At 42.9% G+C, this 60948-nt stretch overlaps 4 protein-coding genes across 5 annotated transcripts; 3 read left to right on the forward strand and 1 right to left on the reverse strand.

Moving 5' to 3' along the window:
* Window positions 1–2295: 2295 nt before the first annotated feature.
* On the forward strand, window positions 2296–8501 carry LOC125965722 (uncharacterized). Its single transcript, XM_068650177.1, has 2 exons — window positions 2296–4645; window positions 4756–8501. Exon 2 carries the CDS (start codon window positions 6880–6882, stop codon window positions 8107–8109), a length of 1230 nt encoding a protein of 409 aa, XP_068506278.1. The 5' UTR covers window positions 2296–4645; window positions 4756–6879; the 3' UTR covers window positions 8110–8501.
* Window positions 8502–8926: 425 nt separating this feature from the next.
* Window positions 8927–13743, forward strand: uqcc3 (ubiquinol-cytochrome c reductase complex assembly factor 3). Its single transcript, XM_049716596.1, has 3 exons — window positions 8927–9084; window positions 9208–9337; window positions 13456–13743. The coding sequence occupies exons 1-3, from the start codon at window positions 9071–9073 to the stop codon at window positions 13585–13587; spliced, it is 276 nt and encodes a 91-aa protein (XP_049572553.1). The 5' UTR covers window positions 8927–9070; the 3' UTR covers window positions 13588–13743.
* An 8659-nt stretch (window positions 13744–22402) lies between these two features.
* LOC125994676 (general transcription factor II-I repeat domain-containing protein 2-like) lies at window positions 22403–42688 on the forward strand. Its single transcript, XM_068650125.1, has 4 exons — window positions 22403–22540; window positions 37694–37932; window positions 40833–40887; window positions 41135–42688. Exons 1-4 carry the CDS (start codon window positions 22403–22405, stop codon window positions 42686–42688), a joined length of 1986 nt encoding a protein of 661 aa, XP_068506226.1.
* Window positions 42689–50891: 8203 nt separating this feature from the next.
* LOC125994749 (uncharacterized) lies at window positions 50892–58258 on the reverse strand. Of its 2 annotated transcripts, none has more exons than XM_049764242.2 (5): window positions 57786–58258; window positions 57610–57687; window positions 57417–57535; window positions 56219–56306; window positions 50892–56119 (listed from the first exon to the last, which is right to left on the reverse strand). In XM_049764242.2, the coding sequence occupies exon 5, from the start codon at window positions 53724–53726 to the stop codon at window positions 51393–51395; it is 2334 nt and encodes a 777-aa protein (XP_049620199.1). In that variant the 5' UTR covers window positions 53727–56119; window positions 56219–56306; window positions 57417–57535; window positions 57610–57687; window positions 57786–58258; the 3' UTR covers window positions 50892–51392. The 2 variants fall into 2 exon arrangements, with proteins under 2 accessions (XP_049620199.1, XP_049620201.1); XM_049764244.2 differs by having other exon boundaries at window positions 54568–56119; window positions 57786–58235.
* Window positions 58259–60948: the final 2690 nt, after the last annotated feature.

Genomic DNA, 60948 nt, shown 5'->3' on the forward strand with positions numbered 1-60948 from the left:
ATTTTGTGCAAATTTTAAAAGTGAAAATGTGAAATTTTTGAATTTGGCAAGTTTGGGAATGTCCCCAATGTGATTTGAATGTGTTGAAATAAGTGAATTTCAAACTGGAACAACAAAAATGTGAAATGTTGAATCTGCCATTAAGAATGAATGGGGAAAAAAATGCCACAAAATCGTGAATTTTGTGAAAACGGAAAATTTTTCGAACAAAAAAAATGTAAGCAGCCGTGTCATGAATATTTGGAATAAGTGAAAAGTGGAATGGAGTGAATCGGTTGAAGTATGTGGAAGGAGTTAAGCGTCAAAAAAGTGAGCGGAATAAGTAGAATAATAATAATAATAATAATAATAATAATAATAAAGGACAGCAATAACAATAGTGTGAAGGTCTTCACCTTCACACTAATAATAATAATAAAGGACAGCAATAACAATAGTGTGAAGGTCTTCACCTTCACACTAATAAAGGACAGCAATAACAATAGTGTGAAGGTCTTCACCTTCACACTAATAATAATAATAATAATAGAGAATGGTGTAGAATAACATATGTGTGAAGGCCATCGCCTTCACACAATAATAATAATAATAGAGAATGGTGTAGAATAACATATGTGTGAAGGCCATCGCCTTCACACAACTAGAAAATGCAATTTCTGGAGAAATTGCGTGTGAAGGCGAAGACTTTGAATCACTTCTTAGGGAATGATGCCGAATGATGCTGAAATGAGTTGAATTTCTTGAGAAATGTGGAAAATAGAAGTATAATACTAAATTTTGGAGAATTTGGTTGAATTTCAAATTTGAAGTTTGGAATTTTATGTAAGTGGGAGGTTGTGGAATAGGTAGGCAAAAGATGAAAAGTTGAATGTTGGAACGGGTAGAATCGGTTAAAAAATGTAGGAGTTAGAACAAATGTTGAATCCCCATAGAGAATGAATGGGAATTAAAAGAAAAAATAATTGCACCAAAATATTTTGAAATTTGGAACTAAACGAAAAAAAAACAGCTTCAGGAGGTTCACTTTTGGGGTTAAAATGTTGAAACGGGTTCAATCGGACAAAAAATGCAAAAGTTAGCGACTAATGTAGCTATTTAGGGCAGTTAATGTTGAAATAAGGTCACTTCCGGGGTGATTTGGGTCACTTCCGGTCTATTTGGGTCACTTCCGGTTTGATTAGAGGCACTTCCGGTCTAGCTGAGGTCACCTCCGGTTTATTTGGGGTCACTTCCGGTTTAAAAAGGTCACTTCCGGTTTATAAAGGTAACTTCCGGTTTGATTTGGGGTCACTTCCGGTTTACTTGAGGTCACTTCCGGTTCATTTGGGGTCACTTCCGGTTTGATTTGGGTCACTTCCGGTCTATTTGGGTCACTTCCGGTTTGATTAGAGGCACTTCCGGTCTAGCTGAGGTCACTTCCGGTTTTTTTGGGGTCACTTCCGGTTTAAAAAGGTCACTTCCGGTTTAAAAAGGTCACTTCCGGTTTGATTTGGGGTCACTTCCGGTTTACCTGGGGGCACTTCCGGTTCATTTGGGGTCACTTCCGGTTTGATTTGGGTCACTTCTGGTCTATTTGAGCCACTTCCGGTTTGAATAGAGGCACTTCTGGTCTAGCTGAGGTCACTTCCGGTTGATTTGGGGTCACTTCCGGTTTAAAAAGGTCACTTCCGGTTTAAAAAAGGTCACTTCCGGTTTGATTTGGGGTCACTTCCGGTTTACCTGGGGTCACTTCCGGTTCATTTGGGGTCACTTCCGGTTTGATTTGGGTCACTTCCGGTCTATTTGAGTCACTTCCGGTTTGAATAGAGGCACTTCCGGTCTAGCTGAGGTCACTTCCGGTTTATTTGGGGTCACTTCCGGTTTAAAAAGGTCACTTCCGGTTTAAAAAGGTCACTTCCGGTTTGATTTGGGGTCACTTCCGGTTTACTTGAGGTCACTTCCGGTTCATTTGGGGTCACTTCCGGTTTGATTTGGGTCACTTCCGGTCTATTTGGGTCACTTCCGGTTTGATTAGAGGCACTTCCGGTCTAGCTGAGGTCACTTCCGGTTTATTTGGGGTCACTTCCGGTTTAAAAAGGTCACTTCCGGTTTAAAAAGGTCACTTCCGGTTTGATTTGGGGTCACTTCCGGTTTACTTGAGGTCACTTCCGGTTCATTTGGGGTCACTTCCGGTTTGATTTGGGTCACTTCCGGTCTATTTGGGTCACTTCCGGTTTGATTAGAGGCACTTCCGGTCTAGCTGAGGTCACCTCCGGTTTATTTGGGGTCACTTCCGGTGTAAAAGGGTCACTTCCGGTTGAAAAAGGTCACTTCCGGTTTGATTTGGGGTCACTTCCGGTTTACCTGAGGTCACTTCCGGTTCATTTGGGGTCAATTCCGGTTTGATTTGGGGCACTTCCAGTTCATTCCGGGTTCATTGGGGCACTTCAGGGTCAATCCAAGATGGCCGCCACTCTGGAAGTGGGGGTCAAGGGTTGAATTGTGGAAGTGGGGGTGAAGGGGGTGAATATGGTAAGCATAAGGTGAACAAAGTGAATAAAGTTGGAATGGGTTGAATCGGTTGAAAAATGTAGAAATTAGAAGGGAAAAACTAAATTTTGGGAAAATTTGGTGTGAATTTCAAAATTGAAAATTTGGAAATTTTGCTAAGTGGGAAGGTGTGGAATAGGTAGGCAAAAGATGAACAGTTGAAAGTTGGAACGAGTTGAATCGGTGGAAAAATGTAGAAAATAGAAGTGAAAAACTAAATTTTGTGAAATTTTGCAAAATTTTGTGCAAATTTTAAAAGTGAAAACGTGAAATTTTTGAATTTGGCAAGTTTGGGAATGTCCCCAATGTGATTTGAATGTGTTGAAATAAGTGAATTTCAAACTGGAACAACAAAAATGTGAAATGTTGAATCTGCCATTAAGAATGAATGGGGAAAAAAATGCCACAAAATCGTGAATTTTGTGAAAACGGAAAATTTTTCGAACAAAAAAAAATGTAAGCAGCCGTGTCATGAATATTTGGAATAAGTGAAAAGTGGAACGGAGTGAATCGGTTGAAGTATGTGGAAGGAGTTAAGCGTCAAAAAAGTGAGCGGAATAAGTAGAATAATAATAATAACTAGAATTTGCAATTCCTGAAGAAATTGCGTGTGAAGGTGAAGAGGTTGAATAAATACTTGGGGAATGCTGCAGAATGATGTTGAAAAGAGTTGAATCGGTTGAAAAATGTAGAAATTACAAGGGAAAAGGAAATTTGGGAAAATTCGGTGTGAATTTCAAAACTGAAAATTTGGAATTTTGGGTAAGTGGGAAGTTGTGGAATAGGTAGGAAAATGATGAACAGTTGAAAGGTGGAATGGGTTGAATAAGTTGAATGGGTTGAATAAGTTGAAAAAAGTAGAAATTAGAGTAGAAAACCAAAATTGAACAGTTGAAAGTTGGAACGAGTTGAATCGGTTAAAAAATGTAGAAGTTAGAGCAAATCTTGAATCCTAATAGAGAATGAATGGGAATTAAAAGAAAAAAAAATTGCACCAAAAGTTTCTGAAATTTGGAACAAAAGGAAAAAAACGGCTTCAGGAGGTTCACTTTTGGGGTTAAAATGTTGAAATGGGTTTAATCGGGCAAAATTTGCAAAAGTTAGCGCAAATGTAGGTATTTAGGGCACTTAATGTTGAAATATGGTCATTTCCGGTTTGATTTGGGTCACTTCCGGTTTGATTAGAGGCACTTCCGGTCTAGCTGAGGTCACTTCCGGTTTATTTGGGGTCACTTCCGGTTTAAAAAGGTCACTTCCGGTTTGATTTGGGGTCACTTCCGGTTTGATTTGGGGTCACTTCCGGTTTACCTGAGGTCACTTCCGGTTCATTTGGGGTCAATTTCGGTTTGATTTGGGGCACTTCCAGTTCATTCCGGGTTCATTGGGGCACTTCAGGGTCAATCCAAGATGGCCGCCACTCTGGAAGTGGGGGTCAAGGGTTGAATTGTGGAAGTGGGGGTGAAGGGGGTGAATATGGTAAGCATAAGGTGAACAAAGTGAATAAAGTTGGAATGGGTTGAATCGGTTGAAAAATGTAGAAATTAGAAGGGAAAAACTAAATTTTGGGAAAATTTGGTGTGAATTTCAAAATTGAAAATTTGGAAATTTTGCTAAGTGGGAAGGTGTGGAATAGGTAGGCAAAAGATGAACAGTTGAAAGTTGGAACGAGTTGAATCGGTGGAAAAATGTAGAAACTAGAAGTGAAAAACTAAATTTTGTGAAATTTTGCAAAATTTTGTGCAAATTTTAAAAGTGAAAACGTGAAATTTTTGAATTTGGCAAGTTTGGGAATGTCCCCAATGTGATTTGAATGTGTTGAAATAAGTGAATTTCAAACTGGAACAACAAAAATGTGAAATGTTGAATCTGCCATTAAGAATGAATGGGGAAAAAAATGCCACAAAATCGTGAATTTTGTGAAAACGGAAAATTTTTCGAACAAAAAAAATGTAAGCAGCCGTGTCATGAATATTTGGAATAAGTGAAAAGTGGAACGGAGTGAATCGGTTGAAGTATGTGGAAGGAGTTAAGCGTCAAAAAAGTGAGCGGAATAAGTAGAATAATAATAATAATAATAATAATAATAATAATAATAAAGGACAGCAATAACAATAGTGTGAAGGTCTTCACCTTCACACTAATAAAGGACAGCAATAACAATAGTGTGAAGGTCTTCACCTTCACACTAACTAGAATTTGCAATTCCTGAAGAAATTGCGTGTGAAGGTGAAGAGGTTGAATAAATACTTGGGGAATGTTGCAGAATGATGTTGAAAAGAGTTGAATCGGTTGAAAAATGTAGAAATTACAAGGGAAAAAGGAAATTTGGGAAAATTGGGTGTGAATTTCAAAATTGAAAATTTGGAATTTTGGGTAAGTGGGAAGTTGTGGAATAGGTAGGAAAATGATGAACAGTTGAAAGGTGGAATGGGTTGAATAAGTTGAAAATGTAGAAATTAGAGTAGAAAAACAAAATTGTAGAGAATTTTTGGTAAGTGGGAAGTTGTGGAATAGGAAGGCAAAAGAGGAACAGTTGAAAGTTGGAACGAGTTGAATCGGTTAAAAAATGTAGAAGTTAGGTCAAATCTTGAATCCTAATAGAGAATGAATGGGAATTAAAAGAAAAAAAAAATGCATCAAAAGTTTCTGAAATTTGGAACTAAAGGAAAAAAACGGCTTCAGGAGGTTCACTTTTGGGGTTAAAATGTTGAAATGGGTTTAATCGGGCAAAATTTGCAAAAGTTAGCGCAAATGTAGGTATTTAGGGCACTTAATGTTGAAATATGGTCATTTCCGGTTTGATTTGGGTCACTTCCGGTTTGATTAGAGGCACTTCCGGTCTAGCTGAGGTCACTTCCGGTTTAAAAAGGTCACTTCCGGTTTAAAAAGGTCACTTCCGGTTTAAAAAGGTCACTTCCGGTTTGATTTGGGGTCACTTCCGGTTTGATTTGGGGTCACTTCCGGTTTACCTAAGGTCACTTCCGGTTTGATTTGAGATACTTCTGGTTCATTCTGGGTTCATTGGGGGCACTTCAGGGTCAATCCAAGATGGCCGCCACACTGGAAGTGGGGTCAAGGGGGTGAATATGGTAAGCATAAGGTGAACAAAGTGAATAAAGTTGGAATGGGTTAGAGTAGAAAAACAAAATTGCAGAAAATTTTTGGTAAGTGGGAAGTTGTGGAATAGGAAGGCAAAAGATGAACAGTTGAAAGTTGGAACGAGTTGAATTGGTTAAAAAATGTAGAAGTTAGAGCAAATCTTGAATCCTAATAAAGAATGAATGGGAATTAAAAGACAAAAAATTGCGCCAAAATTTTTTGAAATTCGGAACAAAAGGAAAAAAAACGGCTTCAGGAGGTTCACTTTTGGGGTTAAAATGTTGAAACGGGTTTAATCGGCCAAAATTTGCAAAAGTTAGCGCAAATATAGGTATTTAGGGCACTTAATGTTGAAATATGGTCACTTCCGGTTTGATTAGAGGCACTTCCGGTCTATTTAGGTCACTTCCGGTTTGATTAGAGGCACTTCCGGTCTAGCTGAGGTCACTTCCGGTTTATTTGGGGTCACTTCCGGTTTAAAAAGGTCACTTCCGGTTTGATTTGGGGTCACTTACGGTTTGATTTGGGGTCACTTCCGGTTTACCTGAGGTCACTTCCGGTTCATTTGGGGTCAATCCCGGTTTGATTTGGGGCACTTCCAGTTCATTCCGGGTTCATTGGGGCACTTCAGGGTCAATCCAAGATGGCCGCCACTCTGGAAGTGGGGGTCAAGGGTTGAATTGTGGAAGTGGGGGTGAAGGTTGGTGAATATGGTAAGCATAAGGTGAACAAAGTGAATAAAGTTGGAATGGGTTGAATAGGTTGAAAAATGTAGAAATTAGAAGGGAAAAACTAAATTTTGGGAAAATTTGGTGTGAATTTCAAAATTGAAAATTTGGAAATTTTGCTAAGTGGGAAGGTGTGGAATAGGTAGGCAAAAGATGAACAGTTGAAAGTTGGAACGAGTTGAATCGGTGGAAAAATGTAGAAACTAGAAGTGAAAAACTAAATTTTGTGAAATTTTGCAAAATTTTGTGCAAATTTTAAAAGTGAAAACGTGAAATTTTTGAATTTGGCAAGTTTGGGAATGTCCCCAATGTGATTTGAATGTGTTGAAATAAGTGAATTTCAAACTGGAACAACAAAAATGTGAAATGTTGAATCTGCCATTAAGAATGAATGGGGAAAAAAATGCCACAAAATCGTGAATTTTGTGAAAACGGAAATTTTTTCGAACAAAAAAAATGTAAGCAGCCGTGTCATGAATATTTGGAATAAGTGAAAAGTGGAACGGAGTGAATCGGTTGAAGTATGTGGAAGGAGTTAAGCGTCAAAAAAGTGAGCGGAATAAGTAGAATAATAATAATAAAGGACAGCAATAACAATAGTGTGAAGGTCTTCACCTTCACACTAATAAAGGACAGCAATAACAATAGTGTGAAGGTCTTCACCTTCACACTAATAAAGGACAGCAATAACAATAGTGTGAAGGTCTTCACCTTCACAGTAATAAAGGACAGCAATAACAATAGTGTGAAGGTCTTCACCTTCACACTAATAATAATAATAATAATAAAGGACAGCAATAACAATAGTGTGAAGGTCTTCACCTTCACACTAATAATAATAATAATAATAAAGGACAGCAATAACAATAGTGTGAAGGTCTTCACCTTCACACTAATAAAGGACAGCAATAACAATAGTGTGAAGGTCTTCACCTTCACACTAATAATAAAGGACAGCAATAACAATAGTGTGAAGGTCTTCACCTTCACACTAATAAAGGACAGCAATAACAATAGTGTGAAGGTCTTCACCTTCACACTAATAATAATAAAGGACAGCAATAACAATAGTGTGAAGGTCTTCACCTTCACACTAATAAAGGACAGCAATAACAATAGTGTGAAGGTCTTCACCTTCACACTAATAATAATAAAGGACAGCAATAACAATAGTGTGAAGGTCTTCACCTTCACACTAATAATAATAATAAAGGACAGCAATAACAATAGTGTGAAGGTCTTCACCTTCACACTAATAATAATAAAGGACAGCAATAACAATAGTGTGAAGGTCTTCACCTTCACACTAATAAAGGACAGCAATAACAATAGTGTGAAGGTCTTCACCTTCACACTAATAATAATAATAAAGGACAGCAATAACAATAGTGTGAAGGTCTTCACCTTCACACTAATAATAATAAAGGACAGCAATAACAATAGTGTGAAGGTCTTCACCTTCACACTAATAAAGGACAGCAATAACAATAGTGTGAAGGTCTTCACCTTCACACTAATAAAGGACAGCAATAACAATAGTGTGAAGGTCTTCACCTTCACACTAATAATAATAATAAAGGACAGCAATAACAATAGTGTGAAGGTCTTCACCTTCACACTAATAATAATAAAGGACAGCAATAACAATAGTGTGAAGGTCTTCACCTTCACACTAATAATAAAGGACAGCAATAACAATAGTGTGAAGGTCTTCACCTTCACACTAATAATAATAGAGAATGGTGTAGAATAACATATGTGTGAAGGCCATCGCCTTCACACAATAATAGAGAATGGTGTAGAATAACATATGTGTGAAGGCCATCGCCTTCACACAATAATAGAGAATGTTTTTTTTAAAAACAGCAATAACAATAATGTGAAGGTCTTCACCTTCGCACTAATAATAATAATAATTATTATTATTTTTAATAATTATTAAATTATTAAATAACAATAGTGTGAAGGTCTTCACCTTCACACTAATAATAAAGGACAGGAATAACAATAGTGTGAAGGTTTTCACCTTCACACTAATAATAATAAAGTAGAATAACAATGTGTGAAGGCCTTCGCCTTCACACAATAATAAAGGACAGCAATAACAATAGTGTGAAGGTTTTTTTCACCTTCACACTAATAATAAAGGACAGCAATAACAATAGTGTGAAGATCTTCACCTTCACACTAATAAAGGACAGCAATAACAATAGTGTGAAGGTCTTCACCTTCACACTACTAATAATAGAGAATGGTGTAGAATAACGTGTGAAGGCCATGCCTTCAGACAATTAATGCACGCGTTCGTCAGCGCATTTCCTCAAAGGTAGTTCTCAAAGAAATCCAGCAGATGACACTCTTCAAAGTGTATCTAAGGCTTCGTAGCAGCGTTTCGAGTTTTGGGCAGTTGTGTTTAAGTGATGCATTGGTTCATGCGGCATCGAAATTGCTATCACTAGAAATTTCTCGTAATAATAATAATTTCGTCCGTGTTTCCGCCGAAATACCACAATCCGATTTCCACAAAACAGGCAACCACAATATTTGGCCTCACTGTACAGTCTCCTAGCCAATCATATAATGTAGCGTCATCAAAAAGCGCAGGCTTCCGAGTCGATCTGACCACCCGAGTAGATTTGGTTGCCAGGTGTCTTGACACTGGTTTCTAAACTGGGAAAGACAGTATTTGAGGAAGTCGAGTGAGCGTACCGCTGATGCTGCAATTTGGGTAGGAACTGAAACCACGTAACCAATTGTTTCCGAACGACGTTGATAACAGAGACGCTACGGTCGCGCATTTAAATGTTGGTCAGATTTTCAATAATTTTGACTATCTCGGTGGACCCTTTAGCGTTGACTCTACAATGAGCGCCATGCGAACCGTCCTCAGCATGACCGGCATGGTTGCGTTGTTGGGTGTCGGCTATGGGACGTGGGCCCTTATTGTTCCTGGGGAAGAGAGGAGAAAAGAAATAATCAAGGTGACTTCACAGTGTCATAATTGCTGTTATGTGTTTCAAGAAACGTCATAGTTACATTACACCGTAATAACCTGTTGTGGATTTGACAACGAACTAAAATCTGTTCAGAATTGATATTTAATGTTGTTGGCAGCTAGCTCCATGAACAGAATCTGTACAAATTAAATGAGTTATATCATGCTGTTAAAGCGCTCCACAGTTTTGTGTGTGTGTGTGTGTGTGTGTGTGTGTGTGTGTGTGTGTGTGTGTGTGCGCGCGTTCGTGTGCTCGTGTGTGTGTGCGCGTGCGTGTGTGCGTATCAGGATGCTGGTCTTTCAAGGAGAGAGGCCAATTTCGGTCTACATCATAAAATGTGTCAGTTTATTTACCTGCTGCTCGGTAAGGACAAAAACTGTGATAGAAGTTAGAAAGAGTCCGAGAAGTCAGTCTCCAAACACAAGCAGCTACAAAAAGAACTCACCAGAAATAGAATGTCGATTTGTGGCTAGTCGTTTTTAACAAAGAAATAGCGAAGATTATTTGGAAAGTCTCCGGTTGGTTCAACTCTGAACAGAATGAAAATTAATAAATGCTCCCACAGATGTTTACACCAAAAGATTGCTGTCCTCGCTCATTTCGCTGTCAATCATTAAGGGATTCAGCCTGGCCGGACGAGGCTAGCACACTGCCCCAAAGAGACGCTAGGCGTCCGATGCCCAGCATTTATCGTCTCGTTTAGCTGCACTCTGCTTCCCAATTGAACTTGGTGGACGCCCAGCGTCTACACTGTTTAAAGCACTGTCAAGATGTGGGAATGAGTGAGAGGAAAGCCACGTCGTGACCAGTGATAAGAAGCTGATTCTGAACAAAAGTTATTTAGTCAATGACATTTACCGTATTTTTCGGACTATAAGTCGCTCCGGAGTTGCACCAGCCATAAAATGCATAATAAAGAAGAAAAACATATATTAGTCGCACCGGAGTACAAGTCACATTATTGGGAGAGCTTTATTTGACAAAATCCAACACTAAGAACAGACATGAACAGGCAATAACAGGCTAAACGATATGGTATGCTAACGTTACATAAGCACAAATGTGGAGCTGAGAACGTTCCTGACGTAACATTAACAGTTATTCAAAAAACTATAACATAAATAACGTATTTATCAAATAATTAAATCCATCGAAATCTTCGTCCTTTGTGTAAACAACGCCGCTTTTGACCCCGGAAGTGCATGCGGCAATGACGTCAGACTCATTGTCAGCTGCACTTCAAATCATTCCACAGGTCCATATAACTATATATATAAACTATATAGCAAATAACTATAACAATTTTATCGAACCATCCGCGTCACTCCAAATCATTAAATCCATCGAAATCTTCGTCCTCCGTGTCACTTTAAAAAAAAATAAAAAAACAGCTGGTTACTCCAGAAGTACGTCAGACTGGTCATCAGTTGGGGCTCCTATTATTTCACAGATCTATATAACTATATTGTAGCGTTACCAAAGTACCAGGCAAGTCGTGGGTTTGGTAACGGGCTTTTTATTTCACAAAACAAGAGTTCAACGCAGTGTGTGCAGCCTCACTCTAATAAAGTGCCCGGGATCACTCTTTCCGTCCCCCCCCCCCCCCCCTTGCTGCCTTCATGGCCTCCCTATGCAATTGGAAACTACTGAACTATAACAATATACAAGTTGCTACACTAAACTATATATCAAATAACTATGACATAAATAATGTTATTGAACCATCCCTGTCACTCCAAATCATTAAATCCGTCGAAATTTTCATCCTCTGTGTTAATCTCTGTCCTCTGTGTTATAAACAACTCCTGATTCCGGAAGTCAGTGAATGGATTCAGACTCATTGTCAGTTGCGGTTCCAATTATTCCACAGGTCTAGTGCGACCTCATGCAGTTTAAAGTGGAAATAACATGTGAAGTGATCAACTATACTAGTAAGTAAGTAAGTAATGTGATGTAAGTAAAATGATCAAGTAATAATAATAATAATAATCAAGTCTTAAAAATTTCACATGTAAGTCGCTCCTGATTATAAGTTGCACCCTCGGCCAAACTATTAAAAAAATGTGACTTATAGTCCGGAAAATACGGTACACACAACAGTATATATTTGATCACTTATTTTTTGACACTATAGGGGAAGCTGAGCTTCCCTTGCAGTCTTAGAGCAATTGTCTCTGGTATGTCTTTCTGTCTGTCTGTCTGTCTGTATGTATGTATGTATGTATGTATGTATGTATGTACATATGTATGTACAAAACGGATTTGGTTGAAGTTGGGAAATTGTGTAAAATGTAAATAAATCCAAAATACAACGATTTGAAAATCTTTCTCAACCCCTATTCAATTGAATACATTACAAAGAGAACATATTTAATGTTCAAACTGATAAACTTAATTGTTTTTTTGCCAAATAATAATTAACTTTAAATTTCATGGCTGCAACACTTCCAGTAGAAGTTGGGAAAGGTGGCAAAAAATACAGAGAAAGCTGAGAAAAGCTCATCAAACACCTATTTGGAACATCCCACATGTGATCAGGCTAATTGTGTACCATGATTGGGTATAAAAGGAGCCTCCCCAAACATGCTCAGTCATTCACAAGCAAGGATGGGGCGAGGTTCACCACTTAATCCACAACTACGTGAGACAATAGTTGAACAGTTTAAGAACAACATTTCTCAAAGCAAAATTGCAAGGAATTTAGGGTTTTCAACATATATGGTCCATAATATCATCAAAAGTTTCAGAGAATCTGGTGAAATTACTGCACATAAGCACCACGGCCGGAAACCAAGACTGAATGACTGTGACCTTCGATCCCTCTGCCTTAAAAACCAACATGAGTGTGTAAAGGATATCACCAAATGGGCTCAAGAAAATTTCAGAAAACCACTGTCAGTAAATACAGTTCATCACTACATCAGTAGGTGCCGGTTAAAACTCTACCATGCAAATCCAAAGCCGTTTATGAACAACATCCGGAAACGCCGCCGGGTTCTCTGGGCTCGAGCTCATGTAAAATGGACTGATGTACAATGAAAAAGTATTTTGTGGTCTGATGAGTCCACTTTTCAAATTGTTTTTGGAAACACTGGACGTTGTGTCGGCGGCTCGGTGGCGCACTGGGTAGCACGTCCGCCTCACAGTTAGGAGGGTGCGGGTTCGATTCCACCTCCGGCCCTCCCTGTGTGGAGTTTGCATGTTCTCCCCGGGCCCGCGTGGGTTTTCTCCGGGCACTTTCCTCCCACATTCCAAAAACATGCTTGGTAGGCCGATTGAAGACTCCAAATTGTCCCTAGGTGTGAGTGTGAGTGCGATTGGTTGTCTGTCTCTGTGTGCCCTGCGATTGGCTGGCAACCAGTTCAGGGTGTCCCCCGCCTACTGCCCGATGACGGCTGGGATAGGCTCCAGCACGCCCGCGACCCCCGTGGGGACTAAGCGGTTCAGAAAATGGATGGATGGATGGATGGACGTTGTGTCCTCCAGACCAAAGAGGAAGCAGACCATCCGGACTGTTATCAATGCAAAGTTCAAAAGCCAACATCTGTGATGGTATGGGGATGCATTAGTTCCCATGGCATTGGTGACTTACATTTCTGTGAAGGCAACATAAATGCTGAAAAGTACATACAGATTTTGGAGCAACATATGCTGTCGTCTGTCCCAGCGACGTCTTTTTCAAGGTGATGTAACGAAGTGGTAAACATGCCCATTCCCAACTTCTACTACACGTGTTGCAGCCATGAAATTCTAAGTTAATTATTTTTTGAAATATAAAATAAAGTTTGAGTTTGAGCATTAAATATGTTGTCTTTGTAGTGTATTCATTTGAATATAGGTTGAAAAGGATTTTCAAATCATTGTATTTTGTTTTTATTTACATTTTACACAATTTCCCAACTTCAACAGAATCCGGTTTGTATGTATGCATATATACTTATACATAGATACACACTGTGTGTGCTTATACGTATAATAATTAATAATTTTTAGGCAAGTTAATTTAGTTTTTGAACAACTACAGTACTCTCGGTCAACCAAAATGTTAATATACCTCAAATTTGAATATATATGAATATACGCATGTGTCTTTTGAATCCCAGAATCTGCCTGAGTCAAACCCTGTGAGAATGGAAGAGACAAGGAAACGAAATGCTCTACTAATGCAGAAACTCAAGGAGGCTGCTGAAACCAATGAAAATGTTGCAAGAGGAATGGGAGGATCTGCAAAATAGACTACCCCATTTTTGACCTGTTGTAACGCTGCTGAAATCTACAGCTGCATGGCAATCAGTACAAATGTAAATTGATTGTTCTACCAGTACCAGTGTTCAGTAGGGAACATTTGATCAGTAGGCCTTCATTAAAACTCTTGACAAATGTGTGATATACACTGTGTTCCAAATTACCATGCTAATAGGATTTAAGTTAAATTAACTAAAAAACTTTTTGCATGTTTTTTTCATGTCCAGGGATGAGAATTTTCCGCGGATCTGCGGATTTCTGTGTTTTTTTTCCGTCAAAAGTATTTTTATGAATCGTGTAAATCCGTTGAGAAAATATTTTTTTTCTATATGGGGGAAGCGGCCGGCTAGCTGGCCGGGCAACGTTAGCCTCGGCGACTCTCGGGGGCATTCCCCCGCCCGCCACGGCAGCGTATAACCCCCCCCCCCAGCGCTACTTTTCCGTGCTTTTTCACATTTGCCATTCTCATCCCTGCATGTCTGTTCAGATCACTGAACTTGATTATCAGACGAGTTTGATAATTTCTTTCCCATCCACCATCCATTTCCTGTACTGATAGTTAAAATTGCGGGTAAGATGGACCCTATCCCAATGGGAGGCATGCTACACCCTGGACCAGGGTCATAGCCATAATTGCAGAAGTTGGGAGGACATAGTTATTGTTCAATATAAAAACTTTTATGAGCAAGTGATTAAAGGAATGGGGTCGAAATACAAAAAGTCCTGCCTAGCTACAAAAACAGATATGCTCAAACCTCATTGAATAAAGTACATAAGCAGACAAGTATATTCACATATTAAATCAATAAAAGAAACATTTTAAGCATAGTATAATTATACCTGCACACCAAACCAACAAAGAAGACATAACTATCCATCCATCCATCCATTTTCTGAACCGCTTAGTCCCCACGGGGGTCGCGGGCGTGCTGGAGCCTATCCCAGCAGTCATCGGGCAGTAGGCGGGGGACACCCTGAACTGGTTGCCAGCCAATCGCAGGGCACACAGAGACAGACAACCAATCGCACTCGCACTCACACCTAGGGACAATTTGGAGTCTTCAATCGGCCTACCAAGCATGTTTTTGGAATGTGGGAGGAAACCGGAGTGCCCGGAGAAAACCCACGCGGGCCCGGGGAGAACATGCAAACTCCACACAGGGAGGGCCGGAGGTGGAATCGAACCCGCACCCTCCTAACTGTGAGGCGGACGTGCTACCCAGTGCGCCACCGAGCCGCCAAGAAGACATAACTATACATTATATACTGTATAGTTATACTATACAGGTTTTTATAACTTCATGATCTGATATTTATTTCTGTGCACTTTTAAATAAATGTTTGTTGATATATTGCCTGAATAGCATAACGACCCTTAAGGAACTATTTAATTCATGCCTGATGTTATTCTAAATCACGGACATTGCTCAAGGTGTCTAAGAATGTTCTGTACTTGATTATATCTTATGTTTTGATTAATGCTTGATGTGACGTTGTAATTTGCCTAATGCGAGACGCCAGCCCTGGATTACAATTGAATGTTCTGGACAGAAGGAAAATATTTTAACTAACAATGAAAAGATATGGTTGGAAGCATGATTAAAGTAAGAATGTGACAAAGTTAGCAAATACATGGAGTGTCAAAAGAACAAACAAACAAATGCATGGTAAGTGGTGAGTAAGAACTTTGCATAGTCAGGGAACATTAACGATTTGATGATGTCACACTCAAAACTTCACATAAGTCCGTACAAAATGACAAAAGTGGAAGGATGATGAATGGACAAGGTGCGACAGTGTGTATGTGCAAGAATAGAGGAAAATGTTTACGGGAAGGTCACTTGGAGATAAAACCAGCAGAGGTGCCAGAGGGAGAATGCCAGGAGGAAGACAGCGAAGAAAAGGCGATCGCCAAGGCCGAAAGACGGGAAGGAAAACAACAGCCCCCACCAAGTCAAACACACCGAATCGCCCTTAATCAGCACCCAACCCCACGGAACCAGCTCTGACCGAACCAGCATCTACTCCCATGGAATCAAACTCCCCTGCGAACTTGCCCCACCCCAAAGACTCATCACCCATCAAACTTGGCCCACACCGGCATGTGCAACTGAATATACAGGACTGAAAATTAGTGTTAGATAAATTGTATATATATGTTATCATGCGTTCCCTAATGAGTACTTATTAATAAAGTTATTGCACAGAATGCTTGCTGTTTCGCCTTGCAGACATCACCCAGTCCACAACAAGTCAAACGATGCTGTCTGGAGCTTCCTGACCTTCTACACCTCTGGGAATCCAAGAAAGTTGTTGATAGCTCAGTCTATTTTGTTGATGTCTGCACATGTCATTTTGTCTTTGCACTCTTTTCACATGACTTCTTTTTGTTTCACATAGCATTTTGTCCTTGCACTCTTTCCGTTTCTCATGGCATCCTGTCTGCGACTTCTAGTTTCACATAGAATCTCCCTTCTTCTCTCATCAGACAAAGCCCACGCTTTCCCACCCCCACCTATCAGGGGCTAGTCTCACATTGTAGGTAGGGCATTCCTAAATAAAAAGAGAGGAGTGTAAACAGACCTTTAGTGTAGTCGGATTGCTGTAAGTCTGAATGCACTCCTCGCGAGAAAAGACTCAACATTCTGCCTCACTGGTTTTGTCTGCTGATCCTTTTGCTGATTTTGAACCTAACAATTAGAATATTGTGATAAACTTCTTTATTTTCTGTAATACAATTAAAAAAACAAAGATAAACATTCTGGATTCATTACAAATCAACTGAAATATTGCAAGCCTTTTATTATTTTAATATTGCTGATTATGGCATACAGCTTAAGAAAACTTAAATATCCTTTCTTAAAATATTAGAATATCATGAAAAGGTATACTAGTAGGGTATTCAACTAATCACTCGAATTGTCTAATTAACTTGAAACACCTGCAAGGGTTTCCTGAGCCTTGAAAAACACTCAGCTTGGTTCAGTAAACTAAATCACAAGTATGGGGAAGACTGCTGATCTGACTGCTGTCCAGAGGACCATCATTGACACCCTCCATCAGGAGGGTAAGACACAAAAAGAAATTTCTCAAAGAGCAAATCCAACATGATCATTCCTTGCATTCAACTTCTTTTCTCCATTGTGACCAAAGATCAAACTGCAGTTGAGGTGAAACACAATGACAGAAAATGACTAGCAAGATAAATTATTGACAAATAGCAACACTGAACACAAAAGATTGTAAATTATTTTTGCCCTAACAATTCAAGCTAGATTTTGCTTGTGTTGCAGGTACTCATTTGTAGTCTCTAAATGCCTCACAGGCCAAAAACGCTCGATACGACTCTTTCCCACTCGGTCCACCAAAGTGTTCAGTGAATACTACCACAACCGGAACCAACCACACTAGGCGGTAGCTCTGTTCTGCCACCTCAAAAGGGGGAGCATGGAACAAAACCCAACTGGACTCAAACAGGAATTTCTCCAATTATTCTCCTGTACTAGACCACAACACACACATACACACCTACACGTAGACACACACGCACACACATATATAAACCATAGCTTTTGTGACATGACACACTGCTGTTCCGGAGCATCATATCCGGGTTAGGTTTACAGCGAGTGACATTGCTTTGTGATTTGGAGCTTGGAAAACGACCATCAGAAGGCACGTGAATTAATGCAGGAAGAGGCGTAGCATCCCATTTGGCGGACCAGGCTATTGTGCACTGTTAAAAGTGAAATTGAAACATTTGTTTGTGATTTTATTTTTTTCAACGTGATTTTTAATAATTTCATATGTTCAGAATTAATCTGTTACATAAAAAACTATTCATTTAAATATTTTGGTCCGATACACCCGCCCTCCTCCTGTTGTAGGACCTCCATTACATTCTTGCTTGGGGCCCCCGGGGATCCCTGTTTTGCCACTGGTTGCAGGTCCAAGCCACTGAGTTTGACGGTAGAGAATGACAAGATTTTTTTTTTGTGAGGGCGCTCCCTCTGCTGTTACTCCTTCATAGTTGTTTCAGCGATGCACAAAAGTGGCTGGAATGCTGCATTACAGTTTTTATTGCTTGCTTTGACCTGTTTGAAGAAACTAGGAACCTCTCAGTCTTTGTCATCACCATCTCAGCAGAGCAGAAGACACCTCATGTAAATATGTTAACCCATTCTCATTGTATGAATACAGTTTTCCCACCCTTTTGCAAAACAGTTAACACAGACATCATTCAAGAAATTCAAATTCCATTGTTTTAGCTGTGGTTACAGAACAGCAACTATAAGTATGCTCCAAGCTCTTAGAAACTCCCTGAACAGTATGCAATCACTAAAAGTCAAAGTCAAAGTCAGCTTTATTGTCAATTTCTCCACATGCCAAAGACACACAAAGAAACCGAAATTTCGTTCCCCCCTATCCCACGGTGACAAGACATGGCTCACAACAGACAAACAAGTAACAAGTATAACAAAAGCGTGCTGAATAAATAATGAATAAATAACACAACAATAAATAAATAAATAAGAGGAGCAGAAAAAAAAGGAGCAAGTGCGCGTACAGCAGACATTCCCGAAAATAGCGCAACAGTGCCACACGCTACGCAAAAGGGGGTAGCGAGTTCAGGGCCCTAACAGCCTGGGGAAAGAAGCTGTTGGCAAGTCTGGTGGTGCGGGAGCGCAGGCTCCTGTACCTCTTCCCAGAGGGCAGAAGGTCAAACAAACAAAAAGCACCTATCTGACACTTCTTCACAATTTTTTCAATTTGTAACCAGTCTTCAGACCTGTGTTGTTCTTTGCAAGCATGGATCGCATGGATCGAGTAGGTCTAAGGCAGATGAGAGGTAGAGTGAGAGTAGTAGTAGAGGGGTCAGAGGAAGAGGAGTTTGTGTGTGAGGTGAAGGTATACCCATAAGGGCTCAGAAGAAGAGACAGAAGAGTATCACTCTAGAATAATGCATAAGACCTTGATGTAGAATAATGCATAAGACCTTGATGTCTATTGTATGTAAATAAGGTAGGGGTCATAAAATTTAATGGCCTTTCATGGCACCATAAATCAACCCCCTTTTGGATTGGGAGGGGGGGCATGTGCACCAGTCTGGCGGGCGCCAAGATAGCGTCAGTTGAGACGACACCATCTTTGGCTGTCGCCATTTTGGTTTGCTGGCGCCATTTTTGGATGGGGACATGTATGGGCATGTATAGGGCCTGTATGTTTGTGAAACAGAGCAGAGAAGTGATACACCTGAGCTAGATTTGCTATCAACCAGTGCGTCTAGGGTCAAGGGGGGAGTTTTGTTGAAAAAAGGGGGGTCAAGGGGGGAGTTTTGTTGAAAAAGACGCATCTGAAGGAGATAGTCAAGGTGTTGTTGCATCTAATTTGACATACAATAGTTTATGGGGGTCTCAGAGTTGTCTGTGTAACTTTGTTGCAAAAGGCATCTAATTTGACATACAATAGCTTGTGGGGCCACCGCTAGTTGAGTCATGAGAGTCAACATTATTGGCTCCGAGTTGTCTGCGTGTAACTTTGTTGAAAAAGACATCTGAAGGAGAAAGTTTAACATACAATAGTTTCAGCTGAGATCGAGTCACTAAAACGTCGTTAATAAGCTGACGAAGTTATCTGAAAGAGACTGACTGTTGGGATCATTTGATTTTGGAGGGAGACAGATGAAGGCCTCTGAAGGCCTTATATTTCAGTATATTTGATATGCCTCCAGCATATTATGTATGTTACAATTTGTTTAGTTTTTATGAAAGTTGCCCAAGTTAAAAACATGTCCTGACTAAAAACACGTGATACACAGAGGTGTGGTTTGAGAGAAGGGGGTGGACCTGTTGGAGCTATATTACAGCAGAGTATCGAGCGGCTAGTTCACAGAAAAGACCTAAGGTCAAGCTTTGGTGTTAAACTGCAAACCTGAAGCTCAAATCATGATAGCGGAAACACCGGTCAGTATTCGTATTGGCCGTAAGGGTCGTGATGGCTTGTTAGACGCACCTAGGAAGAAACATATGTATCTAAAGCGTATGCAACAGCCTCCTACAGAAAAACTTGAGCAGAACTGGTATCTAACGCCGGAGACTCTGTGGGGATTTAAATTTTTTTATGAGGTCGGCGAGCTATCTTTCTTCATGAGAAACCAAGGGGGCTCTGGACCAAAAAACGACTGTGAGCCAGCCAGCACGTATGGTTCGTTGAACTCAAATGACTGGGGTGTTTTAAATCAACTCCTACCCGAGGTTTTGACTGAATTTCTCGATGAATACAGATTAGAAGGTGAGCTGAATGTAACATGGGTTTCAAGAATTACAGCCAGCGGAAGATGTTTTTTCCGGCTTAAAGGTTCTCCTCAAACTGTTGATGGGACAGAAGATGAAGAGCTAATCAATCTACTGTATCTGACGCTAGAAGTGTTTAATAGCGAAGGTGGAGTTTTTCAAACAATAGTGAATGTACCATTAACAGAATGGTATAAACCACATATGTCAGAGTCAAGGCCCGCGGGCCACATCCGGCCCGCGAGAAGGTTTTGTACGGCCCCTGGGATGATCTTGATTTATTATTAGAACCGGCCCGCAGACCGCAGCAAAACGGCAGCCCGCAGATATTTCACACGTACCGATACTACATTTCCCACAATGCAACGGTGAAGCACCGAGCAGTAGGCTGCTTGATTTCAGTGTTTATTAGCAAAGCAGTCGTCAGCATAACTGTAAAATTAACCCCCAGATACCCATCATAAATGGCAAAAAGGAAGGTGGACACTGAGAACCGGGGGTTTCAAACAAGGTGGGAGTCGGAGTATATGTTCGCGGAGGTAGCTGGAAAATCTGTGTGTCTTCTGTGTGGAGAAAGTGTGGCGGTACTGAAAGAGTATTATCTGAGACATTATGAAAAGAAACACGCGGACAAAAACAAGAATATAGACATGGAACAAAGGCTACAGAAGGCCGAGGAATTAAAACGAGGCCTTAAATCTCGACAGGCTCTGTTTTAAAAAGCCAAAACACAAGGCTAGGCTGCTGTCAAGGCCAGTTTTATTTTGGCAGAAGAGATCGCTAAATTAGCCCGGCCATTTACGGAGGGGGATTTCATCAAAAACTGTCTGATTAAAGTTTGTGTTTTTACTCAGTTCAAGTTTAAAACTTAAAGTTTAATATTTTTTTTCACTGCATGTTACTTATCCTTGAGGAAAGTGTTGTTTTTGATTAACAGATTTCTGCACTTTATTTTATTGTATTTCAATCCAATTATATTTTAAAAATATTTCAGTTGAGTGGATGATAGAAAATTGCTATTATTTTTTTCTTTGAAGTAAATTTAGCTCACTTTTGCTAAAATAGAAAATATAGGTTACTGATGGTGCCTTGAATAATACAGGTTTCTTTCATTTAATGTTCATGTTATGGGGATTTTTATATAAAGGAAATTTGTCTTTTCTGTCTGTTGAAAATTAAAGATTATTGACAAAGCCATAAAAAAATATTGCTTTATTTATCTGATCATATTGGAATATATTTGTTAGGTTTTCAGTAGGTTCAATTAGGTTCACTAGACTACATGCGTCATTTAAAAAAAAAATTCAATGAACATTCGATCAGTCCGGCCCTCGGCTTGTAGCTAAATTTTTTATTGGGCCCTCCGTCCATTTGACTTTGACACCCCTGGTATAAACGAATGCAAGCATTTGGTGACAGTATTACGGGACTCTTCCTATCGAGCCGTGTCTGGACAAACATCATCGGAGTGAAACGTAAACTGACTTTAGATTAACCCTTACTAAAAAATAACTTAAAACTCCCCCCACCCTTGCCCTCCTCACACCTCTTCAGTGCAAACTTTCCCAGCCCCCCTCTTTTTTTTTACCTCCTGTCACAGAAAGGTGGGGCTGTAGTCATTAGCACACCTATCTAAAATGTATAAGAATGGGCTTTCGGGCTCACCCATCATACCTACCACCAAGAGACCGCTCTACACGTCAGAGAAAGAAAATGGCTAAAAAAAGACCCTTTTTTTTTTATCTCCTGTCACAGAAAGGTGGGGCTGTAGTCATTACCACACCTATCTAAAATGTATAAGAGGGCTTTCGGGCTCACCCATCATACCTACCACCAGGAGACCGCTCTACATGTCAGAGAAAGAAAATGGCTCAAAAAAGACCCGCCAGACGACTTTTACCAAGTTTTGCATCTGTGGAGAACGGGCCGGGAGAAAAGCTGTTCAGAGGTGTGCAAACCGTACCGCGCTGTACAATCGCACTCTGGTCCAACCCTGACAACTCTGGTACAGCGCAAAGCCAGGCCGACACAGCCTTCATTGCAGCTCCACGACCAGACGCACCGGGTGAGGGGTCGAGATCACCGGCTGCTACAACGTGGTCATCACCAGCGGGGTTTGACATCTTGCCGATGCCCACACTCGAACCGAGCGTCATGACGTCACAAATAGCTGAGGGGGCGAGCGATCTCTTATCACCGGTGCTACAGCTACCGTCGCTGGACTACGCTGATCAGCGGTCCGCGCGTCTCTTTGGAGCTTCGTCATCAGCCTTCAATGTGTTTGAGAGTCCAGAGATGAGTCCTGAGACCCTACAGCGGCGAGAGTCGCTTCGCAAACGGGATAGAGCATGAACACTGGTCCTCGTCTCGTGCCATCGACCTGTTTGACGACACATGCACGCGTTATCCTGAAAACGGTATGGATTTGCCCAGTTTAGTATCTGCCGCTGACATTGTCCACATACTTAATACAGAGACAGAGGTCAGGGTAGCCGATGATTTTGCGGGGAACATGGATCTGGCCGCAGATGACACAATCGTTGTCGACTACCCCTCACCCACCGCTGGGGACAACATTCCGACGCAGGACTCCCCGCTGATCGATATGGACTTTGAACTAATACCATCGCTGACTTCAACGCCAGCCAGAGTCAGTAGACAGCCAGATGAATACGCTATGAAGACAGAACCGCTTTCATGGCTCACGGTAGAAGATTACATATGTGTGAAACTAATGGTCGCTCATCTTTTGTACGATGCGTTAATTAAACATGCAAAAATGAAATGTGACGGGTGTACCCTTGATGATCTTAGCCAGTTGCTCCACACGTGCCTGTTTATTGAGGACCGCTGCTTTTATTTCTATGCAAATTATGAAATAGTGACGGCCCAGTTGTGCAATGCTAACGTCCTCCATACTTTATCGACCATGCTTTTCTATTTCAGGACAGTTGGTTCCCTTAAAAACATCTGCAACACGGCTGCTGCCATTTTGCACGACCTCGCGCGTAAATGCAAGGTCTTTGCGCGTCTCCGTTCGATAAAACAAGAATTTAGTGGCATTGTGTTGTTGAGTAATAGTGAAGTCGAACTATTATTTAGAACCTTTGGAAAGACACAATGGGAAATATTGTGAGAAAAATGTGGGCCCAATTGGTGACTGTTCTAACATTGTTTATAGACTGTATTAAATACCATTTGCCAAATGATATAACCGGGGAGCTAAAGAAATTTAAAACCCTAATTGAGTCCAAAGTAACACCACCTGTGTTATTTTCATTCATGCGTTATGTTAAACCTTAGGAGCTGTAGAAAAATTATTTTTTTTTACCATGTCGAATTTCTTTTTTTGTTTACCATGTTTTTATTTTTTTTTTATTTTTACTGCTGTGTGTTTTATATTTTTTTTCTACTCATTAGTAATGTTTTTAAGAACTAGCTGAATTTTCTTTTTTGTAATAAACTATTGTGACCAACAATGTGATTGTTCTTCTGTGTTTATTCAATTTAAAATTACAAAATATCATACCTCTTTGTTTCATTAACCGTGTCACACTCTGATATCCAGCAGACCACATCTAACAATGGGTGGAGAGAGATGTCTTGAAAAGATCTACTATAATGCTAAAAATCCAGCTAGTTTTGGGGGAGAGGCACGCCTACACAGAACAGCGGCTGTTAGCTGTAAAAACACTAACATTAAAAAAGTGAAAGCTTCTTTATCCGATCAAGATGCTTATACTTTACACAAACCAGCCAGAATAACTTTTCCTAGAAATAAAGTTTTTGTTCAAGGTCCTATGGGACAATTTCAAGCAGATTTATGCGATATGGAATCATTAGCACGCTACAATGATGGTTATAAATATTTACTAACCGTACTCGATATTTTCTCGAAACGTGCATATGTACGAGTTTTGAAAGCTAAAACAGGTACGCAGGTCACCAAAGTATTTGAAGATGTCTTATCAGTTCGCGGCGCACCATTACGGCTCCAGACAGATAAGGGGAAATATTTTTTTAACAAACGTTTCCAAAAATTGAGACAGCACAATATTATACATTTTGCAACGTCTTCCGATACAAAAGCGCAAACTGTTGAACGATTCAACAAAACATTAAAGGCACGCATGTGGAGGTATTTCACAGCTAAGAACACACAACGATACGTCAATGTAATTCAGCATTTTATTGTCAGCTATAATGACAGTTTTCATACTAGTATAAAAATGACACCAAATGCCGTAAACAAGGATAATAAAGATATTGTTTTCACCAACCTGTATGCAAACAACCCTTTCCACCGGGGGGACAAGTTCCGGTTCGCTCCAAGTGAAACTGTGCGGCTTTCCAAACTAAGAGGCGTTTTTGAGGGTTATTTACAAAGTTAAACGGACGAAGGTTTCAGAATAACACAACGTCTCCATCGCGTACCCCCCGTCTACAAAATATCGGACTTAGACGGTATGCCTATAGAAGGCAGCTTTTACGAAGTCGAATTACAAAAAGTAAAAATTAAAAAAAATAAAATTTTCCGCATACAGAAAATTCTTAAATCATGCACCGTGTCAGGCAGACGCGAGTTCCTCGTCCACTGGGTTGGCTGGCCGGCCAAATTCGACAGTTGGGTACCCGCAAAGAGCGCTAAAGACATTTGAAGTTCAATAAAACGGTCATTCTGTGAAAATTATAAGATGGGTGAAGGCCAGAGAGAATGCTACGTAACATTAGCGTCAAATGCTAGTATGCACCTTTTCAGCGAAAATACCCTTTCAGATTTAAGGTGGAATTAGCGCAACATCGACTTAAAAGGTTCATGGGAGGTCGGATTATGTGAAATTCATACATCAACTCAATTTCTGACGTTCCTGAGAAAAAAACGGAATTTCTATCTCAAACAGCTGAAGTTTTCTGCTCACAGAGGCGACGTATTCCAAGATGATTCAGAAGTTCGACATATGCTGAAAGTTCGAGGAGGCGTTTACAACGATCACGAATCATTGGGTTTGGAAATTCAAACTCTATTAACTAAAGCGAGTAAGAAAAAGATTGATGTGCAATTTGATCAACATAAGCAGAGGTTCTTGTTTTCGGGCGAAGAAGGTTTGAGAATTATGTTCAAGAGCCCTCTAGCGTACATTGTTGGAATGAACCCTGAACATTGGCTCTCGCTCAGACCGGAAGGCGTAAACGGACAGCATCCGGCCGACAGACGAGCCGGATCATATTTCATATTCGTCTACAGTGACGTCATAGATCAACAGACCAGAACAATCCGTTAGAATTTTAATACGGGAAAGTTATTGTCGTTCTGCATTTTAGATCGAAATAATAAAAAATAATGGCGACGTCAGCCACGCATCCCGATTTGTATCATTTTGTCAATTATTACGGAACACAAGTGGGGGGGCCATTTCAGGGGTTCCAAGGAAGCCCCGTTCAATATGGGTGTGGTCTGGGCTCTATTTTTGCAAAACTCTTCCGCTTCATGGTGCCGATGTTCAAAAATGGGTTTAACTTGGCGAAGCCTCACCTTCAAGCCGCTGCTAAAAACATAGCAACGGATGTAGCAGGGTGCGTCATAGAGAAGATTCACCGAAAACCAGAAACCACTCAAGAAGCTTGCAGCATTATCACGCCAGGGGCGGCCCCCTGGGGGGCGGAGAAAAAGGAGCGTTAAAAGAAAAAGGCGCTCGGCCGATCTCTGATCAGTTGTCAAGAAAAGGCGGAGGAGACACAAGACAGATATTTTCTCTTAAAATAGCCCTTCTACATTTTAAGTCAAGAATGTGTTCTCTCAAGTTTGGACATTTTCTGTCCTCCCATGACGCAACTCTGTATCAAAGACAGTTCTTATGTTGAATTTCTTCCTTTGTCCGCCATTGTGGACCAGGGTCCAATAGAATTTTTTATACCCGGGGACGGCTGAAAATATTTAGATTTATTTGACACGCTACTACATCTGCGTTTAAAGGTCACGCGTAGAGATGGAACAAACATACCGCCGCAAGAACAAATTGGCATTGTGAATTTCCCGATAAACACAATTTTTAGTCAATTAGATGTTTCGCTGGGCGGGCGGCTAATCTCACAATCGCCACACACGCCTCTCGGTCCATCATTGAGTTATTGTTAAACTTTTCAAACGATTCTTTGGAGTCACAATTCACAGCAGGAATGTTCGCAAAAGACACAAGGGGGCGTATGGACTCCATCGCTTTCGAAGGTGGCGGAGCTAACGAAGGTTTAGTTTGTCGCGCGCAGCAGATGGCAGCGTCACGTGAATTCCACCTAACGGGACCGCTTCATGGAGATATGTTCTTTTCTGAACGCCACCTATTGAATAATGTGGATCTGCGCCTGAAGTTAACTCGAGCTCCTGATGATTTCTGTCTCATGAGCGCTCCAGACAGCGATTCTTGTCTCAAGATACTAGGAGCATTACTGTTTGTGAAAAAAGTAACAGTCTCACCGGCCGTAGCAATAGGCCACGCTGCAGCTTTACAGAAAGGTAACGCATTGTATCCATTGACCAGAATCAATATGAAGACATTCTCTATACCTCAAAACTTGCGGATTTGTCATCAAGACAATCTTTTTCTCGGACATATCCCTAAACAAATTCTATTAGCTATGGTAAATCATAACAGCTTCATGGGGCGGAGAGATTTAAATCCGTTTAATTTTTTGGCTCTTAGCCATTGTCATGTAACATGGGGGGTAGAGATGGTGCAAATGGTAGAATATGGATTGTTCACAGGAATAAATTGGCAGAGCTGAAATTCCAAATTTGTCCAAAAGATGGCGCCAGACCAAAACATGAGACCAAAAAAGGGGCCAGAATAAGCTAAGCAAGTTAAAATAGAAATAAAACAGGAACACGGTGTCAGAGTGTGAGTCACGCATGGACGCACAAATGTGATTTTTAGTTTTTGATTTCTTTGCTTGGCTAAAAATGTATTCTGTAACCGCTTTAAGCAATATTATTTGTCAATTCGATCAAGAGACCCGTCACTATGAGAATAGTGGCGTGACATAAATTGTTTGGAGAAGCACAAATGTGATTTTATTTTTTTGATTTCTTTGCTTGGCTAAAAATGTATTCTGTAACCGCTTTAAGCAATATTATTTGTCAATTCGATCAAGAGACCCGTCACTATGAGAATAGTGGCGTGACATAAATTGTTTGGAGAAGCACAAATGTGATTTTATTTTTTTGATTTCTTTGCTTGGCTAAAAATGTATTCTGTAACCGCTTAAAGCAATATTATTTGTCAATTCGATCAAGAGACCCGTCACTATGAGAATAGTGGCGTGACATAAATTGTTTAAAGAAATAGGTCAAGGGTTTGAATTTCTTATTTCAGAGTTAATTGAAGCGTAACTTTAAAAAGTTATTTTCATGGAACAGGAAGAGAAGAAAAGGGGAAGTGAAAGGTTTTACCAGGGGCTAGCTGTGCATTTGGTGGAAAGTACTGCGTGGTCAGGGCGGAAACAGCTGCTGAAGGCCACAGATGTCCAAGCGTGGGAAAAAAACTGGGCACTCATACCCTATAGTAGGCGTGGGAAAACTGACCAGTTTATTCTATAGGCGTGGGAAAACTGGGCAGTCTTACCCTATATGGAAGGTATAGAAGAAAGAAAGGGGAGGGGGGGACCGAGAAGTCTATAAAAAGTCCTGCAGGGGCAGCTTTAGGGCTTTTTTCCCCCAAAGAGCACTCATACGTGAAGGAGCCCGAAGGAGTTTCAAGATTTTTTTTCCAGAGTCCCGAGATCTTTGTGTGAGACGCAGGATCGCTGGTCGGAAATTAACTTGGATTTACTCCAAAAAATTGGACTGGACAACTTTACAGGAGAAATAGGTGAGGGATTACTATTTTTATGTATTTTAGCGAGAGGGGGGAATAGTCATCGGGCCGCCGGCTCCCTCGAGGCCAGCCTGTTTCTCTAATTTGGATTTTAGAAGTAAGATCGAATTGATCACTCGACTTTGCTTCCACCAAAAATAGCACGCAGCTGGTATCTACCTCTTCCCTCTTTCATGAACTGTGTTTTGCAATCGAATTGTTCTGGGATTGAATGATTTTATTAACACGGGTATCAGTGAGTGAACTGGCTTGGGTTAGAGTCCCAGTGGAAGGAACGTGCTAAGAAACACAGAGCTTCTTTTTTGTTAATCAAAGAAGGGCGTAGATTTTTCTTTGTATGTTTTTCCAAACCAAAGAGAACAGCTTGGGTTCAAGTCCCAGTGGAAGAAACGGGCTAAGAAAAACAGAGCTTCTTTTTCTTAATTGAAGAAGGGCGTAGATTTTTTCTTTTGTCCGTTTTTCCAAGATAGGCCTAAAAAAGCGCTGGAGTTTGTGTGATTGAGTGTGTGACTGGTAGGATAAATTGACTAAAAAGCAGTTCTAGCGTTGATCCACGGCAATAAAACAGGCTAGTAATCTGTTGAAATGTCAATTTAAACCTGCATTGAGGATCCTCAAAGAAAAAAAAAATTGAAAAAAATTGTAAAACCTTAAACTACTAAAATTAAGATGGGAAATAAGAACGGTAAATCTCTTGCTCTGCTCTTCTTTAAAACGAGAAGTTCATGGCAAGTAGATTTCTTAATTGTATGCAATACATGCTGAAGTGGAAGAAAATGTATGGAGTACAGGGAAATTTGAAATGTGGAAGAAGTGGTAGAAGTGCTAGAGTGTGGTTGAAATCTTCACAGAGAGATGAGAACGAATTCAAGAGACAAAAGCTAGAAAGATGAAAACTGATGCGGTCACAAGTGTTTGTCAGACCAGGAGACAATAAGGCCCCTGTGAGCAGGTGCAAGGCCGCAGCTCAAGCCGCGGCTCAAGCAAGGGGCAAGAGGAGTTTCCGGTCCTATGCAAATCATGTATCGAAATTTAAAAGATCTGAAACCTCTCCCATATGACAGCAAAACATGTCATTGTCAGGTTATCGCAAATCGTTTTAGATTGTTAGAGCCCCTGTCCACACAAGAAGTATGACAATGCTGTTTGTAGGCCCAATTACAAATGAATAGGGATCAAATTGTGTTACACTGAAGTTAAAATATGCAAATCAAGTGGTAAAGAAATGCAACTTGCTTCTAGAAGATAAATAAATAAAATTAAAATGTGCTGTCCTCGTGTGCATGGGAGGGACCAGCTCATGATCGACCACAGGAAATGGCCAGCCTGTGACGAATCATTGTTGCTGAGACCTACCTTCCGCACGCGAGAGCTGTGCATGTGTATGCGTATGTGTTAAGTTGATGAAGATTGGCTAAACTTTTAGTATAAAGAAATTTGCTAGACTGTTGTCTATTCAATTTACACCGCAGAACAGAAACAATTTTGACAGATAAAAATGAAAGAAAAAGAGAGAAATCTGTTTGCGAGCAGAAACTAATCCACACTAGTGCATGTTAGTGTCAAGCCCTCATGAGAAATTCAGAGTTAACAAAACAACAGAACATGCTTTCAGGAATTGGGAGAAGCTAAATTGTGAATTTAAGATTTTGCAATGCTACATTTAATAGGAATAATTGATTGAAGATTATGCAAAATTCTAAATGCAAGCTAAATCTGAGAGATTGAGTTCTTCAAATTTAAAAACAAAGAAAAAATTCAGATTAATTTGCCAGTTGTTTGTTTTAGTTAAGTCTTTTTTGAATTGGTGGATTGTTCTACCAGGAAACCTGAGTTGAAAATGATATATGAATGTTGTGTGGTGAGCTTGGATGAATTGGGACCAATGTGATGGGAAGACTCCTTTTTGGAGACTGTGTGAGATGCATATGATGAGCATTGATGAATGATTGCCTGAATGAAAGGTTGAATGGTTGAAGTCGTTGGCGACTACTATAGAAAATTAGTAGAGCGACTTTGATGAAAGAGTGATTTTGAGCAGGTTGAATGTTAGAAAGAAACACGTAGCTTTTGGATTGATAATTAACTAGAGAAAAAAACTGGAGAACCAGTAACACATGTAGAAGATATGTGAACTGAGAAATTGAGAAGCGTTTTGGAAAGAAAGTCAAATTAAATGATGATGGAATCGTATGTAGTAAAGAACGCATTCTCCCAAAAAGTTTGTCAAGGTGTGAGGCATGGGCGTTGCCAAGCCTCAAAAGGGGGGAGTGAGTAGGACAGATAGTGGAAGATAGTAATAATACAACACTTTATGACAATGAATTTTCGAATACATTTGGTGTTATATTGTGGTAATTTTTTTGTTCTGGTGTAGATAGGTTAGCAACACGAGAGATTTAGAGGTTCAAAAGAAAGACAGTTAAAAGAAAACATTTTTGATTTGGACAATTGCAGGCTAACAGGAGCATGAGAACGATAAGAACTACGAGGTGGGATCCAATTTCATTGGGGAGATTGAGAATTCACAGCACCATACTCTAAGTCACATTTTTGAGCAAGCATGACAATAACATGTGAGAGGTCAAGACATACAGATCAGGGCTTGATGTGGAAAGCAGACCTCGATGAGTTGATTTTCAATAATGATACTGAAGACAACATACTGTCCGATTAAATTGGAACTATAGATAAAATGTAGCTCAAAAATAGGATGAGTTGCAGGATTTACGATATAAAAACGAGACCGCTGTTATTAGGAGAATTTGAAGTTTGGTAAATAAATGTTACCAGCAAATTGATGGAAGCAGCTACATTTGGAGATAGTCTTACAAGTTTGACGTCCCAGCCTGTCATTCTAAGTGTCAGGGCCCCTGAAACCCAATCCGAGTCTTCGCCTGCAGCCGTGAACAACTACAAAATGGTGCCTGGCTCTGAAGCACCTTTGACCTTTGGCGAAGGACAAGAAAAGACTGCTGTTGTGCTTGGAGAAGGACAAGTACACTCCGGAGGACAGACAACATCCTCGGGGACGAGAAAAGACAGTGAAAAGCGGAGGAACTCACAATGATGAAAATTGACTCATTTGAACAATGGACTCATTCAAGAGTGATGGATGGGGTCGCTCTGAAGCAACAACAAAAGAACACCAACTTGAGAGGGTGAAGTGCGGCAAAAAGATATGGACTTGGAGTGTCCGACAACCAAATCGCACTCCTTGCTACGGCGTTCCCAAATTTGGTGAAGCTTGGTTCAAAGTGGAAGGGAGGTTCATTGTGCACTGAGTTTGACAGAACTGAGGAGATTTGATAAATAAATAAATAAAAATTTGAAAAATACATAGGGCTCCAGAGAAAAGCATTATAATCAGAGATTGAACGGATTTGGATAAAACAAATAGGCTAAAACGGTAGGAAACAAGAGCAAGATCTGATATTTTGGCTCATCAAGCTTAAAACGTAGAGGTCGAGTTATATAAATTTTAGAACAGGACATTTGGCAGTCAGGAGGAAGCTAGGTTGCTCAATGTACCTACTCAATACAATAGTAAGGTTTTTTATACCACAGTGGAGGTTGGATGGTCAGAAAGTTAGGTACGTTCAATTTTTGACATTCACACAATCATGCATAAGAGACACAAGGCGACAGTTAACAAGACAATGACTGCAATAGGGGCCACCTACGACTGCACCGACATGAAAAAGTAGAAGCGAGAGAGCAGAGTATGGGATTATATGCTAAAACGTCTGCTATACAGTTACCGATAGGAGATTCTATCAAAAGAAGCTACATGAGAGATGGATTAGAATCCCTTTGTCTGTGTGTTCTGTTTGTGAGTAATCTCTGTAAAATTGTGACAGTCTTGTTGTCGTTCGTCTGAACTTTGTATGCCGTTTTGTGTATGTGTGCGTGCAGATGTGTGTGTGCGTGTGTGTGTTCACACCCTGTGTGGGTGCGAGCGTGTGAGGAGAAAGAAGGCATGGGTAAGACAATCTCTTTTAAACCAGGAGGCAATAAATGGGAACGCCCCTGTCATAAATAGTTTTTGGTTAAAGGGAATCATTAGGAGGTGTTCAAACTCTTCCCGCAAACACTCCTATTTGCCAGTTAAATGGGCACGACAATTGACTACGAGAGTTGCAAACAACAGATGAAGAGCAGTCCTTGGCAGATTATATGATCAGGACGCTCAAACTGTGTCAAAGACAAATTTACTGCCGCTTGATCTTTCCTCCTCACAGGTCGACAACCCCATCAATCCAGGAGACTGGGTCTACATCGAGGTCATCAAAAGAAGGAACTGGGCCAGCCACGACGGGAGGGACCATTCCAAGTCTTGCTGACTACACATGTTGCATCCAAGGTTGCAGGACCCACAAATGCATTAACGACGATTGCTCTCCAGGAGGAAACTGGATGGGAGCTTTGGACATCACCGCTGTGTGCCAGGATGAGAGACCCGTTTTCAAGGTGTAAGGGCTCTACTACCAACATGGCTGCACCATCGGACGGGACCTACTTCATCCAGAAGTTCAGAGGCACTGCCTCACCTGCATCCTATGAGTGCACGTGCCTGTTCAGTACGGATCATGGTTTTGTGGTCACGAGAGTTGTCCGATGTTGCCTGCCAACTGGACACGAGTGTGTGCGCCAGTGTGTGTGACAGACCTCACCTACAGACTAGAACATCAGCAGCTGACGAAAACGCGAGCACATATACAACTTCTTAGACGTGACAGATGTGATAATGATAATGAGACGTGGATTGCGTAGATGCTGTTCTGTTGAGCATGTATTACGGAATCTTGTTGATTTGACCATCAAATATGTTTCGCAAGTAATGGATACGCTGATGTACTGTTTCTTTGTTTTTCTTTTTGTTTTTATTGATAGCATTCTGGTCGCCTTAAGGCAAAGGTACCGTGTAAGAACTTTCCTGCTAATAACATCTGGCCAGCAGGTTTTTCGCTTACACAATAAGTTTGATCTGGGGTATTAAGGTAATGCCTCATCTTCACTGGAAAGTGTTGCTATCATTGTTTGTTGTTTTTATTTTTCCTATTCTTCTTTCTTCATTATACATATATATGTGTTTTTTTCTTACTTGTCTTTGTTGTTTGGGGTAGCATAATCATATGATAAAACAGGAGGGAGATGTTAGGGTTTTCCAGATTATCTTTATCATAGGATTATGTTGGAATGCAACAGGTAATAAATACCTTACCTTGTCCTCTTTATCACAAGATCGTAAAACATCCCCTGAGATGTTTAGACTAGAGGACAAGGGCTTTCTATTCAGCCCACTCATACCCCCACTCTGTTTCTCTTAATAAATATTCTCTTGCAGGAAGGAGAGTCCAGAGCTCTATTCGAACATCGCTGCACGCACAGCGACGAATGGACTCTCCACCTGCAGGTGTCTAAAAGAACTTGCTTGTCTACCGTGTGGTTCTTGCAAAATAAGTTGGAGTGAGCAAATCTCTAACATTTTGTATATTACTTACTTCATTGTGCGCGGATTTGTACTGAATATGCAACCGATGGTTTGGGGCCGATTTAAATAAAATAAATAAAAGTAACATCAGACAACTTTAGAGAATTGAATAACTTCCGTAGTTATTTGAGCCACGAGTGAATTTCGATCCGTTCGAAAGTTTGTTTCGTCTGAATAAATTAACGGAAGTGTTTAAATCGGATTATTGGTTTTGTGTAGAACGGAAAGTAATTTAACTATTTGAAGGGCGTAGGCCCGCTTCCCCTTTTGACGGGCCGCGTAAAAAGTAACTCCGAATAAGTTAGAGAATTAAATAACTTTCGTAAATATTTAAGGGAAGAGTGAATTTCGTTAAAAGTGAATTCGTTTGAAAATTTACTTTTTCTAAATAAAATAACGACGACGGTTAAAATAAATCATTAGAGTTGGTGGAGGATAAAAGTATTTCGATTGTCCGTCGGGCGCGGCCCAGTTCCTAAACTTGTCGGGCCACGTCAAAAGTTAAATGGGACACGATCAAAAAATAGACTTGCCTTCCAAATTAATTATTGGGCAAATTTAAATAGAGCACGACATTTTTATTCGGTTTAAGAAAGTCGTTACTCTTTTTAAAGCAATCAAGTGGGGTGAAGAACTCTGACGGTTAAGTGCTAGATCTACGTATAAGAAGTTAGAATTAATAATCTAAAGTGCATTAATTTTCTTCTTAAAGGCTATTGTTGTCACACTTTTATTAATTCGATTCTCTTTCGAATAAAAAAAGTTGGTCGGCTCGCTGCATGAGCGACCAAGTAGAACGGACCCATATCAACATTTACTTCGGCAAAACTAGTGCTTGGGTGCGCTATACAAACGAATCCCTGAGGTCTTAACAAAGACATCTAAAAAATATCCGTAACAAAATAAGAACTTCAAACATTAGCGGGGAGCCATCAATACGATGCGGTCACTTCGAAGTCTTGCCTCGAATTGAGTTACTCGGCTCGAGCTTCGGGTGACTTGAGAGGGATTGGCGTCGTACAAAAATTAGATTGATTCCGGTGGAGTTAATTTAACTCGGGTGGTTAGATTACGGACGAATCTCCGAACCCGGCTAAAACAAACCCGTTACCGGGTAGCCGGGGGCACCTTAATGCGAGAGGTGCGTTTGACACCATGAAGGTTGACAAATACCTGCCAAAGCTTTTCAGCCCAATTTCGAAGCTGGGATATGTACACGTGAATTTCATAATTTATACACAGCAACAGGGCGTTTTTTGAAAGATTTACCTCTTTGTATCGATCAACAGGATTTTAGTCAAGGTTACTTTGTTTTCAATTTAAGTCAGGCAGATGACTCTGGGGCTTTGTCACCCGTAAATAACGGTGTTTTAAGACTAGATTTGCGTTTCTGTACGCCGCTACCGCACACAGTCACTCTTATTGCATACGCGGCTTACGATTCCTTTATTGAGATTAATGCCAAGAGGGAAGTATTGATGGACTATTATTAACGCTATGAACGGGTGTGAATTGGACTTGATTATGACTCGGCTGCAAAGAGCGTTGTTTGGAGGTGTTTATGCATCAGACGAGTTAGCTGACGTCAAAGACACACCCCCTACACATTACATTGTAAATACTGATCCGAGGCATCTACCGGGTGAACGTTGGATCGCTTTAACTTTAGAATTGAATGGTTCGGCCACATTCTTTGACCCTTTTGGTCTGCCACCGGACAGTCCATATTACCCGTCAAGTATATACAGATTTCTGAAGGAGCATTCTAATCGGGTAGAATACCAGAACGGCCAACTGCAACACGAACTGACAGACACCTGCGGTCAACAATGCGTGTATTATTTAAGCCAACGTGGATGGAGGCTCACCTATCATGAAGTGATGACTCATTACAATCTTGATCCTCTGAATAACGACGCCATGGTTAGCGAATGTCGAAGGCCAGACCGGATGTGCGGCGGACAAACATCATGTTCATTGCATAAATTTAAAAAAAATCATTGTCTGAAACCGTGTTAATGTTTTATATAAATCTCTTTTATTCAATAAACATTGTTAAAGAGAGTTACAGAGTCATGCGTTTTTTTTCCAGTAACAACAATAGAGTATCTAACGTCTAATAATGAACCCATTTTACTACCGGCGATATCTTCTTTTTTTTCTTTTATTTATCACGCTTACATCTTTTGCATAAGAAACATCCTCATCTTCATCCCTAGCGTATTTTAAACGTTTAAAATCTGCACGAGCCAAGGGGTTGGAGATGCTTGTTTTCCGGTAGGTTGAGCTGTGCTAGTGTACGGAGAAATTCGGTCCAACCTACCGGTTGGCCGGTTAGTTTAGTTGTACTCACGCATAGATGTCTCAACAAATTGCTCATATGGGAGCCTTTGACACTTTTTCCTCTAAAAATAAATTCTTCTGCCGATAATCTTTTCAACACATAGGTGGCGTTGCGACGGAAACGTGGACCAATGGCGTCCAAAATATCACCCCACTGTTCACCTGCCACCTCATCCGTCGGGTTTCTTTCACCCCCCTCATTGGCTTCGTTCCGAATCGCAATAGGAATTTGTCTTTTTGTTTGACCAACCCTATGTGCATCAGGGCTTGATAAATTTTGATCTTTTCATATTGATTTAAATTTTTATTATCCAAAATCTGCTTCATCTCTTCATCCAAAGAATACTCGGGTGTATCGCGAATGGTCGGGGCAGGTCGATTTAGTCTCTCGAGCTGATAAGGGGAGATCAGGTATTTTCTGCGCCGTTTTCAAACTCATTTTATGATTTGTTCATAAAAACCCTAACGACGCTCCCCAGAACAGGTGCGAATGCGGCTAGTAAAGGCAATATGAAACCACCTTTCTAAACTAACACAGCTCTTTTCTTCTTCAAAGTATTTTTCTTATCAGCCAAAAAGCGGATATTTTTTTTGCTTTTTTAGTTTCTTGTAGTTTTGATTTTAGAGGGACATGTCCTTTAAGAAGATTTAGAACAATCTCACACAATGCCATCCATCCATCCATCCATCCATCCATCCATCCATCCATCCATCCATCCATCCATCCATCCATCCATCCATCTTCTTCCGCTTATCCGGGGTCGGGTCGCGGGGGCAGCAGCTTCAGGAGGGACTCCCAGACTTCCCTCTCCCCAGCCACTTCATCCAGCTCATCCCGGGGGACCCCAAGGGGTTCCCAGGCCAGCTGAGAGACATAGTCTCTCCAGCGCGTCCTGGGTCGTCCCCGGGGTCTCCTACCGGTGGGATATGCCCGGAACACCTCCCCAGGGAGGCGTCCAGGAGGCATCCGGATGAGATGCCCGAGCCACCTCATCTGGCTCCTCTCAACGTGGAGGAGTAGCGACTCTACTCCGAGTCTCTCCCGGATGACCGAGCTTCTCACCCTATCTCTAAGGGAGAGCCCGGACATCCTGCGGCGAAAACTCATTTCGGCCGCTTGTATCCGATTGGGACCCGGCTGGGCACAGCCCGAAAAGGAAACGTGGGTCCCCCTTCCCATGGGCTCACCACCTTTGGGAGGCTGCCAAAGGGGTCGGGTGCAGTGTGAGCTGGGCGGCGGCCAAAGGCAGGGACCTTGGCGGTCTGATCCCCGGCTGCAGAAGCTGGCTCTTGGGACATGGAATGTCACCTCTCTGGCTGGAAAGGAGCCCGAGCTGGTGTGCGAGGCAGAAAAGTTCCGACTAGATATAGTCGGACTAGCCTCCACGCACAGTTTGGGTTCCAGTACAAGCCCTCTCGAGAGGGGCTGGACTCTCTTCCACTCTGGAGTTGCCCACAGTGAGAAGCGTTGAGCAGGTGTGGGTATACTTATTGCCCCCCGGCTGGGCGCCTGCACATTGGGGTTCACCCCGGTGAACAAGAGGGTAGCCTCCCTCCGCCTTCGGGTGGGGGGACGGGTCCTGACTGTTGTTTGTGTCTATCCACCAAACGGCAGCTCAGAGTACCCACCCTTCTTGGAGTCCCTGGAGGAAGTGCTGGAGAGCGCTCCTTCTGGGGACTCCATCGTTCTACTGGGTGACTTCAATGCTCACGTGGGCAATGACAGTGAGACCTGGAAGGGCGTGATTGGGAGGAACGCCCCCCCCCCCCCCAATCTGAACCCGAGCGGTGTTCTATTATTGGACTTCTGTGCTCAACACGGATTTTCAATAATGAACACCATGTTCAAACATAAGGGTGTCCATGTGTGCACTTGGCACCAGGACACCCTAGGCCGCAGTTCGATGATCGACTTTGTAGTCGTGTCATCGGATTTGCGGCCGCATGTTTTGGACACTCGGGTGAAGAGAGGGGCGGAGCTGTCAACTGATCACCACCTGGGGTGGGTTGGCTCCGATGGTGGGGGAAGATGCCGGTCCGACCTGGCAGACCCAAACGCTCTGTGAGGGTCTGCTGGGAACGTCTGTTCCCCTGTCAGGAAGAGCTTCAACTCCCACCTCCGGCAGAGCTTTTCCCACGTCCCGGGGAAGGCAGGGGACATTGTTCCTCCATTGTAGAGGCGGCCGACCGGAGCTCTGGCCGTAAGGTCGTTGGTGACTGTCGTGGCGGCAATCCCCGAACCCGCTGGTGGACACCGGCGGTAAGGGATGCCGTCAAGCTGAAGAAGGAGTCCTACTGGGCCGTTCTGGCCTGCGGGACTCTGGAGGCAGCTGACAGGTACCGGATGGCTAAGCGGAACGCGGCTTCGGTGGTGGCTGAGGCAAAAACCCGGGCGTGGGAGGAGTTTGGCGAGGCCATGGACAATGACTTCCGGACGGCTTCGAGGAAATTCTGGTCCACCATCCGGCGTCTCAGGAGGGGGAAGCAGTGAAACATCAACACTGTTTACAGTGGGGATGGCGTGCTTCTGACCTCGTCTCGGGACGTCGTGAGTCGGTGGGGAGAATACTTCGAAGACCTCCTCAATTCCACCTACACGCCTTCCATTGTGGAAGCAGGGCCTGGGGACTCTGAGGCGGGCTCTCCAATCTCTGGGGTTGAAGTCACTGAGGTAGTTAAAAACTCCTCGGTGGCAAGGCCCCGGGGGTGGATGAGATCCGCCCGGAGTTCTTAAGGGCTCTGGATGTTGTGGGGCTGTCATGGCTGACACATTGCGTGGACATTGGGGAAAGTACCTCTGGATTGGCAGACTGGGATGGTGGTTCCCCTCTTTAAGAAGGGGGACCGGAGGGTGTGTTCCAATTACAGGGGAATCACACTCCTCAGCCTCCCTGGTAAGGTCTATTCAGGGGTGCTGGAGAGGAGGGTCCGTCGGGAGGTTGAACCTCGGATTCAGGAGGAGTAGTGTGGCTTTCGTCCTGGCCGTGGAACAGTGGACCAGCTCTACACCCTCAGCAGGATCCTCGAGGGTGCATGGGCGTTCACCCAACCAGTCCACATGTGTTTCGTGGACTTGGAGAAGGCGTTCGATCGTGTCCCTCGGGAGATTCTGTGGAGGGTGCTTCGGGGGTACAGGGTGCCGAGCCGACTGATAAGGGCGGTTCTGTCCCTGTATCATCGATGCCAGTTTGGTCAGCATTTCCGGCAGTAAGTCGGATTCGTTCCCAGTGAGGGTTGGACTCCGCCAAGGCTGCCCTTTGTCACCGATTCTGTTCATAACTTTTATGGACAGAATTTCTAGGCGCAGCCGAGGCGTTGAGGGGATCCGGTATGGGGACCTCAGCATCGCGTCTCTGCTTTTTGTAGACGACGTGGTGCTGTTGGCTTCTTCAGGCCGTGATCTCCAGCTCTCACTGGAGCGGTTCGCAGCCTAGTGTGAAGCGGTCGGCATGAGGGTCAGCACCTCCAAATCCAAGTCCATGGTCCTCGATCGGAAAAGGGTGGAATGCCCTCTCCGGATCGGAGATGAGATCCTGCCCCAAGTGGAGGAGTTTAAGTTTAAGGAGTTTAAATCTCAATCAATGATTTCACTAAACTAGTAGGACCTCTGAGGAGTAAATGCTTACGTTTGGCCGGTTTGGATGTAAACAAAGACTTGAGTAACGGAGCATTTGTTTTTAAAAGCTTCGTCATCGTTTTATTGTTTGGGGATATAAACTACAGGCCACTGTTTATGCAGTACACCTGTACGTAGTCTATATTGTTCTGGGCACGTAGGTGTCAAATCTATCACTAAATACCCGTGTGGCTCCCTTGTAGCATCCTCAAAACACTCCAGGAAAAACGTGCGGTTGTTGGGAGAAATTTGATTCGCCAAAACATTCACTTGCAATTTACCGCAGGGGTTTTTGAACAAAATCAAATAATTACTGTTTAAACTAATAGTACGGCTGAATTTGCCCTGATGGAATACATTCTGTGTTAGCATTATAACGCTTAAATTTTTATGATGTCTATATTGGGTGAATATTCGAACCACTTCCGGATTATCCGAAGCTTGGAAGATGATGTCATCCAGAATCAATAGATGCTGCTGCTGTGGCTCGTCATCAAAAGATTCAGGCAGTCCTTTGATAAAAATTATGTCTTTATTCAGGTTTTTGAGCTCATCGTACATTGGTTGTATGAAGTATAAACCCAGACAATATTATTAGTTTTTTTTCTCATAACATGTTCAGGATTTTCCAATACATTTTTTACAAAGAAAGTCTTGCCACAACCTGAAGGCCCTGCTACTAAAGATGAAAAAGAAAGTTCTAATCTAGGGTCAAATTCAATTTGGTTAAAAGCCATTTCCACACACGCACGCACGCTGGGATAGAGAAATGTCAATAGCCAAACGGTTCAGTGGTGCCTCGTCCCAACAGCCTTCTTTTGTCATATACCACACGAAACTGCTCGGAAAATGACGTGTTTCTGAGATTAAACCCTCTCTTATCGCGAACAATTTTATGTTGAGGAGCATATAGCACATCTGAGGTTGCACCCGATGTGTCGATGTACCCTTGAACCAAATTGAGCATGCTATCGAGATTGATGCTCTGACCGCTTTCATGAGTCTGCGTGATTCCCTTCACCTTCATGACTGTGCGACCTGTCTCCCGCGTCCTGTAAGCGTATGTTTTTGGCCCTGCTGAGACAAATTCTAAAATGCTGTCATTCGAAAGCTCATCTGTCAAATCACTCAGATGATCTCCTAGAGGGAGAACACTTTCGCCCGGTTTCACCGTGTACACAAGGCTGTCTGTATCGGTGTAAAAGACTCGCCTCTGTAAAATTTCTAAATAGCTGTACATTTTTAGACGTGCATAGGCTGTTGTGAAACACGCTGCAGCCACGTTTGATGTTTTTGACGCGGGTATCTCATTGTTTATGTTGAAACAATACTGTACAATCGAAAGCTTTTCGCTGATAAAGTGGAAGAATTTCACATCGTACAGGCCTGAAAACAGAAGTTAAAAAAAAATCCTCGGATTTTGTCACATTTTTGTGTTTGTCATGTTCTCACGCTGATTGTTAAGACAGAGTTTTGAAACCTGTCTTTTTCCCTGGTTTACAGCAATTTTGGAAGGGTCTAGTTCAGTGGTCACCAAACTACGGCCCGTCAGCACATTTGGCCCGGCCCTCTGAACAATACCAGAGACGCTATCGGATTTTTTTTCCTATTTGGTCTCCAGAAAAAAAATCCTAGGCCCCGCTCTGTCAAAGAGAGAACGGAATAATGGCGAAAAGGTTAGGTAAGAGAAAAATTGATTCAGGATGCAGGGTATTTAACCTGCAGTGGACAAACGATTATTTTTTTGTTCAATGCAAAGAAAAGGCTGTTTGTCTCATCTGTCAAGAGACGGTGGCGGTATTCAAAGAATACAATCTTCGCCGACACTATGAATCCCATCACAAAGACAAGTACGATAGCTTGCAAGGCCAAATACGAGCAGACAAACTCTCAAAGCTAAAAAGTGGACTACTATCTCAGCAGAATACATTTGTACGCCAAGCTCAGCTGAACCAGGCATCCGTTTGGGCCAGCTTTCGGGTTGCTCAACTAATAGCAAGCAGCGGTAAGTCTTTCACTGACGGAGAGTTTGTTAAGAAATGTATGGATGCTGTCGCGGAGGAGGTGTGTCCCGAGAAGAAAGATGTATTTAATGCCGTAAGTCTGTCGGCGAGTACAATCACCAGGCGCGTTGAAGAAATCGTGAGTAATGTATATGCCCAGCTGCAGCAGAAGACGAAAGAATTTGACTTTTTTTCATTAGCACTGGATGAGAGCACGGACGTGCAGGACACAGCCCAACTGCTCATTTTTATTCGTGGAGTTAGCGCAAACTTTGAGATATGCGAGGAGCTGGCAGCCCTCCAAAGTCTGAAAGGGACTACAATGGGAGAGGATATTTTTGACAAAGTGTGCCAAACCATGGAGGAGTTGAACCTGAACTGGTCAAAGCTGGCTAGCATCACGACTGACGGGGCTCCTAGCATGGTGGGCGAAACTCGCGGTCTAATAGGACGCATGAACCGGGAGTTGGAAAAAAGGGGTCTCACCGCCCCGCTACGAGTCCACTGCCTAATTCACCAGCAAGCACTGTGCTGCAAAGTGTTGACGTGGGATTCTGTAATGAAGGTTGTGGTGTCGTGCATAAACTTCATCAGAGCAAAGGGACTTAAACACAGGCAGTTCCAAGAATTCCTGTCTGAACTAGAGTCTGCGCACAGAGATGTGCTGTACTACATAGAGGTTCGATGGCTGAGCCGGGGCAGAGTTTTGAGACGTTTTTACGAGCTGCTACCCGAAATTAACGCATTTCTTCATTTAAAAGACAAAACGGTCCCAGAGCTGATCGACCCAGAATGGAAATGGCACCTCGCATTTTTAACAGACGTGACAGAAATACTTAACAGCCTTAACTTGCAGCTACAAGGCGAGGGGAAACTCATTTGCGACATGTATTCACACATAAAAGCATTTGAGGTGAAATTAGCGCTGCTTTTGGAACAAGTGAAAAAGCGCAACTTCGTCCATCTCCCTGCTACCCAAAAGCTGTCGACAGAGAACCCAGCGGTCCCGTTCCCAGCTGAAAAGTGCGTGGAAGCACTGGAAATGCTGAAGGCGGAGTTCGGTGTGCGATTCAGTGAACTACATGTTCATGCAAAAGAAATACGTCTTTTTCAGAACCCCTTTGTTGCCGACATTGATGAAGCCCAGCCTTCATATCAGTTTGAGTTGGCTGAGTTACAGAACTGTGATGTTCTGAAAGACGCATTCAAACCCAACAGTCTCATTGACTTCTATGCCGCCCTCCCAAACGACACGTACCCTAACATCAAAAAACACGCAATGAAAATGTCCACAGTTTTTGGCAGCACGTATATCTGCAAGAAAACCTTTTCACGCATGAAACTGCTGAAAACTCCGATGAGATCAAGATTGACAGATGAACATTTGCATCAGTGCTTGAGACTGGCTGTAACTAGAATGGAACCTGATATTCAACTTCTACCCAGCCAGATGCAGGCCCACAGTTCACACTGATGAACATACATAGGTAAGCTCACTTTTCTGACTTGAATGAGTCATTTTGAGCATAAACAAATATAATAAAATCTACTGGGATAAAATCCATCTTTACAACCATACTGGTAGTGAAATGTATTGTGCTGTGTAGGTGCTGTATCACTTAGTTCAGTTTCTCAACCTGCTTCCTTTGTGGTTTTCACAGGGAAGTTGATGAGAGAGAGCTGCAAACAGCGGTGTCTACAAGCCTACTGGAACCTACAAAAGGATTATAAGGAAGGAACACAAGAACTTTAAGAGACTGCTCATATGTGTCAGAGAGATTCTGCTCTGACAACTGAGCTGAACTTTTATCTGTTAAGATTGTGCATGGCACAACAGAAAGTTAATGTTCTATGGCTTTTTTTTCTATGAAGAACCCAGAGAGAGTTATTTAGTTATTATTTATTTCATAAATAGTGTTGTTTATTTCCTGTTTTTTTCTGTGAAGAAGTCAGAGAGGGTTATTTAGTTATTATTTATTTCATTAATAGTGTTATTATTTATTTCCTGACTTTTTTTCTGTAAAGAACCTGGAAAGGGTTATTTGGTTATGTGTGGCTTTCTGGAAAACAATAAATTTTTTAAGCACCCCTACGATCGTCACACTTTTTCTGTTACAAACTGACACCGGCCCCCCCATCAGAGAAGGGAAAAGTTATGTGGCCCTCACAGGAAAAAGTTTGGGGACCCCTGGTCTAGTTGGATACCCTGATGAATTGCGTACCCTTCTATGTATCTTTCTCTCTCACCTGATTGACCACGTGAGCCGGATAACCTGAAGATTCCTGTTTACCTTTTAGAAATGTTTGCATGTAATCACGGAAAATTGTGTCACTCGCCCTTGTGTAATGCCATACTTCGGTAATATCTGCAACCGTGTAGCCGAGGTCAAGTGCCTTAATAAATTCAGGGGTTGTCCAAACACCTGTTAACGATCTTTGCTCATCAGTATGTGTACAAGCCGTCTGCTGGTTGTTACGCTCAGCGCATGTACGACAGTGTGAAGCCGAGTTTACCTTTAGCTGTTTTGAAGGGTAAAACAGGAAAATGCAAACCACGGGGTGGGTTGACTGTGGCGCTGATGAAACCGAAATACGACTTGGGGTCTTTAAAATCACCGTGTGGATAATCGTTGGATGACCGATGGGGTAGGTGCCTGTACTATTGATGAAAGGGTATAATGACGTCACATCAGCATACAACACACGCTCGTTAGGTTCTGCCGTGTATCTTAAAATGAATGCGTTTGTTCGAACCCCTCGGCTTGAGCGGTGTAGGAAATTTGGCTTTTTTCAGGAATTCCTTCACCTCTATGTTCAAGTTTTTCATTTGCAACCATTCGTGCTCCCACATAATTACAAGGTGCACATCCTGTTTAAGCTGTAGTTCCTGAATTTTCTTTTGGGTGTTATCAAACCTCTCCTGAAAAGGGCATTTTGTTGTCGGACATATTTTAGAGAGGTCGTAGCATTCTGTGCAGCCGTGGTGATAACAACCAAAATACTCAAACACTATTTTTACGCCCCCAATTTCAGAATAGCCGTCTACCGTGTAGTTACCTATCCTAACCTCGCCCCCGTTCAATGCATGCCTAATGTGAATATTTTGGCTATGCATGATCCATTGCATGTACTGAATAGAGTCATGCGAAAAAGCTTTGTACTGACGCATATAGTTGTCTGAAGGTGTAATGGCTAGTGTTTGAGGGGTTAGAAAATTAGTGCGAAAAACTTTCATGCACGCAGAGGCTATTGTCACGGCATTGAATGGGTCTGTTCCGGAGGCCTCAAAAAACTCACTCCTGAATTTCTCACACCCCTGCATTAACAGGTCAACGTCATTCTCGCAGTAGGCTATCGCCTGTTTAGCAAAATCAAACACGTTGCTAGCTTCTTTGGCATACCATTCATCAAACTTGACTTGTTGAGGGGGTGACATTCACTCGATATCGTAGTACGTAGGGTCAGGGTGACACCCTACGTAGTTTAGATGCTCTAAAGAGCTGAATTTGTGTGGAAATAACCCTTTGATTTGTCTTCAAACCCCAGGGCCTTAGGCATCGCACTTAGAGGCATCGTCAGGAATGAGAGTGAGTCTATGAATCGAGATTTTGTGTCTAAATCGACAAAAGACAGAACTTTACTCCCCTGCATCAGAATGTCAAGTTTGAGACCTAATTCAAGCATTCTCCTTATCAAGATGTATGAATCAAAACCTCTCGCATTATGTGCAACAAATGTAGTTTGTTTAAACCGTGGGTTTCGAAAAAATCTGAGAAATTCGTCAACACAATCTGTGCCAAACTACTGTTTCGCCAGTCTATTTGATTTACAGCAGATGAGAAAAGGTTTGTGTAAACCATCTGTATCTACATAGGTTTCGAAATCGCAGTAGACTACATTTTTGCAAGGTGGTTGAGGCTTGATGGGCTAAATGTAGCACATGTGGGGGTTCAGCAAGGCATCATCTTGATTTAACATCTCATCACACACTGTGCATTTTTTAACAGGGCAAAGATGTTTAGCACCGGTACCATCAGTGTTAGATAAATTGTATATATATGTTATCATGCGTTCCCTAATGAGTACTTATTAATAAAGTTATTGCGCAGAATGCTTGCTGTTTCTTCTTGCAGACATCACCCAGTCCACAACAAGTCAAACGATGCTGTCTGGAGCTTCCTGACCTTCTACACATCTGGGAATCCAAGAAAGTTGTTGATGTCTGCACATGTCATTTTGTCTATGCACTCTTTTCACATGACTACTTTGTTTCCCATAACATTCACTTTTCGTTTCTCATGGGATCCTGTCTGCGACTTCTAGTTTCACATAGAATCTCGTTTCTTCTCTCATGAGACAAAGCCCACGCTTTCCCCCCCACCTATCAGGGGCTAGTCTCACATTGTAGGTAGGGCATTCCTGAATAAAAAGAGAGGAGTGTAAACAAGACCTTTAGTGTAGTTGGATTGATGTAAGTCTGAATGCACTCCTCGCGAGAAAAGACTCAACATTCTGCCTCACTGGTTTTGTCTGCTGATCCTTTTGCTGATTCTGAACCTAACAATCAGCTTTCACATAATACTGGAGACCACAATGCAAGCATTTTTTGTATGAAGTGCATTTGCTCACACAATTCGTCGCTCGAAACTCTCTATGTTTGGCAAAGCATTTCTCATTACGACAAGTTTTGTTACAATCGGGGCAGATAACACGTTTAATTTGCCGTTGTTAACAACACGGATCGAGACAAACGCTACAGTGTCCTTCACACTGGTGCTGTTGCCAATTCTCGTGCCCCTTGTAGCAAAGTCTGCAAAAGAACGCGTGACCAACGAATGCCTCTATAGCTTTCACGCCGTAGTAATGACCCTCGAGGTGTAAGACAAATAAAGTGTCGTTGTCTGTTTTGGGATAATGTGTGTCGAAAAAAGTCATGGGGCGACAGTCCTCTTTTCGGTACATTACAGTTATTTTCCGTCTGAGAACTTTCTCAAATTTATGAACATCCCCCAAACTCACAGGTGTTTCACAATTCAACCCTACACTCATGTAAAAGCCGTGCCTGTCTTGTGGCCTGTTTTGTTATTAGTGTGTCATTTAGCAGATAGGTTAGTGAGAGAGCAAAGCATAGATTGTTGTCTTTATTACGAGGTATGTGTAAGTGTCATTTTTTCAACCTCAAAATTTCTCTGTTGGTACTGTTCAGCAACCTACGACGCATTCCACCGCCCAATGGAGTGACTATTTGTACAATAAGCTCTAAGCTCTCATCAGCCAGAAGCTCTGCATTTGATTGGGCTAAACGCTCAAGCATGTCTGATACACTATCTCTAATAGAGTTTATGTCACTTGTTTGCTGGTAGATGTGAGCTCTTTCATTACCACTCACTAACTCAGCTTGACTTTTCAAGATGGCGGCGCGTGCACACGCAGCGGCCACTCTCTGTCCCGTCAGTACGGTGATTTGTTCGTCTAATGAGTGTTCGTCCGACAGTCTTGTGTGTTCGTCTCGTCCGTGCTACAAGTACAGCAGGCAGGTTCTGCTTGACATCGGCAGAAGTGGGTTTTGCGGCGTTCTGGACTTTGAAGCGTCGACATTAAAGGCGCTCGGACTGCTACGTCCTGAAACGTCGCCGACCTCACCCGCTATTCCTCCCCCGGTTGGGAGCCGTCGGAAACGGTGTGCGAGGAGGCAGAAGAGGGGCAAGCGCGGAGGCGTCCAGGCCAGGCTGGCGGCCAACCCAGCGCGACCGGCGGTACCCTCCATTCTTCTGGCGAATGTTCGATCGCTGGACAACAAAATGGATTACGTTCGCCTGCTGAGGTCTACGAACCGGACGGTGCGGAACTGCTGTGTGCTCGTGTTCACCGAGACCTGGTTGAGTGACAACATTCCGGACTCTGCAGTGCATCTGGAGCGGCTAGCGTGCTATCGGGCGGACCGTGCCATTGTACGGGGGGGAAAGTCGCGTGGAGGTGGAATATGCGTCTACATCCGAGAAGAATGGTGCCGGGACTCTGTGGTGGTATGTAAGCACTGCTCGCCGCTTGTGGAGTTTGTGATCATTAAGTGCCGTCCTTTTTATCTGCCGAGGGAATTTACCGCGATTCTGCTAGTCGCGGTATACATCCCGCCTTCCAACATCGAAGGAGACAGGATCGCGGCGCTTGGTGAACTGTACCAGGCTGTCAGTGAACAGCAAACAGCGCACCCTGACGGTTTCACCATCTTCGCTGGAGACTTCAATCATGCCAACCTGAAGTCTGTTTTCCCGAGGCTTCACCAGCATGTTCCTTTTCCGACACGTGGCGACAGCTTCCTGGACCTAGTCTACTCGGCGCAAAAGGGAGCTTTCAAAGCCACCCCCCTCCCCCATCTGGGGCTTTCTGACCATCTCACCGTTTTGCTTTTGCCCGCATACAGACAATTGGTAAAGGCATCCAGGCCGGTTCGGAGGCAGGTTCGAGTGTGGCCTGAGGGTGCCTCCGATGCACTTCGTGACTGCTTCGACACCACTGACTGGGACTTGTTTAAGCAGGCAGCCACCTACAATGATTGGACGGACATAGAGGAGTATACTGACTCTGTTACCTCTTACATCACGAAGTGCATCGATGATGTGACTTGCTCGAAATCCGTCGTCACTCGCGCGAACTGGAAGCCGTGGCTGACGGGGGCTGTCCTCAGACTGTTGAGGGCCAGAGACAAGGCTTTCAGAGCGGGGGATGAGGCTGGCTTGAGGACAGCGAGGGCCGACCTGTCCCGAGGCATCAAAGAAGCGAAGAAGGCGTTCTCGTGCAAGGTCTCCACCCACTTCAAGGACAGCAAGGACGCACGTAGCCTTTGGCGGGGCATTCAGACCATCACGGACTACAAGCCCGCGCCGAGGAGCTGTGAGGGCGACGTCCGTCTGCTGAACGATCTGAACCGCTTCTTTGCTCGCTTCGATGCCCAGAACAGCACTTGCCCGCTGAAGACCACTCCCCCCCCACACGAGCAGCCCCTGCGCCTCTCTGCCGACGGTGTGAGGAGGGCGCTTGCCGCTATTGACACCCGTAAGGCGGCGGGCCCTGACAACATCCCGGGTCGAGCGCTGAAGGACTGCGCTGGGGAGCTGTCGGGTGTCTTCACGGACATCTTTAACGTTTCCCTGCAGCAGGCCATCGTCCCCTCGTGTTTCAAGGCTGCCACCATCGTTCCTGTGCCGAAGAAACCTGCACCGTCCTGCTTCAATGACTACCGCCCTGTGGCACTGACGCCCATCATCATGAAGTGCTTTGAGCGGCTGGTCATGGAGCACATCAAGTCCATTCTCCCCCCCACCATTGACCCTTTCCAGTTTGCGTACCGTGCCAAGCGGTCCTCTGAGGATGCCATCTGCTCTGCCCTCCACTCGGCCCTCACCCATCTGGAGAGAAAGGACTCATATGTGAGGTTGCTGTTTGTGGACTTCAGCTCTGCCTTCAACACCATTGTGCCGCAGCGACTCATCTGCAAACTCGACGAGCTGGGCCTCAGTACCTCCCTCTGCAACTGGATACTGGACTTCCTCTGTCAGAGGCCTCAGGTGGTGCGTGTTGGCGACAAAATCTCCGCCAGCATCACGCTGAGCACGGGGGACCCCCAGGGCTGCGTGCTCAGTCCATTACTCTTCACCCTGCTGACGCATGACTGCACTGCGACCTACAGCGACAACCGCATAGTGAAGTTTGCTGACGACACGACTCTGGTGGGTCTCATCACAAAGGGCGACGAGACTCGGTACAGGTCGGAGGTTGACCTTCTGACCACGTGGTGCAGGGACAACAACCTCCTGCTGAACGTTAATAAGACCAAGGAAATCATTGTTGACTTCCGGAAGGGTCACACAACACACCTGCCGCTGATCATCGATGGTGCTGTGGTGGAGAGGGTGAGCTGCACCAAGTTCCTGGGGGTGCACATCAGTGAGGACCTCTCCTGGTCCGCAAACACCTCGTCACTGGCAAAGAAAGCTCAGCGCCGCCTGTACTTCCTGCGGAAGCTCAGGCGTGCATGTGCTCCTCAGGCAGTCCTGTCTACATTCTACCGTGGCACTATTGAGAGCGTCATCACCAGTTGCATCGCTGTCTGGGGTGGTAACTGCACTGAACAGAACTTGAAGGCCCTGCAGCGCATAGTGAATACGGCTGGTAAGATTATTGGTGCTTCGCTCCCCTCCCTGAAGGACATTTACACCTCCCATCTCGCCCGCAAGGCAACCTCGATTGCCAGAGATGTGAGTCACCCGGCTCACTCTTTGTTTGACCTTCTGCCCTCTGGGAAGAGGTACAGGAGCCTGCGCTCCCGCACCACCAGACTTGCCAACAGCTTCTTTCCCCAGGCTGTTAGGGCCCTGAACTCGCTACCCCCTTCTGCGTAGCGTGTGGCACTGTTGCGCTATTTTCGGGAATGTCTGCTGTACGCGCACTTGCTCATTTTTTTTTCTGCTCCTCTTATTTATTTATTTATTGTTGTGTTATTTATTCATTATTTATTCAGCACGCTTTTGTTATACTTGTTTACTTGTTTGTCTGTTGTGAGCCATGTCTTGTCACCGTGGGATAGGGGGGAACGAAATTTCGGTTTCTTTGTGTGTCTTTGGCATGTGGAGAAATTGACAATAAAGCTGACTTTGACTTTGACTTTGAATCACATCACCTGGTTGTGCTCGGCTAACCACCTCTTGCAAAACATCTATTTTATCTTCAATTTGGAGGTAAAAAGTTGCAAAATCATTGATGTTTGCTTGTGATGGTATATTTAACTGTCGCCTTACCTCGACATTATTGAAATGCGGTCTATTGACTACAACAGAACCGCCGCGCTGATCAGTTATTACAGAACCGCTGTTAGATTGGTGGGGCATGTGTTGAAAGGCTGATGTGCTGTCATCAATAACATCTATTTCGTGATCAATTATAACAGAGCAGTTGTTAGGCTGAAATGCCGGTGGAATGTCATCAATAGCAACTGGCGTTGAATCAACAGGCTTAACGGTCAACGGGTCAACCAGAGGCTGCGTATTTAGATTTTGGATCATGTTTAGCAATTGAACAGGAATATCAGGACTGATACGCCCGCTGCTATCATTAGCTTGGTTGTTTAATTCTGCTATCATGTTTAGCAATTGTGACGGGATCTGTGTAGGACTCTGTCTACCTTCATTCAGACTTTGATTGTTCAGTTAATTTATGACAACTTGTAAATGGGTAAGAATAGCAGGACTGACGGGGCTTTCTCCCTCCAACAAAGCAGTGTTCACATTGTTGAGCAAATCTGCTATTTGGCTCGTAGACGTTGTAACTGCATCTGTGGCAGTATTTCAGCTCAAAGTATTTTTGTTCTTACCTATTAATGGTGGTCAATGAGGCGGAACATTGTTCTGTGTCGTTTCACACGGACCTGTTTTAGTAACGGACCACCGACGAAAATCTCCTCTAAGAAAGGCCAGTTTTCTAAGCTGTTGACTAGCCAAGTTATAGTTAAGTTTCTTAAGCCTTACTAACCACCTCTCACGCCTGTATATGCAGCTAATAAGGTAATGAGGGTGACGTTTTTGTGTGGTTTCATTGCGGAAGTTTGCATTTGATTTATGTACCTTGTTTATCAGCATTGAAGCTTACGGCTAATATAACCACGTGTTTGGTGAAGTATTGTAGAATTAAGTATGTTTGTGAGTGGTGGTATATATGTATATTGTAATGATTATTGTGATGATGTTTAAACGTTTATTTGTTTAATAGTCTTATAGGTTATATATTTTGTGATTAAGTTTATTAGCAGTAGTGCAATATGATGTGAAAAGAGATCAAAGGAGATTATTTTGAGCATATTTATTTATTGTCAAGAAATGCACTGTATGTTTATGTTTTTGTTTACACAGTTCTCACTATAACTCCCTCTCATATATAAAAGACAGCTTCGAGTTCTTTTTGTTACTGATCTGTTTATCTTGACTTGACAGGCCGTCATCAACGTAGAAGTTCCGTTGGATGAACATTATGGTGTCTTCACTGAAATGCCCTCGTCCTTCAATGGCGATGTGTTTTAATCCGTAATTGGCACAACCAGGTGACGAAGCGGCACCAAACAAGTGGACTTTCATCCGATAGATGGAAGGTTGGCCTTCAAGATTACCATTCTCCCACCCAAGGAATCATAGGTAATCTTGGTCTTTTGCCTTGACGTGGAACTGGTGGAACATGCGTTCTATGTCACACATGATTGCCACTGGACCTCTTCGAAAGCGATACAGAACTCCCACCAAAGCGTTTGTCAACTCGGGATCAGTCAGGAGATGGTCATTCAAGGATGTGCCCTGGTACTTGGCAGAGCAATCGAACACAACACGTATCTTCTCACGCTTTTGAGGGTGATACACACCATGATGTGGGATGTACCAAGCTGGGGTTTTGTGAATGTCTTCCTCTGGGACCATTTCTGCATCACCACGGCTAATGGTCTCGTCCATGAAGGTCTTGTAATCTTCATAATATTGATGATTTCTTTTCATTTTCCTTTCAAGGCACTTCAGGCGTTGAATAGCACAGCTCTTATTATCAGGTAAGTTAGGCCTTTCCTTTTTGAATGGCAGTGGCATTTCATAATGTCCGTCGCTCTTTAACTTGATGCCCGTTTCCATTTCTGGCAGGAATTTTAAATCCTCTTGAGAGATGGAACTGACCTCTGATGGTCTTTCGATGAAGTCAGACTCCAGCATCTTCATGACATCTGCAGGTAAGACAACCTTTTTTATCTGTGTTCTACAGACATAGTGAACTTCACTTGTGAGGTCTGATGAGGACGGTAGCCTTGGCATCACTTGCTTCGCTATCACTTGGTGACTCATTCCAATTGCATCTCTATAGTTGAGACAGGGGTTACCATATCCCACCACACTCCAGCCCAAGTCTGTTCTCTGTGCAAACGGCTGATGCTCTCCCCCAGGCACCACTTGTCTTGGCATAAGGGCCTGAGTACAGTTGTAGCCGATTAACAGGCCGACATCACAGCTTTGCAGAGGAGCAATCTCATCAGCGATGTGTTCAAGATGAGGCCATGCCTTTGCCGTGTCTCTGGTGTGGGAATATGGTCTCTGTTTGCCGGAATAAACTCTCGAGTACGTCACTGGCAGAGGAATAAGCTTGTCCGAATAAAATCCTCGTACTTGTAGACCAGTCAGCTTCTGGCAGGACACGACTGTGTTTCTCAGAGCCTTTACCGCCTCCTCGAGGACAAAGGTTGTGTCACTTTGTGTGTCAAGGAGTGCATACACAAGGACTTCACGATTTGGCTCACTTGCAGATGACAGCCACACTGGAATTATTGTGGAAGTATGCGTGTTCACGGTATTCTGTACAACTCTATTTGTTGTTGCTTCATTTGATGGTGTTTCTGCTTGTTCTTGTGGCTGTTCATTTTCCTTCTCTTTGGGCTTTTCACTGTACCTTGATCCATAAGGCTTTGTTGACATTCTTTCTTCCTTGGAGCGATCATCATGAAGGCAAGTTGGATGTCCTTTCTCACAAGTATCACATGTGTTTCTTTCTCCACAGTTCTTGGAGCGATGACCAGACTTCAGACAGCCGAAGCACAACTTCCTTACTTGAACAAACTTGACTTGTTCTAAGATTGTCTTCTGCATGAACCTGCGGCACCTTTGAAGACTGTGTCCGACCTTGTCACAGAAGATACAATTTGTGGGGACGGCTTTCCCATCTGAGCTGGTTACAAAGACCTTTTCTCCAGGACCTCTGATCTTTGAGCCCTTCTCCAAAACTCTTTCCATTGGTTTCAGAGCATGGAGAGATGTAATAGGACTGCATGCAATTTTGGCTTCACGCGTGAGGAACTTTACAAACTGGCTGAAGCTGGGAAACATGTGAGTTTCTTCTTCTATTTCAATGACCTTTCGGTTCCATCTTGACGTCAACCAGTCTGGTAGTTTGGAGAGTATTTTCTGGTTCTCGTTGCAGTCATTTAGTACTTCAAGACCTCTGATTTGAGACATGGCAGATTCACAGCTGCGCAGGAAGTCGGCAAGTTCTTGAAGCTCCACACTGCCTTTGGAACTTATCTTGGGCCACGAGTCGATCTTGTCTCTGAAAGCCTTGGCGATTAGGAATGGATTGCCATATCGTTCTTCTAGCATTTGCCATGCTGCATAATAGGCGGACTCAGAGCCCAGCAAGAAGTAACTTTCAATGGACCTTTTGGCAGCTCCCCCCACGTACTTGCAAAGATAATATATCTTCTCTTCTGCAGGAATATTCTTTCTGTCAACGAGCGTCTGAAAGGACACCTTCCAGTCATTGAACCTCAGTGGGTCACCATTGAACACTGTGGGTTCAGGTAGAGGAAGTGCTCTGACAAGAGCTGATGTGCTGTCCTCAACTCTGTCTTCTTGCCTTGTTGGAGAACATTGTAATTCTAGTATTGGTGGAGAACGGTTCTGTGGCGAACTAGTTCGAGACTTAATTTCTCTCTTCATAGAGACACGACGATGTAGAAGCTCATTTATTTCTTCATCTAAGCAGTTGCCCTAAGACACGTGACCTGATCCTTCACTCTGGTCATATACTTGTTGTCGTGCCTTGGCAGCGTTTAGCTTAAGTCTTCAGTCGCTCTAGTTCTCGGCGTTTGGCGTCTACCACTCTTTGTCTCTCTGCATTTTCAGCCTCTTGTTTGGCCTTTAACTCAGCAGCTTCAGCTTCTAGTTTCTGAAGCTCGTCAATACGACATTCTTGTTCCAGCATTACCTCTAAAGCAGCTTCGTTAGCGGCAACCTCAGCAGCTGCACTTTTCCTGCTTGCAGAGGAGGATTTAGTGTGGTGAGAGGTAGTGCTTGTCTCGTGTGAGGCTACCGAAAGCCTGTCATCAAGTATTTGTTTTTCAGGCCTTTGATCTTTAGCCCTTTTATCTAGAAGGTCCATTGCTTCCTTGACAATTGTCCCTGTCACTACTTCACAGGTGTCAGCTCTACGACGTGTTTCATTGTCAGGAACATCCATGCGTCTCCACTCATAATACACATCATTCAGCCTCTTAGATGCATTGCATACTTGAGTGATATATTCATTCAGCTGCTCATCTGAGTACCTTCCAGTGTCTTCGCGAAGTGCTTGTTTGGCCACTTTAATTGGATCCTTCCACTCGTCATAGCACACACTGAAACAATGTGCAACTCTTCTTAATTGCTCACCGTGCAGTTCTTGACCCTTTTCTGTCCTATTGCGGACTCTTTGGCCTCGTCGTTGCTCTTCTGAGGTAGTCGGGTTGCTGACCAATGTGCCATCAGTCATTGTGGCTGCAAGTCTGCGCCCTGCACACTTTCATGCTTTCTGCTACTCTCAGACATCTTACTTGGTTTATGTTGCTCAGTGCTGTCTTCTGAAGCAGGAAGTTCTCACTATAACTCCCTCTCATATATAAAAGACAGCTTCAAGTTCTTTTTGTTACTGATCTGTTTATCTTGACTTGACAGACCGTGAGAACTGTGTAAACAAAAACATAAACATACAGTGCATTTCTTAACAATAAATAAATATGCTCAAAATAATCTCCTTTGATCTCTTTTCACATCATATTGCACTACTGCTAATAAACTTAATCACAAAACATATAACCTATAAGACTATTAAACAAATAAACGTTTAAACATCATCACAATAATCATTACAATATACATATATACCACCACTAGCAAACATACTCAATTCTACAATACTGCACCAAACACGTGGTTATATTAGCCGTAAGCTTCAATGCTGATAAACAAGGTACATAAATCAAATGCAAACTTCCGCAATGAAACAACACAAAAACGTCACCCTCATTACCTTATTAGCTGCATATACAGGCGTGAGAGGTGGTTAGTAAGGCTTAAGAAGCTTAACTATAACTTGGCTAGTCAACAGCTTAGAAAACTGGCCTTTCTTAGCGGAGATTTTCGTCGGTGGTCCGTTACTAAAACGGGTCCGTGTGAAACGACAGAACAATGTTCCGCCTCATTGACCACCATTAATAGGTAAGAACAAAAATACTTTGAGCTGAAATACTGCCACAGATGCAGTTACATGACGTATTGTCCATCCATCCATCCATTTTCTGAACCGCTTAGTCCCCACGGGGGTCGCGGGCGTGCTGGAGCCTATCCCAGCCGTCATCGGGCAGTAGGCGGGGGACACCCTGAACCGGTTGCCAGCCAATCGCAGGGCACACAGAGACAAACGACCATTCGCACTCGCACTCACACCTAGGAACAATTTGGAGTGATCAATCGGCCTACCAAGCATGTTTTTGGGATGTGGGAGGAAACCGGAGTGCCCGGAGAAAACCCACGCGGGCTCGGGGAGAACATGCAAACTCCGCACAGGGAGGGCCGGAGGTGGAATCGAACCCGCATCCTCCTAACTGTGAGGCGGACGTGCTACCCAGTGCACCACCGAGCCGCCATGACGTATTGTTTGATGGCAAATCATTGTTAACGCTTGACAAATCTAGCTTAGGTGTGTCACTTCTTTTGTTTCGCTTAATGGTTGCAAATCAATGTTATCAATGTTTGTTAAGAAATCTGACTCTGCTGTTTGAATGATCCATTATATTTCCTTTTTTACAAAACACAACAGAAACAACACAGAGTAGTAAAAAAAAACAGACCTATCTTGATTCGGCCAAATCTATCAGGATACGTATTATCCTAAAACTTTCTTGTAACCGACTTTTGTAGTAGATACAATTACCACTGCATTTCACAGAATGTCTTCTATTCGTGTGTTGATGACTCTCGCATGCCGGCTTAGTGGCTGAGTGGTTCGTGCTGTAGAGGATGACCCCCTCCTCCTCTTCCTCTTCGAACCCCTCGTCCTGTGTCACGACGCTTAACTGGAAGTAGATATTAAAAAAAAACAGTTAAACCGTTATAATACCAAAAATAGCAGGTTGAATGATAACATAGAAAGAGAAAAAAAATAGAAGGAATACCTCCAACTTTGTTTGTCAACTCGTGAGGATGGTTCAAGCCTTCGTATGCAGAAAGAGCCTCCGCTAATTCTGTGTCCGTGGATGCTTCCTGTCGGTCGACGTGGGGTGTAAGTGGATTGGTTTCAATGGTAGCACGTGACTCTGATGCGGTTGGTCTCGCTGGCTCTGATGCGATTGGCTCTGCCGTTTCCGACGCTTCAAAATGGCGTCCAGAGACACCCACTAGAGCAAACCCGGGAAAAATACGGCCCGCGGGCCATATCCGGCCTTTTGTGCGTCTCTGTCCGGCCCGCAATCATAAATTACATTTGATTACAACTTAATATATATATATTTTTTTAAATCAGTGTCGTAATGCAATACAGCTGTGCTGCTTTTATTTTGAAAGGTGTCGCACTTCCGTGTAGCGTGCGTGCATGTGAGCTGTACGTAGGTGAACAGCGCGAAGTAATGCTGCCCTCAAAATGTGTGCTGACGCGAAGAAAAGAAAAGTTGACGAGTGCCGTGTTTTCAATAAGATATGGACTGCCAAGTATTTCTTTACAGAACTGAAAGGTAAAGCCGTGTGCCTGGTTTGTGGCACACAGGTCGCTGTGTTTAAAGAATATAATTTGAATCGCCACTACACGACCAAGCATGAGGAAAAATACAGAAATCTGTCTAATAAAGAGCGCGCAACAGAGGCTGATGAATTGCTAGCAAAACTGCAAGCCCAACAAGGGCTTTTTATCAAACTTCACACCCACAGAGATGCAGCGGTCAGGACAAGTTTTGTCATTTCCCGCAAAATTGCCAGAAAAAGTAAGCCGTTTACTGACGGAGAGTTTATTAAGGAGTGCTTATTGGACTCTGTTGCACTGATATGCCCGGAGAAAAAGAGCGCATTTTAGAATGTGTCACTCTCCCGATGTACCGTAACAAGGCGGGTTGAGGACACATTGATATGTTTCTATAAATGTGCTGTAATTCACAGTTTGAGGAAAAGTTAAAGAAGTTAAGAATAAATTGTACTGATTAATGATTTTTTTTATTTGACCTATACACCACAATTTCACATAGCCTAATATAAATATAAACTGAATAATTGTAGTATTCTAATTACCAGTACCAGCTATTTAAAATAAATAATTTAGTGCATATTACAATGGAATAAAGTTGAGCAGGTTTAAATTATCGTTGGTGTGGCCCTCTGACATACCTCAGGTTTTTCATGTGGCCCCTTGTAAAAATTAATTGCCCATGCCTGCACTAGAGTCTGTGTTTCAGAATCAGCTTGTGTCGGCTGCTCGTTTTGCCTAGAGGCTGCGGCCACGAGATCTGTTACATACATAAAAAAAAATCACCAAATAATAGCATTTATATTAACTACCTTAGATGAACGGTTGACTCACCGTAGTCTGATTGTGTTAGATAAACCCCGCTAGAGTCATCGTCAAAAGATGCATGGACATCGGCAAAAACGGTGATGTCTACAAACATTACATAAACATTACATCGTGTTTTACAAATAACCCCTGTGTATTATTATTATTTATTATTATACAGACAAAGTAGTAACATGACTTACCTTTAACCATCTCGAAACAATTTTCGACGCACTCCGACTCCGTTGATCAGAGCTCATGCGCTGGCTTGTTTTCTCAAAATGAGCGCTGGTCATCCGTCCCAAACTAAATTCAAATTCGGCGGAGAAAAGACCACGCCTATGGGGTCACGTGCCGCGAGAACACTCTGCTACCGCTAATGATTTGTGACGTCGTTTTAATGACTCGACCTCAGCTCAAACTATTGTATGTTAAACTTTCGCCTTCAGATGTCTTTTTCAACAAAGTTACACGCAGACAACTCGGAGCCAATAATGTTGACTCTCATGACTCAACTAGCGGTGGCCCCACAAGCTATTGTATGTCAAATTAGATGCCTTTTTCAACAAAGTTACACAGACAACTCTGAGACCCCATAAACTATTGTATGTCAAATTAGATGGAACAACACCGTGACTATCTCCTTCAGATGCGTCTTTTTCAACAAAACTCCCCCCTTGACCCCCCTTTTTTCAACAAAACTCGACCATAGACGCACTGGTTGATAGCGAATCTAACTCAGGTGTATCACTTCGCTGCTCTGTTTCACAAAAATACAGGGCCTAAACATACCCATACATGTCCCCATCCAAAAATGACGCCAGCAAACCAAAATGGCGACAGCCAAAGATGGCGCTGTCTCTACTCGCGCTATCTTGGCGCCCGCCAGACTGGCGCACACGCCCCCCCTCCCAATCCAAAAGGGGGTTGATTTATGGTGCCATGTAAAGGGAAATGTGCTTTTGGGAGTTTGCAAACATATTTTTTAAGGTTGTGTTAAACTTATAATCATATTAATATCTAGTATTAGAGTGCACGTGTGGATTGGTGGGGGGCGAAGAATGTGCAGGCAAACTGCATGAACTTGTTTTCTTGGAAGTGTTGTGTATAGGCCCAGACAGGGAGTACCGGTACGAGAAAACACCTCAAGGTCGGGAAGGAGAACAACAGCACGTCTATGTGTCTTGGACTTCGCGGGAAATTCCAACCACCTGACCTCCGCGATAGCACCGACACGGGGAGGAGATGGCCATCCACCAATCATCTCACAATATTTTGCATGCTTTAATATTCATATTGTGTTTCTTTAAAACTGGGCAACCCGGAAGAATGTGTCGTCTTTTGGTGGTCACAAAAACGCACGAGTTTTAGTGTGAGGGACCCGGGACCCAGGCCTGTATTAGTGCGCTTTGTCAGGTATAAATAATTGGTAAATTTGGTCTGATTGATCTACTGGTCTTCTCTTTGACAGAACGAACTCGCAAAATTGTTAGGTGCGCCAGTGTGTGGATTAGGACATAGCAATTTATGTGTTAAGTGTTGATCGCAACTTGGAGTCAGATCAATAACTAGAATCCGTAACCTAACACATGAAAGGCCATAAAATTTTATGACCCCTACCTCATTTACATACAATAGATATCAAGGTTTTATGCATTATTCTATTGTGGCGCCAGCAAACCAAAATGGCGACAGCCAAAGATGGCGCCGTCTCGACTGGCGCTATCTTGGCGCCCGCCAGACTAGCGCACATGTCCCCCTTCCCAATCCAAAAGGGAGTTTATTTATGGTGCCATAAAAGGCCATCAAATTTTATGACCCCTACCTCATTTACATCAAAATCTTTTTCACCCAAATTTCTCACACAAATGGAATTTATTTTTATTTCCATGTATTCTCTGTGTGAATGTTCCATTTATCAGCCACAGTCTGAAAAAATGAATGTACCGTAATTTCCGGACTATAAGCCGCGACTTTTTTTCCAAAATTTTGGACCCTGTGGCTTATAGTCAGGTGCGGCTTATGTAAGATTTTTTTTCGTTATTTTTGTGATGACTTGATTACTTTTACTCTTAACACTATTATATACAGTAAAAGCTACAAAACAAACTGACAAATAACTCGTTTTCAAATCAGACGAGTAAAAACTGGTCAAAAAAAAAAATGATATTAAAAGTAAAGACAATATGCAATTCTAGTAATGACACACGAATTTGATGCACAATTTGTCTTCGCAGGCCACATAAAATGATGTGGCGGAACGTATCTGGCCCCCGGGCCTTGAGTTTGACACCTGTGCTCTAAACCCTTTCTCTTACTCTGCCATGTCACTCAGAGATTACACAAAGCAGTGGCGCTGTTTGGACCATCTGCATCGTATTAAAACCCAATCGATCAGCATTTAAATTCAATTCTTCTGATATTTTGCTCACCAAAAACAAGTTGTAATGAATGTGAACTTTTAATGCATTTTATTCAGAAGGTTACTGTGAACCTTAACGGCGGCGCGGCGTACTTATGGATTTTTACGGCCTCCGGCCTCCAGGGGGCGCTCTAGCAGGAAGCAAGAGCGAGACAGGTGAAGAAGAGATAATGCGCCGAAGAAGACGTGCTAGTTTGTGTTTACAATTCGCGCATCACGCAGAACGCGATCAAGACGGACATTACTGAAAGGAAGCCTTTATACACAAACCGTCATCATAGGGGACAAAAGAAATGCATATGATGCCGCTTTTAAGCCAAAGGCAGTCGATGTTGCTGACATTATCTTGTGTCTACTCTGGAGCGTACTTATGGATTTTTACGGCCTCCGGTCTCCAGGGGGCGCTCTAGCAGGAAGCAAGAGCGAGACAGACGAAGAAGAGATAATGCGCCGAAGAAGACGTGCCAGTTTGTGTTTTGATCGTCTCGCGCATCACGCACACAGCCGCATTCACACAAAGACAGGAAGCTTTTATACACAAACCGTCATTATGGGGGACAAAAGAAATGCATATGATGCCGCTTTTAAGCTATACGTGTCGCTCGCTAGTTTAATGTAATTTAGCGCTTCGTGCATGAATAAGATTAGCATGAACAAACCCTCTTCACACTCGAAGAAATGCATAAAACCGACGACGAAAGAGAGACTGAGAAAGTGTGAGGCGAAGGATATCTAACGCTATTCCAATCGGACACTAAGGAGGAAGACTGCGATGGTTTCAGTGCACAGGAGGAAGATGAAGACGGCTCTTTTTTTTACTTTTACTGGTATGTTTTTTTTTAATCAGCCCTGTTAGTGCTGTGCTACCGTGTTGCTGCTGTATTGCTGCTGTGTTACCGCCGCATCTCAAAGTCAAAGTCAGCTTTATTGTCAATTTCTCCACA

Source organism: Syngnathus scovelli, chromosome 3 (genome assembly GCF_024217435.2).
Source record: "Syngnathus scovelli strain Florida chromosome 3, RoL_Ssco_1.2, whole genome shotgun sequence".
Taxonomy (NCBI): Eukaryota; Metazoa; Chordata; class Actinopteri; order Syngnathiformes; family Syngnathidae; genus Syngnathus; species Syngnathus scovelli.

Bases quoted from the DNA above. Each gene is read 5' to 3' on its own strand.
- LOC125994749 (XM_049764242.2), bottom strand. From the start codon at position 53,726: ATGAAGAGAGAAATTAAGTCTCGAACTAGTTCGCCACAGAACCGTTCT.
- LOC125965722 (XM_068650177.1), top strand. From the start codon at position 6,880: ATGTGGAAGGAGTTAAGCGTCAAAAAAGTGAGCGGAATAAGTAGAATA.
- uqcc3 (XM_049716596.1), top strand. The intron at 9,338-13,455 runs GTGACTTCACAG...TTTGAATCCCAG, and splicing joins GGAGAAAAGAAATAATCAAG to AATCTGCCTGAGTCAAACCC.
- LOC125994676 (XM_068650125.1), top strand. From the start codon at position 22,403: ATGGATCTGGCCGCAGATGACACAATCGTTGTCGACTACCCCTCACCC. The intron at 37,933-40,832 runs GTACCGGATGGC...TTTGGTCTCCAG, and splicing joins ACTCTGGAGGCAGCTGACAG to AAAAAAAATCCTAGGCCCCG. The intron at 40,888-41,134 runs GTTAGGTAAGAG...CTATCTCAGCAG, and splicing joins AACGGAATAATGGCGAAAAG to AATACATTTGTACGCCAAGC.